The sequence below is a fragment of the Chenopodium album genome, chromosome 21 (assembly GCF_948465745.1).
Source record: "Chenopodium album chromosome 21, dcCheAlbu1.1, whole genome shotgun sequence".
In the NCBI taxonomy this organism is placed as follows: domain Eukaryota; kingdom Viridiplantae; phylum Streptophyta; class Magnoliopsida; order Caryophyllales; family Amaranthaceae; genus Chenopodium; species Chenopodium album.
The window spans coordinates 20,041,481-20,108,896 of record NC_137854.1 but is presented as its reverse complement, the minus strand read 5'-3'; the positions used below and the strand labels follow the sequence as shown (position 1 = coordinate 20,108,896).

The window sequence follows — 67,416 nt, the reverse complement described above, 5'->3', positions numbered from 1 at the left end:
TACTACTCCATTCGTTTTTAAATACTTGCTCCACTTTCCTTTTTCAGCTATTTTTAAATTCTTGCTCTATTACCTTATTTGAAAAGTTTTTATAATATTTAACTCGTTTCTCTCACTTAGTGGACCCAACAAATATCATATTTTATTAATTTCATATTCTCTCTCCTCCAATTTCTCCACTACTTTTGCTTTTTTACAATTTTTTATTCTTCCACCAATCCCACTACCTTCATATTTTATTTACTTTCTCCAATTTCTCCTAAAACTCCGCGCATGGAGAAATGGAGCAAGTATTTAAAAACGGAGGGAGTATATTTTATAAAAAATATTTAACAGAACTAAAAGTATATGAGCTAATCTTTGACTATTAGTTTATTAATGGTTTAAAAAAAAAGAGTTTAATATTTAAATTATAAACTAATAATTATAAAATAAAATAAAAGTTATGTTTTAAAAAGAAAAATTATAATTTTAATAAAAAAATATGGTTAAACCGCACCACAAAATGCGATATGGTGCGGTTTGAAAAAATTACAAACCGCACTTTTGCGGTTTGGTGCAGTTTAGGATCCAAACCGCACCGTGAACACCCCTAGTTATTCGAGTTCGCTTTTAGATCAATAAACTAGATTGATGCACAAATCTAATACTCTCTCTGTCCCTAATTTTTTACCTCATTGGACTTTGCGAGTTCTCCAAGGTGTGTCTTGTAATGTAAATAACTTTATTTCTACTAGGGCAGCTAACGCGCGCGATGCGCGCGTCATAGCTAGCCATATCTTGAAGGTTTTTTTGGTTTGGCTTTTAAATCACAAAATTAGTTAAATTAACAATAAGAGAAATTTTTTCTAAAAAAAAAAAAAACAATAAGAGAAAATATGTAATCAACTATATTTAGGTGGTATAAATGTTCAAGACAACTAACATTTATGAAAGCATAAAAAGTACATAAATATTTTAGAGGGTATAGTTGTCTAAACACTATTCATTAAAATAGCATCTACATATTAATGAGGGTATGTATGTAAATACACATTTTGAAGGGTATAATTGGCATTACACTATTCATAAGAGTATGTTTCTACTTTTTATAAGGTAGGGATATGCGTGAAAATTATCAAAAACTTGATGTAAATAAAATATACAATGAGATGAATCCAACAAGACCTCACATGACTATATTACCTCTTATTGATTAATGAGAATTTATGGTCCAAGTTTTTGAAGTTTGACCCCATTATTTGCAATGGAGCAAAAAAATAGGGATAGAGAGAGTATTATATCATATCATATAACTAATATATAAAGCTAAACTTTTAGCTAGGTCACGAGGCAACGACAATTGGCGTTCAACTTTTCGCCAAGTGTCGCGCCACGTTGGGTTTTTGGTGCGGCCAGCCGCACGGTGTGGCAAAGTAACCCCTTAAATAACCTCACTTAAGTAACCCCTCAAGTAACCCCACTTAAATAACCTCCCAAGTAACCCCTTCAAGTAACCCCACTTAAGTAACCCCTAATCTACCCATCTAGTAACCCCTTAAGTAACCCCAGACGTAGTAACCCTTGACCCGCCACCACCCCTAAAACACCACTAGCCCTACCCCCAATATGCCATGCCACCACCACCATACACCAAACCCACAAACAAACATGGATCCAACCGAACCCGCAACCAAATTGTAAAAAAAAAAAAAAAATTAAATTGAATAAATACCTTTAAAATTAACAATGGCTTCGAATTTTCACTTCAAATATGGCTGAAAAGGCCAAATTTGACCATGAAAACTCTAGATCTAGAGTTTTTATGGCCAAATTTGGCCTTAAAAACCTTCAAGTTGTTTTTTGACGGGAGTATAAGGAGCTCACGGAGTATGACGACAGGTTGGTGGAGGACATGCGTTCTTCCTTTGTAATTGCAGGTGGTGTGTGTTTGCAAGTATGCTGCCCTTTTTTGGAGAAAGCATGAGAGAGAAAGAGGAGATAGTTTGGTGAAGGGGTGATTTGGGTGAACTAACTGGAGAAGAAGAAATTAAAAGAGGAGAGAGAAAGAGGAGATAGAGAAGAGAGAAGAAGAATTAAAAAATAATTAGAAAAAATTATATGGTGGCTGGCCGTACGGTGCGGCCAGCCACATATAAAACTTTGTGTATTTAACTAGACTTCATAAGATAAAAAAAATTTAGTTTACAATTCTATTTGGATATAATTTTGGGATAAAATCGTTAGTTTAGAGTTTTTTTTTTTTTTTGATAAAATACCAATATTCCAGATGTACTAATTAAATTACAATTAATTTTATTCAAAAAAATTATTAGATTATAATTCTCAAAACTTATCATATAAATTTACTTTGTATATCATAATATTTTTTGGAGCGAATGAAGTTGTTCAAAGCGTAAAATATCCATTTATAATATTTACTAATCGGTTAAAATAATATACTTCACAATCTAATAGAACTATATTATTACTATGTAGACCTGTCAATTAAGGTCGGGTCATGAGTAGACCTGGCAAACCTGACCCAGACCCGATGACCCGACCCGAATGACCCGACCCATGACCCGAAATCGACCTGAAACCAGTGACCCGAAATTGACCCAAAACCCGAATCAACCTGACTCGACCCATACCCGACCCGAAGTGGAACTGAACCTTGACCCGAAACCCTAAACGATCCGACCCGAGATGACCCAACCCGAAGTTGACCCGAGACCCGAAATTACCCGACCCGAAGTTGACCCGAGACCCGAAGTTGACCCGCCCTTTAAATTGAATTAATTGACCCAAATAGCCTCGAAAACCAAAGTGATCCGAACCAAAATTTTCTTATACCTGAAATGACCAGAATCTATTTAAGCTAAAGACTTGACCTTAACAAACCGAAATAGCAAAGAACCGTAATCAAATTGACTTAATTTTTTTATTAATCTGTAATGTGTAACCCAGTGCATCACCCGAAGTTGACCCGAAAATTGACCCAACCCGAACTGACCCGACCCAAACTTGACCCGACCCGAACTCAACCCGAAGTGTTGACCCGATACCCGACTCGACCCGATTATCTGTCGACCCGAAATCAACCCGAAACTCGAAATGACCCGACCCGACCCGAACTTGACCCGATAACCTTTTAACCCGAATTTGACCCGACCCGAAATGACCTGACCCATACCCGACCCGAATGACCCATTTGCCAGGTCTAGTCATGAGTCATCTCGTATTGGGTCACTTCAGGTTACGAGTCAAGAAATAAGCAACCCTTGCCCAAAGTTTTGGGTTCGGGTCAACCCTACGAGCTTTGAACATTTATTTTATTTAGTTTACTTTTTGCTATATTTTTTAAATGTATTGATTCGAACATTTCCACCAACATTATTATTAGTCATAACATGTCTACTAGATAGAAAATCGTCACAAAAGCACATCAATTTCCTTAACTAATTTTGTATCAATGATATATTTTAAAATTTGACATATAGATTAAAAATTTATCTTAAAATTCAATAAACAATTCAAGCATCGCACGGGCACAAAACTAGTATATATATAAAGGGGAGCTTTTCCCTTAGTTTTTAGAGAGCCACATAGGATTTAATTTTCTTAGTGCGCCATGTAAGATTATAAATTTTAGTTTTAGCCAATTAAATAAGAGATCATTAATTTCTTTTAGAATTAAATAATTCAAATGCCACTTAAGCAAAATTGACGAATGAGATTTTTAAGTTTAAATTAATTATATATAAAATATTATCTATTGATAGTAGAAATTTTATCTAAATATATAACAAATGTTAGCACATAGATACAAATCTAATGTACTTTTAAAAAATTCAAACAAACCGGCGTTGCACGGGTTTCATCTAGTTTAACAATAACTTTTTGGAAAAATAAACTTTAATAATCCCAATTATTGTCGATTTACCTACAATTAAAGCTGGGCGTGGGCCGGGTCAGCACGCGGGCGGCCCGGGCACGGCACGAGGATGGCCCGGCACGGCACGGCCCGCCGGCAGGCCCGGCCCGGCACGATGGCACGCCCCTCGTGCCTCGTGCGGGCTGCGGTTAAAAAAAACCAAAAAACAGCCCGGCACGGCACGAGCCCGGCCAATAGCCCGCAGGCACGGCCCGCAGGCACGGCCCGCAGGCACGGCCCGCAGGCACGGCCCGCAGGCACGGCCCGCAGGCACGGCCCGCAGGCACGGCCCGCGGGCTAACGGCTATAAGGCTGGTTGTGTTTTCCCTCCAACGGCCATAAACGGCCATAAACGGCTATAAACGGCTATATTTTCACCTATAAATACCACCCTAAACTTCCAATTCTTTCCACAACTCAACTTCTCATCTCATTCTCTTACTCTCTTATTCTCATAATCTCATTATTCTCATATATTATAATTTATAAATTATAATCTCTTAATATTTCTTAATCTCTTATTCTCTTATAAATTTTACATTTTTAATATTATTAGTCTACTACCAAAAAAAAAAAAAAATACTTTGTTATATTTACATTCGGGAAATTATAATTTCGGGAAATTATAAATTCGAGAAATTATAAATTTGGGAAAGCGTTGAAGCGTCGTTGTAAGATCTAACTCAACTTTATTTTAATTTGTTATTGTTATTGTTATTATTATTGTTGTTATTATTATTATTATTATTATTATTATTATTATTATTATTATTATTATTATTATTATTATTATTATTATTATTGTATACTTGGAACTACTTAATTACATAAAAACTAATTTCTATTTTAATTGTGGGTTATTTGGATTGTTGAAATCTGTCTAAGGCGGGATTTGGGCTCTGGACAACGTCGATCCTAACCATAACCTACCTGGGATCTCATTGATTTAGATAATCTACTATTATTATAATTATTTTTGAAAATTTATTAACTTACTAATTAAGTAATAATTAAGAAAAAAAACTTACTTATACTTGTTAATTGTTATAATTTGTTACTTTGTTAGTGTTATAAACTTATAATTGTTAATTTGTTATAATTGTTAATATTGTTGTTAATTATTATTTATTAGTTAATAATCTTAATTAATCATGGCATCAAACCCGAACCAATCCTCCTCTAAAAAAGCCAAATCTAAACGACCATTGGAAGGCTCTTCTATGCCCCCCCCTACAATGCAAATCCCTACTATGCAAATCCCTACAATGGCCACCACCCACCCCGGGTTTTCTACCGGTTTTCCCACCGGATTAGATCAACAAGGGACATTCCAACCATGGCAAAGCACCCAATCTCCACCTTATTATGCCTCCGCACATGATATGCCTTTTGAATTTAACTATCAAACAACTCAAGCAAGCAACACACAACCTGCCGGCTCTAGTGACCCATCCGTCCAAAATACTATTCCCCCATCTGATAACCCATTCATTGAATGGTACACCGAAGAAGAAATGACCCTTTTGAAAAACCGAAAGAGTAAATGTTGGCAATATTTCTTGTTAAGTAGAGATGGTGAAAAAGCCAAGTGTAAAACTTGTGGTAATATTTATTCGGCTCCAGCCAAAGGCGGTACGGGGCACCTAAACCGACACAGTGAAAAATGTGGTGCCCCAAGTACTGACCCAACTCAACCAAAAATTTCTCAATTCCATCCTTATGGCTTCACTTACAATTATGAGAGAGATAGGGATGAACTTGGGAGAATGATAGTCCAAGCCGAACAACCTTTTCTTTTTGCTGAAAGTGATCCGTTTAACAATTACATTAAACGAGCACTACAACCCCAACACAAAAAAATCTCCCGAAAAACCGTTAAAACAGCTGCCATGAAAACTTACTTAGAATACAAAATGAAATTAATTGAAGAACTTAAAACTCTTACTTCAAGAGTTTCTATAACTTCTGATGCATGGGATGGTGGTTATGGTTTACATTATTTGTGTGTTACTTGTCATTGGGTTGATAGTGAATGGTTATTGCAAAAACGTATTATTTATTTCAAATTGCTTGAATACCCCCATACGGCCTTTAATATTTCTAATTGTATTATGAGTGCTCTTGATGAATATTGTCTTAGGGACAAAATCATGTCCATGACGTTTGATAATGCAACATCCATGACAGCTAGTGCTAATCTAATTAAACCAAACTTGCATAATGTCATAATGGATGGAGATGCATTACATATTAGATGCATTTGTCATGTTTTAAACTTGTGTGTTAAGGATGGACAAGAAGCAATTGGTCCATACTATTCCAAAATTCGAAATGCTGTTTTGTCTATTATGTCTTCTAGCAGTAGGTATCAGGAATGGAGGCGATATCTTAAGCAAAATAAGATAAAGCCTATTAGAATTAAAACGGATTGTCCAACTAGGTGGAACTCCACCTATGACATGTTGAGTCAGGCACTTTCGTATAGAGTTCCATTTTCATTGTTTTACAATAATAAGTATCCACAATTCATGATAGCAGACTCCGATTGGGATAATTGTGAAAAATATATGCAATTTTTACAATTATTATATAGTATGACTCACTGTTTTTCTTCTGTTTATGTTCCTTGCATTCATTCTTTCCTTCAAAATGCATGTTTATTTGCTCAACTTCTTTATGAACATCGATCACAACAAGATTACAATGATTATGTTCCACAAATGGAGGCTAAATGGCGTAAATATTACACTAAGCTTCCTATGGTTTATATGTTTGCTTCTATTTTAGATCCTAGATCAAAGTATGATGGCACATTTATGCTAATTGATATTTACTATGAATGCATGCAACTCGGTGATGGTGTCGAACAATATAAAAATCATGTGAAAGATAAATTTTTTGAGTTATATAGAGTTTATGAATCTAAATATGGAACCGTCACTCATTTTGCCCCTTCTCAAACATCCAAAAGCGTAAGTAAAACGGGCAAAAGTTTGGCGGCCCAAGCTGCTAACATGTTATCTAAGTTTTCAGGTAGTGGATCATCATCAAGGCGAACACAAAGCGATGTTTCGGAGTTGCAAATGTACTTAAACTACGACTTCATGAAAGGCTTGGACGAAGATTCGAGGTTGGGGATGGACATCCTAGATTGGTGGAAATCCCAAAGCACAAAGCATCCAATTTTGGCGGCAATGGCACGTGATATTTTCAGCATCCAAGCCTCCTCCGTTGCCTCGGAACGAGCTTTTAGTGCTTCGGGAAGGGTTCTAGACGATAGAAGAACAAGTTTGAAGCCCGAAACACTAGAAATGTGTGTTTGCTTGAAGGATTGGATGGATGCCCAAGAACGCATCCAAGATCGTACTTTTACGGCCAACGACAACATCGATGGTTCCGATCGTTCTGGTTCAACTAGCTCCTCCGCATTAGCTAGTGAACATGAAGCCGAAGATGAAGACGAAGAAGATAATGAAGACCTTGATTGAAGATTACCAACAACTCGAGAATTAATATTAATTAGCGAAAATTCTAGTATTTCCTATGTACTCTATTAATTAGTGAAAATGTTAGTATATCCTATGTTGGCTATGTACTCTATTAACATTAGCCGTATAATAAAATAACAAAATAAGTTATTCATCAATTATTGTTAGTTGTACACTTGTACTTCATATTATCTTTTACTTAATAAATTTTTATGAATGAATTTTTTCAACTTTTAATTTTATGGAATATGTTATATTGTTATTTAATTTTTGTCTAATACTTATATAGTTATATGAATAATATGATATATAGTAAATTATGAATGAACAATAAATATTAATATAATTTAAACAATATTTAATATAACTTAACTCCATAAAAAATTTAATAATTATTATATTCAAATATTAAATTGTATAATTATTCAATTCAATTTTTTCTTTCATAAAAAAAATTCAAGTTTTTTTAAAGTTTTTTTTAATTTTTTTTTTTAAAAAAAAAAAAGAAAAAAGGGTAAGCCGTGGCCCGTGGGCCGGCACGGCCCGCCTCCACCGTGGGCCGGCACGGTGGCCGGCACGACGGGCGGCCCGGCACGGCACGACCGGCACGGTGGGCCGTGCCGTGCCGTGGACAGGGATGCTTGAAGGCAGGCCCGGCACGGCACGGCCCGCCTCCACCGTGGGCCGTGCCAGGCCCGGCACGACACTGTACCAGGCCCGCCTAGGCACGGCCCACGGCAGGCCCGGCACGGCACGTGCCCAGCACTACCTACAATAATCCCAATTAAAGTTTATTTTTCAATAATCCTAACTATTAGGTCAGTTTTCCTCCAGTAGTCCCAGCTGGTCATCAGCCTAATGTAATTGGTTGCTTTGACTACGTGAGTGGTTCAAAATAAGATTTAAAATAAAAATTAAAAAACTAGTAAAAAAACCCTATCCTCCCTACTAGGTTACTAGCCACCTACAAGCCTCTGTAGCCCAGCCACCACCTCGCCGGGAACCTCCCCTTTCCCCTTCCACTCCACCGAAAACAACCACCTCACTCGCGAAACTACCTCAACCTCCCTCCATTCCATCCCACCATGCCAGAAACCTTCTGTCACAGTCAAGGACGCGGGCTAACGTCCCCGCGCGCCACCGACGTGGCCACAACCTCGCACCAGCCGCATAGTAAAGCCATGCCGAGTCTCGAGTATAACCTTCCACCCATTGTGTTAGGCTTGCCTAACGACCTGTCGGTCCGGTCCCGCAGAGATGGGGCACTTTAAGAAGGTCCCCGTAATCTTTCAACCACACCCTCGATGGGACCATGGGCACGAGAGTGGCCCATGGGACCATTGTTGTGTTTCTGTCATTTGGGTGTTCACTGGAATCCTTTAACCAAATCAATATAAGGCTCTTTAGGGGACAGGGGCTCACTCATGGGTTAGTGGCCAACCTTGGGTGGCTTCATGGCCATGGGCGTAGCCTTGGACATAGGATTGCCTATGGGGGCTATAGCATGATGGGATTTGGCTAAGGGGGTTGGCTTGAGCTAAGGCTTGGTCTGGTATGGTGCACTGTGACTGAAACACGATGGCTAAGGATTGCAAGGCTCCGGTAGTCTAAGCATAAGTAGTGTGTGGTTGACATATGAAGTGAGACCTATTTATAGGGATCACGAGTTGGGTAGTTACTTGACGGTGTGGTACTTGGTTTTTAGTGGACAAAGATTAGTCTATAAAGGTTTCACTTAAGTGTCTGATAAGACTTATAAACAAAAAATAGAGTCGCCACCTTATTTTTATCCAAATAAAGACAAATTTTAAAACAGTCTATTTTAAGAAATAAAACTAAATAAAAAAATAAAACAAGTGTTAACTCCATAAAAAGAAATAAGGCACAGGGTTAGGGGTTTAGGTTAAGAGAATCGAACGTCTGGAACTCGTCTTCCCTTCCGTTCTAAAGAACGTGCTCTTACTAATGCGTTGTTTAAAAAAAAACAAGTTTTAAGACATGCTAATCACGTAAACACGATACAATAATTACTATACAGTAGGTTTGAGCACCAAAGTTGCACTACGTACCAATCATAGTGAGATTTCGAATTTACTCACGAATCAAAACCTTCGTAGTTCGGACATATGCCATGTTTAAAACAACCAACTCCATTGGGTTTTTAATTTGGGTTGTTGACATAAATGTCATTTTTGTAAGTGGGATTATAGTGATCTTTGACGGATTCACTCATAAAAGTAAAATGAACCACCTTGGTTGAGGAAAATCACCCCGATTAGTGATTACCAAAAATGTCTTTTGAATAAGACAATTCAACAAATGCATCCTAATTGACGACTTTTAGTGGGTCAAGGTATTTTTTGGAGTGAAACTGTAAGGGTTCATTATATAATCTCACTTTGGGTTTAAATAATTCACTCAAGGATAATTTTTGTAAGGTTTTAAGGGTTATGTGTTTAGGCTTAATGGAATTGGCAAATAAAACACGACACCTGTCAAGGCCTTACTTCCAAATAAAAGGGAACAATAAACTATTTAATCATATCCAATTGTCAATTAATCCATCAGGTAATTATAATGGGATGTAAGCTTATTTTTATGGAGATGGATAATTGTTACTACCTTATACAACTAAAAAATTAATCTTAACTTCATGTTTGGAAATGAGGCCATAACTCTATATTAACTATTATTAATTATTAAAAACAAACAAGCAAAGTTATGATTCATTCTTGTGTTACAAAAGGGTTTGAAATAAGAAGGTTCAAAAAATTAAAAAAAGAAAATTAAAGTTTGTTAAAACTTTTACTTATTTTAAATAAAATAAAATTAAAGTCTTTAAGACATCACTTATTTTGAAAGTCATCTTAAAATAAGATTAAAGATTTTTAAAAAAACAACATATTGAATTAAAAACTCTTATTTCTAAAGTCATCTTTAAAATAAGATTAAAGTTTCTTAAAATAACACTTAGAATTAAGGAAAAATTGCTCCCATTAATCTGAACTTTGCCTCGTCCGCCGAAAAATAATCCCAACTTTCGTTTATAATTTATTGCACCGAACTTTGGGGGGTATTAATTTTCGTTGCACCCAACTTACCTGCAACCGGTTAATCCGGTCAACATTGTGTGTTACATTGTTTTTGGACACGTGTCACTACATGAATGGTCAAATTAAAAAAATTTTAAAAAAAACAAAATTTAAAAAAAAAACAAAATTAAAAATAAACAAAATTTAAAAAAAAAACCAAAATTTTTTAAAAAAAAACCCAGCCACCCCCTAACGGCAGCCACCGTTAATGGCAGTGGGGGAAGGGGACGGAAACGACGGGGAAGGGAGGCCGGATTTGGGTCGGAAATGAAGGGGAAGGGGGCGGAAACGACGGGGAGGGGGAAACGGCGAAAATGAAGGGGAAGGGGATTCGGGTCGGAAAACGGCGGGGGAGAGGGGAGTGACAGAGGAAATAGGGGTGGGGGAGGGTTTCGGGGGTGGGGAAAGGGAAAGGGGGAGTTTTGAGGGAAGGGGGAGGGTTGAGCGGCGGTTTCCGGGAGTGAGGGAGGGGTTTTCGGGGGTGGGGGAAGGGAAAGGGTGGGTTTCGAGGTAGGGGGAAGGTTGGGCGGCGGTTTACGGCAGCAGGGGAGGGGTTTTTCGAGGGTGGGGGTGATTTTCCGGCGTGGTGGGGGTGGGGGTGTTGTGGTCGGCTGCTGGGTATGGGGTGGTTTGTGGGGTTTTTATTTTTTTTTTTTAAAAAAAATTTAAGCCAATCATACGCTGACACGTGGCTAGGTGACCTGCTACATCAGGTTAGATGACCTGTTGGGTGCAACGAAAATTAATACCCCCTAAAGTTGGGTGCAATAGATAATAAACGAAAGTTGGGATTATTTTCGGCGGACGAGGCAAAGTTCAGATTAATGGGAGCAATTTATCCTATAATTAAAGCTTGTTAAAACTCTTATTTCTAAAGTCATCTTTAAAATAAGATTAAAACATTTTAGTTAAAACTCCATAAGTTTAGAAGTATATACATATATAGCAATTAAGAGAAAAAAATGCATATTTCAACTCTTTGATAGCTTGAACTAAAAAAATCATTAAAAATCATAGAAAAATCGAAAAATTATTGTGAGACACGGTTGGAAAGCTCTTGAAAAGTTCCATCACTTGAGCTAAAGAAATGGAACTGATTCTGGTCGTAAAAGTTGTTTTATTGGTCATATTTGGGACGTGGTAAGTAATTCTTTACGTTTGAACATCCTTTACATAAACTTTTAATTCATTAGTTCTTTATCACTTTAAGAAGTAAATCATTCTAAAAAATAAACCTTAGACAGACACATGAATGTATTAATCTTTCAAATTTAAATGCATTAGAAAGATGCAATGCAAAAATGCAATTACTCCCCCTCTTTATAACAATAACCTATCACCTCACCAATAGGCTTGGCTTTCTAATGTGGAGTAATGAAAGATTTAGGGCTAATTTAGCACCTAATATCGTCATTAAACCCATTTGGTAACATCACATGGAAACAAACACATTAGTTAGCATATTAATAATAATTAAGGAAATTAAGAAAGGAATAAAGATAATACCTTGAGCTAGATGTAGCAATTTTTTGGATAACCTCTTTTGTTTATCGAGGATGAAAAGATGATAACTCCTTAATTAAAATGCAATAAAAGAGACTAAGTGATTTTTTTTTTTTTTTTTGGAATTTTGAGATATTAAAAGAAATTAGCACAAAATAAAGCTAATGAATTTTTTGTTTAATTTTTTATTAAAGAAAATAAACTTGAAAGATAAAACTAAACCTTAAGAATTTTTTTTTTTTTTTTTTTTTTTTTTTTTTTTTTGGTTTTAATATAGAATAGGAATTGTAGGGAATATTTCAAGCATTATCCCTAGCTTGAACCCCACTGTGATCATACACTTAAGTATGGTGGCGTCCAAAGGGAAGGAAGCTAGAGAAAAAGAGTCGCCAACAAGTTTTAGGAACTTGTAAACCGTTCATAGGGTGAAGGTTACACCCCTTAACGATCCATGAGATCGTCAACTCCAAAAGGTCCGAAACCAATCAGGTTCGGGGATGAGGGTACGAATCCAATCTAAAAGAGAGAGGACCCGCCCTATAAAATAGGCCTCTACTTTGTTCTACTCGTATTCATGTGCGCTTTCTGACTAACATGCAATCATTAGGTTAATCTTAAACCTGTTTAATCTATGTTGGTTGAATATTAATGCACAAATAAACTATTATTGGCGATCACTTGAATTAAAATCATATTAGCCTAAACCAAATTATAAATTATCTTATTAAGCGTGATTTCAAGTACAAATTCCCTTTAAACATGCATAAAAGGCGTGATCACGCAATAACAACAATATATATCAAGCAACATGATATTAAGCATAATAACAATAACAATAATAATTATAATAACAACCATGTTAAAATAAAGCATAATAACAATAGCAAGATCCTAGGTGTGATATTAATAAGATTAATAACAAATCCTAGAATGTCACTAAACATTAAAAATTAAAGCTTTAAACCTAACATGATACTAATTAGCACGATATTAGAAAGCATAAAAGGCAACCTAAGAATGATACTAGAAAGCATTAAAAATATCCTAACATGATAGTGGGAATTAAGCGAACATAAACATGCTTACTACATTGAAATAAATAGGGAGTAAGCTAATTACTTACTTTGAAGCCTCGTACCTCTTTCTAATAACAAAATACACGCGTTAGTAAACTTTAAGATAATAATATATCAAAGAATTAAATTACAGAATTGAAAGAAAGAGTTAAAAAGTTTAGACTGGATTTGGGGACCAAACCCTCAGAAGGTATCAACCTTTCACGTCTAGGGCGAAGGCAACTTCGAACTTGGCTAGGTGCTTCAAGTGCTTGTGAATGTGAAATTGTTTTTAGTAAAAGCTAATAGCTAGAGAGGGAGAGAGCTTAGAGAGAATTAAATGATTATTGATGTTGTTGATTATAGATGTAGATGATTGAAAACGGAGGTCCAAGGACCCTATCTATAGGAAAACAGTCCGGAAAATAGTCAGAATTTGAAAAGGAATAAAACTCCACCCTGTCGCCAACAAACTACCTTGTCGCCTAAAGCTGTCGTTTAGCGACAACTGTGCTTTACCACGCGCTTTCAACAAGGAGTCCACTTATCAATAAAATTGAGCCGTAAAGTCCGTACGAAGGCTAAAATCGTAATTTCATATAAAACATTATTTTATTCCAAGTAAAACTCTAAAAACATAATTATCAATCCTAATTCCACTAGGATTTAAGAGAACCTTATAGAGATTTATAGAAGACTATAATCAATCCTAATAGCTTTAGGAATGATTATTAATAATAGGCCCTCCTCTAGATCATTGGGCCGCATATAAGGATCAAACTGGGCCCAGTTTAGTATTTCGGCCATAACTTCCTCAATATTCATCGGAATTGGGCTCATAATATATTGTTGGAAAGCTCTCTTCGAACCCTATCCAACTACACTATTATTGGACCCTTAACATGGACCATACTAAACTGGACTGGCTATTTTCATAAAATAGAGTTGGTTTTCAAAAACAGAAAAAAGGATTTAAATAAAAACTATCGCAACACTATACTTTTCACACTTTCACTTCATTCGATTATGGTTCGACGCGAAAGGTATTCATCACTGGGTTTGGTTTTGGGGAGACACAAATGGGTGTCTTAAAAAACTGTATTTTAACTTAAGCAATTAAACTAATATTTTTAACAAAGATAATAATAACAACAATACTTGAACTTAAAATATTTTTGTGTTTTTTTATTTAATAGGAATTAAAGATAATAACAATACTTTAAATAAAAAAATAACAACTTAATTATATGATGCTTTTTAAGCTTATAACTTAAAAATAAAGCTAAATTAGCGAGATTTTAACTAAAACAAAAATTAGAGGAGAAATTTTTTAGAGAGAGAATTTGTAGGAAGTTTTGGTGTGTTTAGAACTTGAAAATTAGGGGGGTATTTATAGGAAAATAAAGGGGTTAATTTGTAAATAGAAAAAAGTAAATAAATTAAAATTCAAGGATTATTTTGGTAAATATCAAGATTTTGGTAATAATGAGAATCTTGACATTAAATTCTTTCGTTTTATATGTAACAAACTTACTTAATCTGTTTTGCAACACTTAGACTGACAAAATAAAGAAAACCGTAATAAAATCAACTCTAATATTCACATAATAAAAGGTTCTAAAATGCCATGGTATATAAAAAAAGAAAATATATGAACAAGTCATGTCATAACTCAAAAATAATACTTACATGGTATACGATAATAGAGTGCCTAAATTTATTTAGTGACTATTATACTCACCAAGGTACTAAAACAACACTTATAAAATAAATATCAACTCTGAGATTCAGCTCTGAAAGTTACACAAAGACATTAGGTTACAATACTAATAGGGTTGGTCAAAATATTTCAGAGCTTATTTAAAAAGTAAAAAATAACCCCTACCCTTATTAGACAGTACATATAAATTTACCCAAGAACATCTAAACATACGACAAAACCTTATAAATACGAGCATTTTAAATAATAACCCTTACTAAAAGTATAAAGTAAGGTAAATCAAATAAAATCGTAAGATTGACACAGTCAAAGTGAAAATACACCATGTAAAATCATACAATATTAAGTCATACGACATAAATTTAAGGTAGTCAAGAGAAAAATATATTCCCTTAACCGAATGACCTTAAAAAAAGGTGAGCTCTTATCTTGCCTCACTCTACTAAAATACAAATTTATACTCATCATAGTCGTAAAAAAAAAAAGATAAAAGATACAAAACTAGATTATAACAACAGGAAAACAAATAAAACAGAAGACCAAATTCACGTCGGCAAAGCAAATTAACGTAACGGAAATTACTATTTGGAATAGTGTCAAATAGTGTTTGAATAGTGATATGCAAAATGTGATGCGTATGAAATCCAGCTGTCCCAATTAGCGTCAGATTAAAATTGTTACAATTGATCCAAATTGAAATTTATTTGATACAATATTAACCGTGGGAGATAAAAAAAGGTAACGTTATTTAACTATTGACAATTGCTTATCAAAATTGACAAAAGAATACACAAACTACACTGAATAAACAAATCATAAAAAAAAAACATAAGATAAAGAACAAAAAAAAAAAAAAAAAATACAAAGCAATCAAAACGAAGGTGGCCAAAAATGTCAGAGCTAGACCATGCATTAAACAGCGAAGAAGGATGAGAAGAACAACTTCTCTCTTTAGAATTCCCTCTCTAGAGACTTTCTAGTTTTTGCTAGAGCTACCCCACCGACTAATCTTGATAATTCGCACCCACCCCCCCTTCCAGCTAGCAACCTGCCTAACCCCTTCCTTTTGGTACCGCCACCTTCCCCCCTCTCCGAAGTACGTGCTGCTTTTCCCTCCCAGCTCCGATATATCTCCTCCTGCAAATGATCGATCCTGACTATGTCTTATTTCCCCAATTTCTGTTGTGGGGAAATTCGTAGACTACAGGCACTTCTCCCAACTCCGAATCCAGCATTGGGTATCTCACCATTGGATTAAGCATAGCTTGATTGAGGTCGAGAAATTTTCTTCCCTATTCATCTTTCGTTGCTCTGACTATAGAGACTATGATGCTTTGCTATCTATCAGCTCAACTGCTTTCCAAGCTGGTCTAATTGTGTTCTAACCTTGGTCCCGCAACTGCTCCATATTAAACATTGATTTCTCCGCTGCTGACATCTGGATTAGACTGAATAACCTTCCCTTTACTTTGTGCTGCAATCCAATTCTTAATCTGAGAAATCTTGGTCCCCCTTTAGAAATTGATATTTCTCTTCCCCCCCTCTCAAGATCAATTAGAGCAAAATTCAGAATTGAAATTGAAAAACCCTTGCCATTAGCTATCCCTCGATCTACCAATTCTGGAACAACTCTCTGGTTACCTGTCCAATTTGAAAACATTTTCATTGTTTGTTGTAACTGTAAGCGAGTTGGGCATAAAAAAGATGTTTTCTGCAAAACCCTGCAACCAAACCCCTCTGAAAGATCACCAAACAAAGCTGCAACGCTGAAAAATTGTGATTGATATAGAACCTCCAGACTAAATCTCATCTACCACCAGTTAACCCCTAAACCTAGCCCTCGGAAAAATTTCAACCCATCTCGGAAAAGGGAAAGTGAATCTGATCCCTTTCATCTACAGAATTCCAAAAAGAAACCCAGAAACTTATCTCTGTTGCCAATTGTCCAACTCAATTCCCGCAAAAGACCTCTACTAGGCGATTGTCTTACCATCCCAGGGAAAAGAAGAAAGATTAAAACTTCCCAGAGAGATTTCTCTGGAGTTGCACGCTAACGGAAAAGAGAATCTCAAGCCAATGTTAGTCAAAAGAAAATGGCGCGTAGATTACTCACCCAAAATTCGAGTTACGAGAGAAAAGAGACCACCACCATAAATGACTCACGGAACCAACCAGACATTGCTCCTCACGAAAAGGTACCTCCCTCTCTAATTCCCAAGTCTAATCTTCTGTTATTCTATAGTTTTCCCCCCTTCCTCATATCTCAATCTATCCACCTTACTCCACGCGCATTTATTTCTTCTCCTCTCCTAGAAAATCCCACAATCCCCAGTTATTTCTTCCCTTTCCAACACCCTGTAAACGACATATATTCACTGCAACTTCACTATCCCAATAATCCACCTACTCGAATTAATTACCCGTACCCCCTATAAATACTTGTTTAATCTTGACAGATGCCATCCAATTTCTTACCCTCAAAATCTTTCCTATATTAGCAACCCCCCCTTTTTCAGGAAAAAACAAGTACCTTGTACCAACATGAATAACAATCATATCCAAAAAGACACCCTCTTAGGTCACCTCAATGTAGCAACCTTTCCCATTGACCTGAACGAGTCTATTGTCATTGAGGGCAGCGACAAAGTCCTCATGCCTAACAACTCAACGGCTGACCCCTTCAAACACCGCCTGCAAACACCAACCATCACCCTCCACCCTCCCCCTTCACAGAAGGAAATAGAACCAATCTCGCATGCCACCTAACATAGAATCTGTAGCAAAAAACCCCCTTACCCCTGGCAATGTAGATATCTTCTACCCTCCTCCTAGCCTTTACTCCTTCTCTTGCGCAATTTGGAATCCTCTAACCCCTTGGAAATCTGGAACTCTTTATGCCAAATCCTCCTAATTCCCTTGTCTCCGAGGAGGAATTTCTCTCTGCTTTATCCGACTTCCCCCTTGAGGATTACCAGGCGTTTAACCTCAATAAACCTCCAAAAGTGTTACCAAACCTAAATGATTCACCTCCCAGGAAGTCATGGATTAACAAGGGGAAAACTTCTGCTAAGAAATTGATTGAATTCAGGACAGTGAAAGCTATGATGAGAAACAATGGAAAGAATGGGACTGGAAAGTCTATTTATCGAAGCCCCCCCTTCTCCTCCTTATCTGAACCTTCAAACCCAGCTGATGAACCTTCCAGGAAAAGAAAGAAAATTCAAAAAATCTATAATGGAGTTCGTAAGCTTAAGTTTGGGTTTTCCGCTGATGAAGACTTAAACAACATCCTGTCCTCCAACTCTAAGGTTGTGGTGGCTGGACCGGCATAGTCCCCGGAAGATCCATAAGAGCTCTGGTGTGGAATTGCAAGGGACTCTCAGCAGCCAATCCTCCCGCAATTCCCTTTATCAAGTGGTTGGCTGGGCACTCTAGTATTGACATAATCTTTCTTTCGTAAATTAAGACTTCTGTTACTGTACTAAACCCAATTTTCAGCTCTTGGGGTATTGTTAATAGTAGTAGTGTGGACTCCTTAGAGGCTAAGGGGGGCATTTATTTATGTTGGCATAAGAATATCGATGTAAAAGTCTTATTCCAAGATGTTAACTATTTTCTGTGCTCAGTGAATGATGAATTAAATTAGTTTTCGTATGTTTTGTTTGTCTATGGTTCCCCGTATATTTGTGAAAGACTATTAGTGTGGGACACTTTAAGAGCTTTAATTTGGTCTCACCCGGGAAATATGCTAGTTATGGGAGATTTTAACCAAACTGAAAACTTAAGCCAAAAATTAGGGGGGCAAATGTTATTCCAGGTGCAAATCAGTTTGTCAAATGGAAATTAGACTGCGGAATATCAGACCTTTCTTCTCATGGTGTTCGCTATACATGGACAAACAATAGGGACAATGAGGAAGCAATTTTTGAAACTCTTAATAGAGCTTATGGCAATAATAGCTGGAGAACGCTTTACCCAAAAGCCTTCACGCTTAATTTGCCCATCCTGATCTCAGACCATAGCCCCATAATCATCTCTACTTACCCCCCTCCGTCAAAAAAGAAGAGACGGTACAAGCTTGAAGACTGGTGTTGACTTTTTTTTGAAATAAGGGAAGCAATTAGAACAGATTGGGAGAAGCACAACAGGGCTCTGCCATGTTCTCCCTCCAAAGGAAATTACAGAAAGCGCTAAAACTTTGTAAAAGCTGGTGTTTGGCATTTAAGCATTCTAACCATATTGATTGGAATGCTATCTCAGAGGAGGCTGCTTCTCTACAGAGTAATATGACCACTGGTGTTGACATCTCTAACAACCTCAAGGCCAGGAGAGAGTCACTCCCGAGTATTACCATCAAACAAAAGTACTGGAAAAAAAGGCAAGAACGAAATGGGACAATCTTTCAGATCTCAACACATCATTGTTCTTCAAATGTGCTACCACCCGAAGATTGAGGAATGAAATTAAGGCAGTCAAGAATAATGAGGGAACTTGGTGCTCGGATGACAATACCATTCACTTTTTATTTAACAAATTTTTTGGAAGATTTATTTCATGAAGGTACACCTCAAGTCTGGGATGGCAGTGATTGGGATGACTGGAAACAATCCATTCCCAAGCTTTCGGATGTTCACACTCATTGTCTGTTGCAACCTTTCTCCAGGAAGGATGTGAAACAAGCATTATTTAGCATGAAGGGGCATAAATCTCCAGGACCTGATGGCATCCCTCCTTCTTTCTTTCAAAAAAACAAGGCTGCCGTAGAGAATGATGTTTTTGAGTCGTGTTTTGCTTTCTTTAGGGGGGGGGGTTATCTACTCAAGGAACTTAATGAAACTTTTATCACTCTCATTCCTAAGGTAAATAACCCCGAGGTGGTGTCTAATTATATACCGATAAGATAATGCAACACATCATATAAGATTATCTCTAAGTGCTTGGTGAAAAGGCTCAGGTGTATTATTAGTGATCTGGTGGGTGACTACCAGAATGCATTCGTTCCAGGGCGATCTATCATTGACAGTAGCTTGGCGGGGCATGAATGCTTCACAAAATCAAGAACAAAGCAAAGTCCGGAAACTTTGAAAGTATCCTTAAGATTGACCTCAACAAAGCCTACAATAGGATAAGCTGGAAATTTGTGGAGAATGTCCTAACCCAGATGAACTTTCCGTCTATTTGGGCGAAGTGGATCATGCAGTGTATTACTTCGGTCTCCTACTGTGTTCTCATTAATGGTGAACCCTCAAAGAAGATTCTTCCGAACTCGGGCCTAAGACAAGGAGACCCAATTTCTCCTTACATCTTCATTTTATGCATGGAGGTTCTCTCGAGACAGCTTCACCACCTTCAACACTCTGGCAGCCTCAAACGGATCAAAATTTCACGCTCTGGCCCCTCCATCTCTCACCTTTTTTCACGAATGACGCCCTATTCTTCCTCAAAGCCGACATTGAAAACTATGGCTTTAGTCCTGCTAATTGTAATTAAAACTATGGCTTTAGCCACTTAATATAATGTTTCCAATTTGTGCTAAAAAAAAATTGTATGAAGTATACATATTATATCTCTAAGTTGAATTACTAGGATTGTTATGTGTCAAAAATGGTGGTGGATATAAAAGTAAAAGAAATCAATCAAAAAGTAAATGAAATAGTGTTAAAGTAAACAACACTATGTTTAAAGTAAAAGAAAAAAAGTTTTAAAAAAATTTCTTTCTGAAATATGGTGGTCGATTTTAAAGTAAAGAAAAATACTGTTAAAGTAATAGAAAATGAATCTAAAGTAGAGGTGGAGATGGGAAAAAGTATTAAATTCAAAACAAGAAAAAAATTCAAGTCAAAAACATGTTATTCGATTATAAGTAAATGAAAATAGTGTTAAAGTAAATAACACTATGTTTAAAGTAAAAGAAAAAAAGTTTTTACAAAAATCTTTCTGAAATATGGTGTTCGATTTTTAAGTAAAGACAAATACTTTTAAAGTAATAGAAAATGGATCCAAAGTAGAGGTGGAAGTGGGAAAAAGTATTCACGTCAAAACAAGAGAATAAATTCAAGTCAAAAACATGTTATCGATTATAAGTAAATGAAAATAGTGTTAAAGTAAATAAAACTATGTTTAAAGTAAAAGAAAAAAAGTTTTTTAAAAAAATCTTTCTGAAATATGGTGTTCGATTTTAAATTAAAGAAAAATACATTTAAAGTAATAGAAAATGGATCTAAAGTAGAGGTGGAAATGGGAAAAAGTATTCAAGTCAAAACAAGAAAAAAAATTCAGGTCAAAAACATGTTATTCGATTATAAGTACAGGGAATTAATTCAATTATAAAGGCGGGGCGGGGCGGGGCAAACGTTGGCCTTTAAATCCCCATTCCCATCCCCACGACGGGTACAATATTTTCATTCACGTAATTCTTTTTTAAATAGTATAAAAGTATATAATTTTTCTTTTAAAGATTTATATATGTGGGTATGAGTTGGGGATGGGGCGGGTACAAAGTGGAGCTGGTAGGGTGGGGCGGGGATGGGATTGGGCGGGTACAACTTAAAATCCATCCCCATCCCCACCCCACCACCCGCCAAACCAAGACCCATCCCCACCAAACTGGGGATGGGTCAGGTCTCCTACTTGACGTGCCCTACTGACATGACATCCATAGGTAGTGGTGGTTGTGAAGGTGATTTTGAGATGGTTGTGAAGGTGGTACTTAAATGCTTGGTCACACTAAAAAAAATTCAAAATTTTAAAATATTATTGTATTTTGGAAGGTCATGCACAACACTATTTCAATAAGAACGAGTCAGGTTTGGGTTAAGTAAGAATGGGTCGGGTCTATTCGAGTTAGGTAAATAGGAATTAATACCGTAACCAATGTTGATCAAATAGGGATTGGGTCATGCTTGAGTCGAATTACAACCGGCCTTACATCTTATGAGGTTTGATACAGGTTTAGGTGAGTTTAATAACATGTCAAGTTACATTCAGGTCAAGTCAATAATTAGCGGGTTAAAGAATTAAGCCATTCTAAAGTTTTAGTTGAATTCGGTTCAAGTCAATAATTTAATGAGTTATAATCAAGTTGAAGTCACCAAGTCAATAATATATGGGTTACATTTAGGTCGAGTCATCTACATGTTAATTCATGTTCGAGATCGAGTCTCAAATACTCTTTCAACTCGGGTTCCATGGAAAATGTGACAAGTATTTTAGAACAAAAAAAATGGAAATGGTAACAAGTATTTTAGGACAAAGGGAGTAATACAAGATATTATCTTTAATTTTGTGAATAAGGACATTATCTAAGTCAAACAACTCATAAGATATAAAATATCATAAAAGCAAATGAATTATTTCATAAAGTTAATAGATAGTAGCTAAAAGTAAATAAACTGAAATTAAGTTCTGTAGTACAATTACTTATAGTAAATGTAAAAATATTACAATAATAAAAATAATAAAAAAAAATTTGTTCATCAAATCTTGATCTTGATCTTCCAAAACATCTTCTAATTTCTAAGTATTATAATAACTGCACGAAAATAAACATCAGTTATTGTGACAAATTAAAGTAAATAAATTAGAATGTAAAGTAAATAAATTACAACTTAAAGTAAATAGAAAAAGTAAAGAGGTAAAATACCAAATAAAAAAAATACCAAGTATAATGATACCTGCACAAAATAAAAAGTAGGAAAAATTGCTCGCATTGAACTTTGCCTCGTCCGCCGAAAATAATCCCAACTTTCGTTTATTATCTATTGCACCGAACTTTGGGGGGTATTAATTTTCGTTGCACCCAGCTTACCTGCAACCGGTTAATCCGGTCAACACATTGTTTTTGGACACGTGTCACTACATGAATGGTCAAATTAAAAAATTTAAAAAAAAAATAAAACAAAATTTAAAAAAAACAAAATTTAAAAAAAAAAAAAACCCAGCCACCCCTTAACGGCAGCCACCGTTAATGGCAGCGGGGGAAGGGGGCGGAAACGACGGGGAAGGGAGGCCAGATTTAGGTCGGAAATGAAGGGGAAGGGGGCGGAAACGACGGGGAGGGGGAAACGGCGAAAACGAAGGGGAAGGGGAAGGGGATTTGGGTCGGAAAACGGCGGGGGAGAGGGGAGTGACAGAGGAAATAAGGGTGGGGGAGGGGTTTTCGGGGGTGGGGAAAGGGAAAGGGGGAGTTTTGAGGGAAGGGGGAGGGTTGAGCGGCGGTTTCCGGGAGTGAGGGAGGGGCTTTCGGGGGTGGGGGAAGGGAAAGGGTGGGTTTCGAGGTAAGGGGAAGGTTGGGCGGCGGTTTCCGGCACCAGGGGAGGGGTTTTTCGAGGGTGGGGGTGATTTTCCGGCGTGGTGGGGATGGGGGTGTGGTGGCCGGCTGCTGGGTATGGGGTGGTTTGTGGGGTTTTTTTTTTAAAAAAAAAATTTAAGCCAGTCATACGCTGACACGTGGCTAGGTGACCTGCTACATCAGGTTAGATGACCTTTTGGGTGCAACAAAAATTAATACCCCCTAAAGTTGGGTGCAATAGATAATAAACGAAAGTTGGGATTATTTTCGGTGGACGAGGCAAAGTTCAGATTAATGGGAGCAATTTTTCCTAAAAAGTAAATGAAGTTACTGTTAAAGTAAATAAATAGAAGTTTAAAGTAAATGGAACACATTAAAAAGTAAAATACCTGAAAAACTACTTGTTTGGACAGTTTCTACTATCATGGGAAACACCCGATTGCCCACAAACTCTACAGGTTTTGCCCTTTTTGGATTTTTGTTCAATAGCTATTTCTTTTGCACTCTTTAACCGCTTTGAACTTCTGGCAGAACCTTTATTAAGACACTGATTTGGAGGCAAGATATTTACATCTACTTCATTTGACCTAACCAAAACCTAAATATCAGCATCTTTCACCTCTTTTGAACTAGGTGCATTTTTAGGATGATTCTTTGATATCATCTGCTCCTCAAATGAAGATAATGTCCTAATAAGCTCAGATAAATCATCCTCAGATTGGTCACTGAAAATCTTTGACCATATATCACTGACTAATTGCTTCTTCTTATCATACTTAGAAGCATCATCCAGAGCAACATTTATGACAGAAGCTTTCTTCAAAACATCTTTTCTCCAACGATTCAAGATATAAGGATCGGGAAATTTCACGTAAACACTTGCCTTTCATAACAAACAAAATGTGTCTACATAAAACGCCTTGACTCTCAAACATTCTACAAGTACAACTTGACTCATATGTGGCCAAGTCAAAAGTTACATCAAAATTTTTCCTTTTCTCATGATCAACAAAAACATAAAACTCCACACCATCTCCATACAGAGAACTACAACTTTCAACACCACATGAAAAACAAGCTCCCTGACATTCTTCTTGAAATTCATAAAATGTGGAACGAGTATAAACAAGAGCAGCGTGCTTTTCCAAGTGTAAATGAGTAATCAATTGAGGCTCAAGTTTAAAAAGCCTGTTCAACTCATCCTGTTCATGCCTTTAAGCATCAAGAGCAGTTTCATAACGAACAAAGAATTCAACACAGGTCACATGAGGGTTTGTAAAATTACAAAAGAAACTGTTTTCACCTTCAGACCTAGAAGTAGAACGCATTAACCCACCCATAAATAAGTCCTTAAAATATGCAGGAATCCAAAGATGTTTAATCTTGAACATGTATGCAAACAAATCATGATCGACAAGGTGAAACTCCTCCATAACACTGTTCCAGCCATCAACAAATACATGAGGATCAATTTCTCTATCCCAAACTACTGCACTTAGCTTTTTCAGGAAATCAGTTTCATTACAAAAATCAGTTCCAACCTTTTCAGGTACCTTCCTCATTATGTGCCACATACATAGCCTATGTTTAGTCTTGGTAAAAACCTTTTCTATGGCAATACCCATTGCAGGATCTTGATCAGTGATAATACAAGAGGGTTCTCTTCCCATACACTTCAAAAAAGTTTGAAATAGCCACACAAAAGAATCTATGCCTTCTTTAGATAATAGAGCAACACTGAATGTAACACATCTCTTGTGATTATCAACACCAGTAAAAGGACAAAAAACCAATGAATATTTATTTCTATCATAGGTGGAATCAAAAGATAAAGAGTCCCCAAATATAATCTCTTCTACCAATAACATTAGCCCAAAAGACACGGGTAAAATGCCTGCTTTCATCAACACAATAATCAAAATAATAATCCCCTTTACTGGTTTTCACTTTTTGTTCAAAGTTCTGAACAAACATCGCACCATCAGCATTAGAGATATAAACTTTCAAGTCCCTAGAAAATTTTTTGAAATCATTTTTACTGCCCCTGACATTTTGAAACCCACCACAAAGTTCTTCATGATCCTATAAGACATAATAGCCCCTATATTTAACTTTGAGTTGTCAAAAATATTCTTATGAGTAAAATTTAAACCAACTTCATGTTTAGTAACCGCCTAGTAATAGACTAATAGGTGTAGAAAAAGGATGAGAATGATATTCATAAAAACAATAAACCATATACTTCCCACCAGTACAAAACCTAAATTTTATCTTAGCAGGACAACTAACTCTCTTCACAGTCTTTTTCTTTAAATAAGAACCTTCAACTTGTTTACCAAATTTCTTGTTATTTGTCACATACCCTTCTTTGCTACATAATAAATATTTTACAACAACTCCTTTATCAGTAGGATCATCCTTAATCTTTTGTGATTTAGTAGTACTAGAACGGACTTTAAATCCACACTCATTAGCATATTTGTAATAAAAGGCAATACCATCTTGAAGAGTATCAAATATCATTCCAACAAAAGGTTTGTTTTCCGAAGAACAACCTGGCATATACTCTTTATCACCTCCAGAATTATAATATATTTTAGGAAGCAGAGGCTGTGTGGGTATTTTGAAAATTCTTACATTGTTATCTTAAGTAGTGACAGAAGAAGAACAATGCTCTACACTTTCAGACATGTTCTTGAAAAGTAAATGAATCGAAGGAAAAAGTAAACAAACAATTGAAAAAAGTAAAAAAACTATAACTAAAAGTAAACAAAATTTTGAAAAAATATTCTTATAAAAATTATTAAAGATATACAAAAAAGTAAATGATTCGGAGCATAAAGTAAAAAAAAAAATTAAAAAGCTTGAAGAAACTAAAAAACATGAAGTTATAAGAATTAAGTAAAACTAATAATGAAAAGTTAAAGACTGAATGCAAAAAGTAAATTTAAAACAACAAATTATACTAATTGATTAATAACAACAAGCAATATAGCAACTATATACAGAAAACATCTACAATGAATTCTGTAAGTGTAAAACCATAAAATAGAAAGTAAAAACCAAAATCGTAAAAATAAAACCCAAAATCAAACACTAAATTATATAGAATAATTCAAAGAACAATTAACAAGTAAAAATTGATAAAAATTAGAATAAAAAACCCTAAATAAAAAAACTCGTAATAAGATAAACTATGAAATCAAAATAAAAAACGAAAATACAAATATAATTAGAAAATTACCTCAATGAATGGAAAAAATCGAAGAATACGATGTAATTGAAGATCAAAATCAAAAAATTTGGGCAAAAAAAATCGCACAATCGAAGAACTCGGATCGCGCGGCGGAGAACTCGAAGGTAGAGAGAGAAAATAAGGACGCGAAGAGAGAGAAAATGAAACGAAGAGAGAGAGAGAGAGAGAGAGAGAGAGAGAGAGAGAGAGAAAGGAGGTCATTCAAAGTGGAAAAATTACCAAAATGCCATTACTGAAATGAAAAAGGCGGGTGAGATGTAGGCCGTTGGATTGAGGGCGATCAACGCTCCAGATTAGTTCCTAGTTCCTATTTTAGACATAGGTTCTTACATAATCCCAATTCTATATATATATATATATATATATATATATATATATAGAATTATATAGAATTAATTCTATATATATATATATAGAATTAGGATTATGTGAGAACCTATATGTATATATATATATATATATATAGGGTTAAATGAGAAGGACCTTATAATGAGAAGAATGAGAAGGAATCTCATCCATTGAACTAAAAAGATCTAATGACTCTAATGACATACTTCATTAATGGCAAAACTATAAATATTGTAAAAAAAAATTGTCATTTCTTTCTTCCCTCATTTGTTCATCTTCCTTCCATTTCCTCCATATTCATTACTTTCCCCCATTTTTTCTCTTGAATTTCTTTTTCCATCTATTTCTCTTTCTCTCTCCTCCCATTCCTAATTCTTCTCCTTCTTTGTGCTCCATATTCTCTCTTTCTTTTCCTCGATCTTTAAATTAAATGTGCATCATTCGTGTATGCCTTACTGATCTACAAAATGTGCATTATTCTTGAATAAAATTGTGCAGATTTTAAAAGTGATACATGCATATTTACAAATAGAAACGTGCAAATCTTTTGTACTAAAGATGTAAATTCTGCTAATTAAATGTGCATAATAATGTTGAATGTTCATATATATATGAGGAAGGTATTTCAATCAATCTCAGTTCAATTGATTGATTGATTTTCAAACTCTATATTTGCTAAATTATAAGCTAGATCCTTTTTTTTGGTTAAGACATTGTTTAACGTTATAAATTTGTATTCATAGAATAATGTTTAACACTACGACAAGTTCGAGAATGCGAATCGACAAAAGAACTAATCTACTTAATATAGCCCCAAATACTTATTTTAGAGTATGCAAGTTGTTCACTACCATAATTACTTTCTCATCATTATAATTAAAATCTTGATCTTTAAAATAAGTTTAAATGGAAAAATCTAAGTGTTTCGTTGTACTGAAGAGAGGTATTGAAAGTAAAATTTATGTGCATAAATTTTGTATCAAATGTGCATAATTTTTATATTAAATGTGCATAACTTTTATATTAAATGTGCATTTCGGTAGATAAAATATGAATCGTGGGATTTACATGTACGATCAAGATTTCTTCTCATTTTAAGATCATTCTCATTGGATCACAACCACACACACACACACACACACACACACACACACATATATATATATATATATATATATATATATATATATATATATATATATATATATATATATATATATATATATATATATATATATATATATATATGTTTTTGCTGAACAACTATATGTTTTTTACTGAACAACTATATGTTTATTCTGCCTTTTTTTTAAAAAAAAAAAAAAATCTGATGCACATAGCGTCTTGCATCCGCCTCCACACAAAAAAAAATTCAATGGATTTATGTTGACTTGATAGACCACTATCAGCTAATGGTGCCCTAGAAGTCAAGGATAAGGCATAGACCAAACATGTAGAAGCTTTTATGTTATCTAAGAGTTCATGTCAGAAGGATGATTGTGGGGTTTTAGTTTAATACTGCAAATAAGGGTAAATTGGTCCATAATTAAATAATAAAAATTTAAAGCACCTTCAAAAATTTATACAGAAGAGTAAGGATTTTGCAGATGGTTTGAGAAGGTAGCAGCTGTACATGTTACAACAAGCAATCAAAATTACATTGAGAGGATAACTAGTACGTGTTTTGTGGGTCAAATCTTCTCCTCCTTTCACGCGTGTAGTAAGGAGTTTGATCTATTGTTCTCCTCACATAATCAATGAAGGGTTGAGGAGTCTGCGGGGACCGTTCAGTTTCAGGATCATGGCTTCTACGTTCAGGAGTATGAGGCGCGGTGACATTTTGGGCAGGGGGAGCAATATATGAGCGAGTACTTTTAGGTTTGTCGAGGAAAAATATAAAGATGATAACAGATAGTATCAATAATATAAGCCCGGTTACCCCTGCCCAAAGTGTTATATCAGAAGTTGATGCCTTTTCCTCCCCTACTTCATAGTTCACATACAGTTCTACTTTCTGTCCTGTTAAAAATCAGAATAAAATATTATGTGCAAAAAGAATAGATAAACTCTCCAGATTATGTGCAAGACATGGAGGCATATGAAGACCATAGACATGCTTACCATTGGCTGGAAGAGAAAATGTAAGCTTGTCCTTAAAAGGCTTCGGTTTTAGAATTTTGACCTAAATGTAAGCAAAAAGGCAGAACAATAACATTATTAACAGAATTTAACAGCACATCTTCTACACTATGTTCAGTGATCTTTTAAGATGTCAAAACAAATCTGTAAGTTTCATTGTTATCACTGTCATGTTTTTTCAATTTTGCTATTTTTTTTTCCCATGCTTTAATCCTCCACTACGTACAAAATATTGCTGAAACTTGGTAAAGGTTTCTATTACCTCATATTGTGCACGCCCACCAATGCCATAACCTTCTTTAAACAATGTCCTAACCATCAACAAATCTCGGTTGAACCAGTGGATGCTTACATCTGTTAATTTTACAGACTGGTTTATCGGTACCCATAAAAACTTGCAAAGGAAAAAACACACACACACACACACACACACACACACGCACACACACACACTATTATGCAAATATACACATCATAAAATAATCAGTGAAAAAGTCTGAAGAGAGTTAAGCAGAGCTGTGGGACTGAAACAGACAAAATTCTTATTATCAATTTACATTTGTATATAAAAAAGTACATAATACATTGCTACATTAGAGTATTGTGTTCACCTTTTTCAAGACTTATGTTTGCATATAATTATCAATGGCAAGGGTCACAAGTTGACAAGCCATAACAGACTTAGAATGATTAAAAGAGTAAACAGAATGATAGTCTCTCAGCTTCAGACCTCTCTTTGATCTCACAGATGAGAAATACTATGACTAGGAAAAAACCTATGGAAGTTGGAAGTATATATATTATGCCCGAATAAAAAACACATAATGAGCTAAGGCCCAAACATAAAATTGAAGCCCACGACAAATACTCACTTCGTCGCTGTCACAAGAACCTTGAAGCCGAGTTATAGCTCACTAGCCCAAGCTATGTCTCGCTAGCTCCTATTTCATGCAAGAGTTAAAGCTCACTCGTCTAGAGCTATAGCTCCACCACTGTGATTCTCCGACGGCCTTCAAAAATTAGCTCACTCTTCCACAAGCTATTTCTCAGACCCTTCCGTGCATTGTTCCCCTAATAGCTACCTAGCGAGCTCTAGTACACCTGCTCGTTTGCGACTATAACATATTCAAGGCATATTTTAACATTATCATTACATCTTCTTGGAGTGTTCATTGTCCCTGAATGTTCTTTCAACTTTAAGAGACTTGTCTCTTTGGAAGCACTTTTTTTTTTTTTTGGAAAGCTCTTTCGAAGTACTTCTCGTATAACTCAAAACTCCTAAAAATTTGAGCAATCATGCTATCAACTTATGTTAAATTAACCCATAAGTGTTTGAGTACCAATATGCACATTCTAATACGTGTTCCCAATACACAATTTGTGTCGGGTAACCTCTTTATGCCTTTAACATGAGAGATTTCTAAGGAAACTTCTTGAGGTTCCTTAATCCTTACATCCATCATGATCCTCCATACCCAATCCATCAAGTTTTAGGCTCAACAAGGCCCATTTTTACATTGCAAACAATTAGCTGTTCACTAAGAATGCTTAGAATTTCCAAGGAAAAAAAAATACTCCAACGGGAAAACCGGAAAAGGATATGCAAGGTACCCATGGCGTCTCCTATGTCACCACTATGCCCACACAAACATTGATAATAGCATTGGAGACCAAAGGTTATATGCACTATGAGGAAGGTTAAGAGGTTAAAGAAGAGAGAAATTTTATTCACTCTTTATTTTCCACGTTTCAAACCTACTGGTGTAATTTACCATATATGCCATACACTACAAAATCATCATAGTCCTGATCTAGATGAACAATAATTGCGGTTCTGTCACCTTAGCTTAAATTTTTTTTCTAATTTGGTCCTACCCCACACAAGCAAACACAAACACACATGTAATTTTAATTCACATATAGCATGTGGAATATTTTAAGGCATATGTTCAGGGAAGAGCAACACTTGATTGTATTTTATTCTTTTCCTCAGAATAGGCATATCTCAATAATTTTAGTATTGTTTCCTGGCCTTCACTTTTCAAGTTTCTTTCCTTTTTTCTTTAGCTTTACAATAGAATTTGTATATTTGAACATTAAAAAATTTCTATCTTAACAAATACTAAAAAATTCCCTCCACCTAAATATAAAACTCATCTATGATATTCAAAGATGACCGGAAAAATTACTATTTTTTAGAAAATAGAAAGAGATACCATTGAACTTCAAAATATACCCCAACTTAAATTGACTTGTAGGAAAAAAAAAAAGATTTAAAACAAAAGGAAAAGTAAAATTACCTGTATTGCCCACTACTGTTATGATGCTTCTATTGAAGTTTCGTGTCAAATTTAACTGCAAAGATTCCTGATCTCAAAAAGGTTAGTATTATTTATATCACTTTTGAAGGAAACTTAGTAAAGATGCACAAAAAAGTTAGTAAAAACAAAATTTAGAGGGCACTGCTGAGATTTTTGTTCCTGGGATTACAATGAGCCAGATCAAAAGTTTCAAAACACAGTCCCTGACCTTCTCTATTAGGAAACTTAGCTCTCAAGGGTCAAATGGAAAGACACTAATTGCAATTGTAGAAGGGATAAAAGTGCCTTAATTGCATGGGTAGTAATGTATACCTTTTAATTTCCTTAACCCATCTTAGACGGAACCCTCAACCATTCAGTGCAACATTGCTATTAATCAAGACAAGGCGGCACTATCTTTCTCCTCCATATGCACATTACAATTTTAAAGTTCAACTGACAAAACTAATTACCTTATCCATATCCAATATTGAAAATCCACCAAGAAATAGTGCAGATGCAGAGCTTGACACATCAGCTACATCTCTCAGTTTAGCGAAGATTGAGATGGATATATCTTGTCTCATATCCTTCAATTTCGGTGCCGCATGCACTAAATGTTCAGGAGAGTAAGGGAAGAAAAGACAATATGTATCACCAGTATCAAGATCCTTCCATGGCTTAGCATGCCTGTAAGAATTTTGATTGTTTATTTTTTATCTTAAAGATAAGTAATAAGGAAAGAGATGAAAATAGAAGCTTTGAAAGTGAAGAAGACCATCAGGGTGGGGGGTTGGGGAAGCAGGATCAGGAGCATACCCTATAAAAGTAGGCTCCACTTCACATTCAAAAGGAAGGTCCACATTTTTGCTAGGACCTCCCAATCCATGGTCACTGCAATATTACACGTTAGAAAAATTAAAACTACACAATAGTCATTAGACATTTGCAAGGAATCAATATTTAGGGGAAGGTCATATTAGTCATAGTCTATTATTAGTGACTTGGGGAATAAGCTAGAGTTTGTTAGGAGAGTTTTTCTATATATAGGCCTCATTAGGAGGAATAAGGATATGTTGAATATTGTGAGGTTTGTTATTGGGAGAGAGTGAGCCTCTCGAAAGCTCATGTTAGGAGAGCATCCACCTCTCGAAAGTGGAATTATCATTCTATTAGTGTAATTCACATATTATCAATATCATCAGCATTGTTCTTCCCTAATTTCTGCCATAATTAGAGCTGTAATCATGTCAGAAACCATGCTAATTCCTAGCAACATTCATGTGAATGAAATATTGTAACACAGCAAAAAGTACCATAACAAAATCCCAATCTAGGTCTCATGTCCACTTCTACCTAAAGACATATTTGAATACATAATTTTGTAAAAATACCTCTATTGAATACAGCTACACAAGTATGACATATCCATAAATGAATATCCTATGTTACTTTCTTATTCTAAAATGGAAACAGTAAGCACTTTAGTAAAACTTCCAAATTGGAGTTCCCCAAAGAACACCAGATCATATTTGCAGATTTTTTGGGAATCCAGTAAGGTATTTTCAGTGTTACAACTAAGTTGCATTCAACTGTATTAACCCTTAAAATATCAGGATTGAAGAGTGAACCATATGCTTTATGAAATTTTACACTCAAGAATAGGCATAGGCAGAAAATGATACTCTTGATGTGAAGTGGGAGGCAGAGACATCCCTAAACTGAGTGTTTCCCATATTACGTGTTACCCTAAACTCTGTGTTTTCCTCAATCTAACATTTCAAATAAACAATGGAAAAATCATTCATACGCCATGCAAATATTTTATTCCCTGAGAAGATGATATTGTTGCATATATTGACGACTACCCATGATTCACATTGAAACTAAACATTACAAGTAGTCACAAAGAACAAATTATCAATCATATAATGCCATTACCATCATCATAGGTACTAAAGTACACAGCCTTATTTCTACAATAACAGAGAGACTTTTCGTAGACCCTTACTTGAAAAGCAACTCGATCACTAGCTACCTTACTACAAGCAAGAAGAAAAGGACAGCACATTCATACATTTTATTCAACTATAACCTACAATTTAATCAGGTAATGAATCTCACACTATTTGTTGGAATTGGATGATAAATTATCAATTCTAATCAAGTAAACCAATATTTTTCCCTACCTTTTAAAAAGTTTGAGATAACTCTTATGAATAGTGTTTGGACAATTATACTCTTTAAAATGTTTATTTACTTATTTTTCCTCATTAATGTCAATTGGCTCATTATTTTAACTCTTAAGAATAGTGTAGGACAATTATAACCCTAAAAATATTTGTTTACATATTTTCCCTCATTAATGCCCCAACTTAAGTTGTAACATAAGGCCAAACCGAAAGAGCTTCTTGGACATGGCTAGCTATGGCGCGCGTTAGCCGCCCTATTTCTATGAAAGTATTTCAACTTTTATCTGCGGTTGTGAGAGAGATAGTGTATATTTGTCAAGATCAAAGGCTAATTGATCAACCTAATCAAATAAACATGGGGGAAAAGAGAATCAGAGATCAACTGGTCAAAAGCATGAGAAAAAAGAGAAATAGCTAGAGATAGTGAAAGGTAAAAATCAAATATAATGATTTAATAAAAAAATAAATTACTACCTCTGTTTTTTTAGTTGACACCGTTTTTTTCACGTTTGCCAATGCACAATTTTACCAATATCGTTAATAACTAACATTGTAAAATTAAAAAAGTGAATTATAATTAGATTTACATTGAGATGATTGAAACAATATCCCACACCACTATGTTTTATCGTAGCTATAAATCACAAAACCTAGTCAAAGTGTGTAAAAAACAGAAGAGGTAATACATTTGCATTGGAGTCTTTGCAGAAAACTAGAGACAATTTCACAAACCTGAATTTCACTGAGAATTTATATCCTCCCGGGGGAATATGAATATTGGTTAAGAAGTCTGTTGGAGTATCAACGTATATGAGATCTCCATTCAGCACTCTTACAGTTGTTTGCAATTCCAAGCTTGAACTACGAAATGTCACTGTTCACATTGTAGATCCTTAAATGTAGGTCAAATGAATCTACATATACTATATTTAAATGCAAAATCTTCATGCTTAAAATCTTAGGACAACTTGCAGCATTATGAATCAATACTTACCTGAGACTGTACCCTTCCCAATTGCCACAGCTTTACCAGAAAGTGGGTTGACAGAAACAACACTTTCATCACCACTTGACCATTGTCCTAATTCTTGACCATTTAGTCCTAGCAAAGAAACTCAGCAAGGTTGGTTGACAGAGGATCTCAAATCAGGAAATAAAATGCAGCACCAAGAAACTATGATCTTCAGTCAGGAAGAATTCCCTTTAATTATGGTAAATTGCCACAATCTGAGAAAATAAGCTAAGAAATCCAGGTTTGCATACATGAAAGGAACGTAGTCTGGTCATAGTCAACACAATGATGTCTACCTAAAGTGTGCTTGGACGAGGGATTTTTTTTTTTTTTTTTTTTTTTTTGGGGGGGGGGGGGGGGGGGAAGGGGGGGTTGTTGGGGAGATAAGAAAGGAGTTTACAAAATACCAAATTATTTGAACTGAACTAAGAAGAATTAGCCGCCTTTACCTTCTACACTGAAGTTCAAATTGCTTCCAGGGTGAAGAATTGGATCTTGTGGATTGATATGAGCTCCCACAGAAACCTAAACATACCAAAGACTAATTCACATGAAAATTCTATATAACATAATATTGTAAGAATTAAAATGCGAAGAGAAGGAAAACAATACATCATCTTTAATCTTTTGATTAACACATAAAATTTAGTCATAAAAAGGGGAGATTATATAAGGTAATCTTGAATTATAGGTCATCTTCCAAACTGATCCCACTCCATAACAATAAATCCCTTATAGGTATGCCCATATTAATGATGAATGGATGTAAAAATTGTCTGTCACTTAACATTAAATAATTTTCATGTAGGAGGGTTTCATATCCAAAACAATTCCAGCTTTAGTGTATATTCATATGCTAGAACAATGATCCCTGTTAAACAAACTTGTGCATGAGTTTATTAGGTATATAAGATGTGATACATATTATAGTATTAAAGAACATTTTTATTTTTTAGTACTAAGTTTCATAGAGGGATCATTCCCACCCTAGTTAAAATGGCTAAGGAAAACATCTCTGTTCATGTATCATGGAGAATTTCTTTTCCAAAACACGTCAAACTAAGATCCTTTGTATGTCTATCTTCCCCCAACGGATGGCATGCCCTTCCCCTGCATCCTCTTCCCCCCTCCATCCAATTTTATATAATAAGAACATATAAACATCATGAGCATGGAAATTATTCATTTGATGATATTCTTACTGTTAGACATCACTCTTAATTTCTTAAGAATCAAGAAAATGCAAAGATGAGAGACCTGAGATAAACAATTACCATCACATAGTCTGACTTCTGCAGATTTCCACCAAATCTCACACGAACAAGAGCTCTGCCATGTTTCACTGCCTTTGACACAACCAATATAGAAAAATCATACATAATAAGATCATTAACCCAAGTCAAGTTACTTTATGATCCAAAAAAAAAAGAATACAACAACAACAATAAAAAAGCCTTACACTGTGTCTGGATAAAGAGAAATGAAGGGAAAGGAAGAGAAGAGAAAGGGAGGGATGCATCATCCTTTGTTTGGGTATCTAATGTAAGGAGGGAAGGGGAGGTAATTGAAAGGATCTATTTTCCTTCCCCTTTTAATAAACCAAATCCCACCATTGTTGGAGATACTTGGAAGAAAAATGGAAGTTTACCTTCTCCCTCCCCTCACCTCCCTTTTCCTCCCCTCCATTTTCCTTCACTATTGTTATCCAAACATAGTGTTAGTCCCAAAATGATTTGGGGTCAGCTAACATCAATCGTCAAAAAAAAAAAAAAAAAAAAAAAAGACAAAAATCCAACTGATGACAAAATGAGCTAAATGTTACAAAGATTGGTCAAGCTAAGAGTAATAAGAATGAAATATGTTACAATATTACGGCAAGTAACTGAACCTTAATTCTCTGAGAAGGTAAGATAATTAACATGAATACCTTGATTAAAGCACTTCCATTTTTCTGATTAACATTATCAATAGCAACAATGTCCTTGAAGTTAGTCTCAATGTCAAACACCACAACATCATGAGCTTCAAGAAAGGGATTTCCTGCTCAAAGGAATTTTAAACATCATAAGTTTCAAGAAAGGGATTTCCTGCTCAAAAGGAATTTTAACGTTGCATTTTTTTAAAGATAATATCTTATCAATGATTAGCAAGTATGAATTAAAGTGCGATGTAGAATACCCAAACTGTCAAATAAATAAACAGGGAGTTCAAGTTCAGCGCCAACAGCAAGGTGGAATGTCAATTTCCTCGAGAATCTGATTTGAGCAACCTAGATTAGAAAGACAATGAACAAGCTAACAATGATTAGTCATGAAAATTAAGAAAACAATCATCAAATAAGCAGACTGTATAGTTCAATTGATCAAACCATATGCCACTGAGTGTCTATAATAGTACCTCAGCCACCCTCACACAAGAGGCAACCTCAATTCTCCCGGTACTGAGGTCTTTGGCCTGGATACAAGCAAGATTGTTGCTCTCGGTTGTTGTAATACTATGGCCAGAAATAGAAATAACACCTTCAACGTTTTTTCCAGAACATCCCAATAAAGAGTAAGCAACTGTTTGACTCTGATTATCTTTAGTTTTTTGTGATTTTGAATAAGGAGGTAAGAGATCTGATGTGGTATAATGTGGAGGAAGAACCCAAGTAATTGGAATCCCTTGAGCAAGAGGAGGATCAGGCACAACCCTTATGAGTAGGGAAGCGCTGTAAGCCTTTGGATGTAAGTTAAAACCGGGAGACGAGAAGTCACAAGTGAATGTAAGTGCAATTTTGCTTCCCCCACCAGACCTGAGTTGAAGAAAAAAAAAAAGTACATTAAGAAAAGTACAAACTTTTTTAATTGTATTTTACCACCTAAAATAACCAGGCTTTTTATTTAACCACCAAAAATAATTCTACTTTATTTACCACCTAATTAAAAGATAAGCTATAGATTTGACCACTAAGTTCCTCCACCTGGTGAGGAATTCGACTGTAGGGACCGCACACTAGTTAGTTTGACCTTTTGAACACCTTTTCCCTTGAATTTTTCCTATGAACTAACCAACTAATTTTATAATCTAATTTTCTTCCAAATTTTGGGAGAGGAATTTAATGTTTGGAGGTTGAAGCAGTTGATTATGGAGGTTGAAGGAAGTTAATAGTATCCAATGATGGTGAAATCATGGAAAAAGTGAGAATTTGAGCCCACAGCCGGAATCCTCACCGGACTCAGGGAACAGAGGTAAAATCAAAAGTTTTTTTTTTTTTTTTTTTTTTTTAATTTCAATGGTTATGTAAAACAAAATTAAAATTTAGGTGGTTAAATCTAAAACTGGGTTATTTCAGGTGGTAAGACACAAAAATTCCCTTACTAAATTGACAAAATTATAAAAATTATAGAAATTTTTGTATTTTACCACCCCTAAAAAGCCCACTTTTTAATTCAACCACCACTTTTATATTATTATTGTATAACCACCTAAAAAAGAAACAAATCTAGATTTCACATGAATGCAGACTTTCTCATTGAAGGACAAACATCCAGGCCCCATATGAAAACAGGCCATTCCACATGAATGCAGATTTGCTAAGTGACTCATGCACAAAAATCAAGCAAGAGCAGATGATTTCTTAGCTACTTTTTGAAAAGAACTCATGGTTACGGCCCAAAATAAAGTGTCCTAGTGTCCCACAAGTCCGAATATTAAGGTATAATATGAAGAGTCCAAGCAACATTGCTTTAATCACCACAGTAACCAAACCAAGAATCCTGCGAAAGTAACCTATGTTAGTCAAATCAAGGTCTAATAAAAAGTCTTAGTCAAAGCATCAAATCAAAGCTCTGAGAAAGGCCTAACAAGGTGAATTCAATGAGGCGCAGAAAGGCATAGTGGCTGTATTAATTTTATCTTTACAACCTTTTGATTCTATAAATTTTTGCTTCACTTCGATGAGATGTGCACGTCACACCTGTGTTAGCCCTAGGCACAAGTTTTACATAATTTGCTTTATTGCAACTTCAGCCTTTTTCAGACACAGGTTTTACATAATTTGCTTAATCATCACAATTCCTCAATCCGGAAAACTATGTTTGGGTATGCACATGCTGTATCACAAATTGTTGGGTACCAGTTCAAGGTGGTGCTCAATCTAGTAAACGATGATACCAAAATCATAAACATTAATCATGCGGGACCCTAGCAGCAAACAAAACTCTTTTAATACAGTGCTTTTATTCAAGCTGTTAAACCATGGATCCTAATAAGTTGACACACAAGAAAAGCTCATTTAGCCAAATCTCTCTACTTTATGCTATATATCTCTTTAGGTTCCACAATGCTAGCCAGGAAGTCTCTAAAAAGAAATATGTCATTAGTGAGTTAAGTTGACAGTTTACAACAAACCTGCCAATGAGTGAAATTTGCACCCAAACCCACAAGGATTTCCTGGACTTTCTATAGATGAGAATAGAATAAGCAGAGCTCTTTATTTCTTTTTCTTGTTTCCATGTAGTTGTTTACTTTCATCTATCTGTTTTACTAACTAATTTTTCCCCGCCCAATTGAGAGTAGGATAACCAAAATATAAAAAACAAAATAGAAAAACATACCTTCCAGTTAGAATCTTTATAAAATTGATTTCTTCCTCATACCCATAGCTGCTCAGCTCCAAATTTGGCCGTTTGTATTTGAAATCACTCTTATGCTCGGCATGGTGGAAATCCAGTACCTAGTTATGAGTATCAGATCCATTTAGCACAGGAATTAGCATGAACTTATCAGTACAGCACTATAACTAGGTGGTTATTTTCAAGAATCACAAATAATCTAACCTTTTCGTTGTCAGTAGTCCACTCGTAATTCTTGCAAAGCTCGTAAAATGAAAATAAGTCTCCCTAAATAAGTCAAAATATCAGTAAAATTTAGAAAGAAAGGATGATAAACATATAGACATATATCTGACTCATCTTGCCTCGACTAAGACAGGAAAAATAGGCATCTCACGTCCAACAGCCAATTGCTGACTCTGTACATTCAAAATTGCTGCAGATGGAATCCCTACTCTGACTATACCATGTGCTTGACAAAGGACAGTTCTTTCACTTCCATAAAAGGTAGCTACTATGGTCTGGGAAGGGGAAAAAAAAAAGTAGTAAAATCAGTATAAATACATCAGTTTGACAGCAATTCATGCACTATGATACAAGAAAAAACAGCTGAAAAGGGAGAATCATTCTCTTACAGCATTTCCCAGTGCTATTGTATATAGTTGTCCCACAGAAGCATGAACTGCCACAGTACTATCGTTCATACTTGTATACTCAATGAAGACACCAATCCTTGGTCCTCCCTTCACAGTAAGCTAAAGAAGATGTTAGAAGCATGTCTTGAAGATGGAACAAAAACAAATGGTACAGAAAATACCATTTTAATTGGGAGTAGAGAAGAAAAGCTTTTTTCCCTGCAGCACAATCTTGTCATACACATATTTTTCATTTCATTTTTTTTTAAACAAAATACACGTAGTACTTTATCTTTTTAATTAGTTACGTACAATGAATGTCATTACTCTCTCTTGCTTAGATCTAACATTTTAATTAGAAAGTTTAAATTGTTGTTTACATATGTATAATATGAGGACAAGATTTTCATACTTTAATATTACAAGTTTCACTTCTGTCAGAAATACAAGTTAAGGGTGAGTAACTGTCATGCAGGCTTTTATTATAGCTAAACCTAGTGCAAATAGATTATTGAGCAGTTATGCTTGATAATAATATGAACATCAGATACTTACCACATAAGATGCACCAGGAACCAAAAATATATTACTAGGGTGTAACAAAGGTGGAGCATAAACTTCAATCGTGATGTTTCCACTGTATATTTCTCTACCTGACTGCTGTCTAGAAGTAACCTGAAATATAATTTTAGCAAAAAGGATTAATTATTAGAAAAAATAAGAAAAAAAAATCCATAATGTAAAAACAAAAAAAAAAAAGGTTATTTCTACCAAGAAAAAAAGAATAAAAAATAAAAAAAGTTATCAATAATAGAATTTTCAATGTATGAATACTTACATAAAGAGAGGTTACTCCAGCCGATCTTCCATATATTGTAAAGTTGGAGACATTAATATATCCATCACCAATAGCTATATTATCATCATCTACAAGGTTGACTATATGGTCCTTTATGAATACTTGAATTTTCATGAAAGCATACTGCCAAAAGCAAAAATGAACTTAGAAGGATAAATTAGAGACAAAGGGAAATTGTCATATTTTTATGATTGTATTTAATATGTGCCATTCAACATAATAAAATGTTGCTTTCTCACATTACAAAGTGGGGGAAATAAAATTATTTGGCACAACAAAAGTAACAACAACGTTTCATATATATCAAGATATTTTAAACCACTCTTATTCTTTACAAAATTTTAGAAGAAAAGGAGTAACTGTATAGTGCCAATTGTAACCTGGAAAACAGGCTGAAGCCGCTTATTTACCTTAATAAATTGGTTATTAATGATAGTTCATAAGCAGATATGAAATTTATATCTTCTTCCAGATGTAAAAATGAATGTTTGGAAGACAGCCCCTCATATGTGATACTGGATTCACAATAGAGGAATGAAGAGAGAAATCCAACCTGAGAAGACTCAAATAAGTTCCCGTCATCTGTTCCAGCAAGAAGGTCAATAGAGATTAAGCTTCCCTCCTGCACGTCCCCAAGGCAGCTTGTTAATCCATTTAAAACTACAATAATCCAAATTCAATATAAACTTACCATCAGGCTTATTCCTTTCTCTGGCATAATCTTGAGCCAGTCCACCTCTGCAACTTTTACCTGATATGTAAGCAAGACAATTTTAAACAAAACCTATGTAATAGTTTAGATTTCAGAGTGCCATACTTTACAGCCTGAATTTGCTTCATTCTACAAGAAAGATGCTTTAAAAAGATACAGAAACTGCAGCTCATTATAGAGTTTAAAGTTTACATTCTTTACAGTCTACAGTAACATATAGTTTGATCACTGACAAATCAATTTGTATGAGGAAAACTTCACAGATAATATAAATTAATAAATAAAACTTTTCTGGTTAGGAGAGTTACCATTGAAGCAGCTTTAAGTGGAGGAGAAAGCCCTACATCAGTTACATCTACCACTGTAGTTCCCACACCTCTAGGAACTAAAGTCAATGGTGAACACTGTAAACCTGTTGCAGGCTGCATAACTTTCAGAACTCCAGAATCTTTCACATTAACCTCCAGAAAACAACTTCCTCCAACAACTGAAAGATTCATCTGAAATAAACAACATTTAGATCTGCAGCTTGAAAAAACATCAGGAATATGAAATTTAACTAGCATGCAATTTAATCAACCTACTTCAAGAAAGTTTCTGCAACAAATAAATGCATTATCAATGCAATACAATAACAAAAGTGGAAACAGAGACAAAAATTTGAAAACAGAAATGTACACTTTCACACTCTCCTTATTTCTTTGGTAAGTGTTGCAACAGGAAGTGGAAAATACTTTAGGGAACATAGGGGGTAAGAGTTAAATACTTATATATGAAAGGGAGCTTGTCCCATACTCAAACCTGTAATTAGGTGGATGGAGTATTAACTCCTTTTTTAAAATAAAATACGGACTAATAGAGAGAGTATAAAAAAAACCCCTCCTTTGCCTAAGCCATAGTTGCATTTTACAAAGTAGATGACTTTCCCTATGCATTTTTTAAACTAATTTGCCTCATTTCCCTTTGTGCAGCTCGTAAAATAGTTTGGCGAATCAATTCACTTAGCCCTTAGAGCACAGGCGAAACTTTCCAGTATACATTTGAATAATTATAACTGAATAGAACAGCTACCTTTGCATCAGGATTGAAGAAAAGCAAGCTGAATTCAGGATATACTTGTAGCGTGGAGACAATCTGCATTTTATGAAAAATGTAAAGCTCTTAATAATAGGATTTCCTAATTTTAAATCATGTTTGAAAGGAAAACTCTTGTTATGCACTGTTGCGAAGATAACTTCTTGATGAAATTGTTTCGTCCTCATTTTACAGAAATAATCTATGTTGCAGAACATACCTGAAGACGAACAGCATCTCGAAGATCTGAAGCATCAAGTTGTGATAAAGGAGAGCCATTATTGAAATGACTCTTAACCACAGCATGCACAGTGCACTAGAAACCAAATAAAACATACTAGATAAGGATAACAAGCTATGATTTAACACTATAACACCAGTCAAGTGTAATCAAGATAAATAAAACAAGATAACATTACAAAAACCTAGCATCAGAGGACGCATATACTCCTTGATGATCAATGGTGCAAAACATTCAAAAACAATAAACTATGTATCAGAAGATTCTATGGGGGAAACACAAAAACAAAGTGAAACCAAAAAACAAAAAAAAAAAAAAAAAGTGAAAATTGAACAGATATGGCTAAACAAACTATGTATAGTGTAGTACTCCCACTATCCCTTATCATTTGCCCCATTCTTCTTTTTAGTCCGTCTCAAGTTTGCACCATACTATTTTTGGGTACAGGGGACCACACCTTTACCACTACATTAACCCCACTAGTTGAGATACACATCAAATTCATAGCCAGCTAAAATATTTCCTAAATCTATGGGAATATGTGATAAGAGTAGCATTTAGAACTTGGGGTACACATTACTAAAGCAAGTAATTAAAACCTATGTTTTCCATTGATGGGTGTATTTTCCAAACCATGGAAATAGAAGTCACATAAGAAAACAAAAATGACCAAGTCCAAAGCATAATTAAAATAGTAAAATATAACAATACCATCATGCTAAGTTAGAGCTCAGCATGATGAACTTACTTAAACAAGAAATTTTGGTAGCAAGCATGATCTAGTTAGAACATGTTATAAAAAAAATAAAATAAAAAATAAAAAAAGTGTGAAAAAGAGCTGATTGCTTTTTTTTTTTTTTCTTTTTTTGTTCACAGAAGATAAATACAGAAGAAGTTTAAAAGAAGAAAATTGATGCAAAGGATTATTCTAAATAAAGGTCTCAAAGATAAAGAGATCATTAAGAAGTTACAAACGCATCAACCACATCAAGCATAGAGACTGCACAACAATCATCACCAAGCTTAGCTTTTTCAGCAGTACCTGTCCTGATGCATTTTCCAAACGTAGGTATCTTTCCCAACTGGATACGGACAGTTGAGAATTATAAGCTTCATCCCAAGTTGCCAGCTCCTGACAGTTGTTCAATTCCCATCTTAAGGGGACAGAAGATGAGTTGGCAAAAGCATTTCCAGAATTACTGATCCCAACTGCTGATAGTCTAATGGTCCGCCCATTTGCCACAGTTTTAGGCATGGAGCGAATGTGACCAGGGTCACGATCAGCTTGAATAGCATGTTGTATAATGTCCAACTTGTTCACTGAAATAATATGCAAAAACACGAATAGTTGGAAACTCTTGCACAAAAATTCTTCACCTTGAATAACTCTCGCGAGTGGGTCTGGGTTTTTACAAAGATTGTATTGGGGAATTCTTCATCATAGTTACTTTTGGAAAGGTTTGGAATCCCTTACGCATGGAGTTTCAAAAAAGATCAGTTTTAGCTGAGTTATTTATTCTTTTTAATAGAAGATTAGATGTGACGGAAGTTAAATAATTGATAATTGATAGGGTAAAAAAAAAAAGGAAGTCTTGGAATTATTCAAGGACAGATGAGAATGGAAATTGTTCAAACTATTCTAGACAAAAGAAGCATCTCATAATGTTTCTTAAGGAGTCTATCTTTCACATATTCAACTTGAGTGTGATTGGAAGCACATCATTAATTAAATGAAACAGTTTTGTTAATGTGTTTCAGTAATAGAGGACTATTTATTCTCTGCATAATATTATGGATTTTTAACTTTTATCAATTTTCAGGAGTTCGACACAAATTGGATAAAGAATTAGGAAACAAACCAGGTTCGTCGGCTAGAACTACAATTGAACTAGGAAAGCTACAATCAAGTCGCAATTTTGCCTCTGCAACCACAGGTTGCGTATGGTCATCTCCAACCAAATTTCCACGTTTGAAAACAAGTGTCTGAACATTAAAACAGGAAGGAAGGTAAGATACCAAATCAGCAAGATAAGATATACTTCTGCAGAAAATATTATCTGTAAAGAATAAAGTAAGAACAGCTAGACTTACAAAGTTACCAAGCACTTTGCATAAAACTGTGTATCCGTTTCCTTCTGAATTTTGGACTTCATGGACAAGGACTCCATCCTTAGGAAGGGAACAAGTTTCATCAAGAACTTCTACAGTTTGTATATAATCAACTTCTTCCTTCCATCTTTCGGGTCCTCCAGCAAGTGCAACATTTAAATGGGATCCAAGGGCTAGATATAAATAATTCAAATTCTCCCATCCATCATGCATTCCTTTTTCCTCCAAATCAAACCAGTAACCACCAAACTTATTGCCATCTCCAGCTTGATGTAGAATAAGTGGTAAAAACGATGCAATAGGAGCAGATGCTTTTAACAATATCTGCTTGTTAAAATCAGTGTTTGTATGCATGGAAAAAGCTGCATGTAAAACAGTGCGACCAGGACCAGTAGCTCTAAGGTGGGTCCAAGCACAAGTAGGACCTAGTTTAGATCGGTTGCTGTTCATGAGTTCATTCTTCATAGATGCCTCAATAGTAGAATTAACAATCATAAAAATTTCACTTCCAGTAGACCACTTTATGCGTGAGCTAAAAGCATCGCAACGGTAAAAAAACACACCTGCCATCAACAAGAATTCATGAAATCAGACCCTAAAACTTCAGTTAACTAAGAGCTAAATGAAACAAACTTCAATGAGTTTTACCATTTGATGCTTTCATAGACACAGCGGCTTGAAGATGTGACCCAACAACAGTCTCTACCGGATAGTCTGGCAACATAACCATTGAAGAAGGTAGAGCAACTTCAATGTGCACCTATATCACATAAAATTAAATAAGTACAGGATCACAGAATTAAAGAATGAATTCTAAGTAAATAAATGGAGTCCTTTAAGGGGCTTTTCAAAAAGAAAAGTATACAATTTTTGATACATCAGAAAGCATTAAATTACTGAAACACATTATGAAATCCAACACCATGTAAAAAAGCATTAAATTTCATTTATTATGCAAATAATGATTCTTCCAAGAATTCAACAAGGACTTCTTGACAACATTTTGCGTTTTCAGAATCAAGTCAAACCACCTTGATCTGATTTGAAGTAACTTTTCAATTGGCCTTTATCATGAAACAATGGAGCTGTAATAATTTGCAATCCTAGAGGCTATGGTGCCACCACATTATCCTGATTGATTTTCTCTTTCCTTTTATAATCTTATTTAAATGGACAACAAGGAATGTCACCGTTTAATCAAAGGAAGGCTGCATCAATATTCTCTTAGCTAATTAAAACATCCATGTACAGAGAAATTCAGATAACCTTGAGCTACAGATAAATAATTCAAGATCAGATTAACAAATTAATGATGCTCAAGATGAAAGAGGTTTGTTAATTTGTTTTGTCAATCATTTCCCAAATTCAGTCCCTATATTAAAGCAACAGTCCCTTCCCCCTCCCCCCAACATTCAGCCCCTCTCTTACCTATAAATAGTTGTAGAAAGTTATAGCTAACTGAGTTAGTAATTTTTTTTTTTTTTTTTGAAACTGAGTTAGTATTTAATCGTATGCAAAGATGTCCATGACTATGTTAGTGAATTAGATATGAATATACAATACACCACTAGTAGTAAAAAGTTATGGATCCGCCATTTCTTAAGTAGACTAGTCTATAACAACATTAACTTCCCAATATGTAACCAAACATATCAACATCGTATCTTCATATATGACATCCAAAGAGGCTCATATAGCCCATTGCTCAACAATTGTACTGTAATTCAACCGACCAACTATTTGTTGTCCTATGATACAATTGTTCAAATAAACTATTATAGTACTATTTGGAAACCATCTGCTAAGCAGCTAAGGTTTACTATCATTTTAGATAGATAAATTTTTCCAATTATAAAAACAAGAGAAACCAGAGAAAAAAAAAAAAAAAAAAAAAAAAAGAATAATAATAAATTTAATAACAAGCAAACAGTTGTTACCTCATCAAAATTGAGATTATCAAAAATGGAAACAGCTTTAACAGTGGCTTTACCAAGCCTTTTGGCCTGAACAACACCTGTTGCTGATACAGATAAAATACTATTATCAGAGGATAGCCACCTATAATCAGCAGGTGAATTTGCACAACCTACAAGACCAACAATAAAAAAAACATAGTTAGAGAGTCATAAAGTAGTATAACAAGGTGGTAACCAATTGAGCCAGGCAAGATAAGGATACATACCTCCCGCGGCATTTAGCTGTGCTTCCTGGTAGATATCTGGTGACCATGGAAGCAGAAGGGGTGACAATGAAGTGTTAATTCCTTCTCCTTTAACCCTCACTGGGTCACAGACCATAACTTCTTGAACAACCTTCAAAACCTATAGCAGAATCCACTTACATTAACACCCTCTGTGACTTGATGTTGTATACTGTATAGACTAATTCACAAAAGCCTAACATCAAATGAATGGGAGTCCATTCCACCAATAATTCAAATACTCAAACCTTGGATGATCAATAGAGCAATATGCACAACAATAGAAAAGCTGCGTCTCTCTCATAAATTTGATAGCTTGCTCACCAGTCACCATGGCAAGCGGAATAGTACATATAACCTGCTGCTATTTGTATCAGTGAGAAAGCAGCGGTATATAGAGAATTAATTAAAAAGGCTCTATGTAGAGTATTATGGAGGCAGCTCTTTATTATGTTTAAAAGAGTTTAAGAGAAAGTTCAAAGCTACAGAAGGACTTTCCCATAATTAGGCTTTCTTAATTAGTCTACAAAGCTAAAATTGCTTGGTAGAAAATGTGCCATCCCAATATTGCTGGATGATGAAAATCAATTGCTTCAGGTGCTTGTAATAAGAATTATATGATAAAGTTTCTATGGGCTTCTGCACAAGATCAGGACAGGTTATGGTTTAATGGATTCGTGCTCATTACATATGAGGCAGAGACTTGTGGAGGTTGCAAATTTCAAGCAATATGTCCTGGGTCGTGTAAGAAAGTTGAGCTGCAAATAGGTAGTTACAGCTAATGATGGTTAAACTTAGATGCAAACTGGTGTGAAATTTGTATGATCTGGGGCTCCGTGATTGTGCAATCAAGTGATCAACAATATAATTATGCGGAAGTTATAGACTGGAAACAAAGAAGAGCAATAAAGAACACAAGAAGAATTTTACATGGAAATCCTCTTTGCCAAAGGGAATTAAAAACCATGAACTTTGCACTAGGACTTTAATCAATGTATGAGATGATGATACAGGGGTCTAAAGATCTCCCAATCTAAGCCTAAACACAAATTCTCTCTCTTAGAGTTGTCTAACCTATCTAATCTGATAATTACACAGAATACACACTGAGTGTTATGTTCTTAAATGGCTTAATAGGCTATTTATTAGGGTACAATAGTCTCCTAAGTCCTAACCCTAGTAGATTAGTCCCATGTTTCCGGAAATATAGGGCCACAAGGTCGTGTAGTGTAGTCCTCTTGTGACTTGTTTTAGCATCAGGATACACGGTTGTGACTCGTGGCCTACACAATAGTGTAACTCAGCCTACGCGGGCATGTAGTCTGCTTCCATCCTTAGACAAGCTTCCAACGCCTCAAACTCTTATGGTATCAAATCCCATAATTGTTTCCTTCTCCAAACAATCCTCCTAATTGAACCATTTCCACAATTCCAACAAAATTATCCATCAAAAATCTATCATCTGCTAAAGGGGAGATTTGATAAGATTTTAATGGAAAAGGATAGTCTGAAACAATCAGTTCAGAGGATATATTGGTGATATGAAAACCTTGTTAGACGTGAGCTTGTTTAGTTCTTTAGCGCGTGAAGAGACTTCCCTCCAACCATAACTAGGAAGGGCTATTTACTGATGCAGATTGCAGAATAAAGGATTGTTCTGTCTTTTGAGGTTTTACATATCTGTTCTTCTATAATGTTAATAAAGAAAACAAAAATAATTTATCATCTTCCATAGTAAACAAATAGCCTAGAACAAAATCCCTTTTTCTAAAGGTTTGGTTAAAAAAAAAAAAATTCCCTTTTCAAAAGAAAAATGATGCATATTAAATAGTAAATAGTTTAGTGCAAACTGCCAAAGTGGAAGTATTATCACATAAGAGTGACAAATGAATTCAGTGATAGTCAAGATCTTGCATATTAATATTAGTGAAACATTACCTCTTTTGCCTCAAGATGGTCAGTAGAGTAAGTTAAAGAAGCTGATAACTTTCCAAGTCCTTCTATAGTGGCCTCTAAAATTCTAGAATTCTGCCGACCAGACTTGACGGCAACACTTTCTGGTACGGGATAATTTCTCCAGAGTTCCGGCTGATCATAGTTCAATTTCACATCCTCATTCTGCATTCAAGTAATCAAGTGAGAACTCACACAGTTCACATACACCAAAAAAGTTCACATACACCAAAGAAAATATGGGATTAAAAACAGGAAAATGAAGGGTATACTTTCCTGAATACTTGAAATTCATAAGTTTTGTTTTGTAAAAAAAAATATTACACATGAAAAATAAAGTATCTAAATCGAACCATCAGCTTACTAATATGTTCATTCAGAGGGACTCAGGGTATATGCTCTTTGACATGAACTCAGGCACACTAGACTTAAAAAGTGGAACAGAAACTGTAGCAAATAATAAATTTCAAGAGATGGAGAATTTGTGTGCTAATTCTGAGAAGACTCAGGTCAAATTTGCCAGGAATGAAAAGATAACTGGTATTACAGAAGCAACTAATGTAATTTGTTTATAGGGTAGGATTTGCAGCACGCCACTACCCTTCCATCTCTTTAATAGAAAATGATAGTGAAGAAGGACCAGGCTTTGGGTTTTTTCAGGTTGCCAATAAAATTATAAATGGTATATTTGTGTTATAAAAAAAAAGAACAATGAAAATGGTTCGAAGGAATCCCTTTTTTTTCTTCTGAAATTAGTTGATTATAAACAAAAATTATTGAAATAAGAGGTCTTGTAATAAGTGGTTCTCAATCAACTATAGCATCCTTTTTTTTCTTAATAAGGACTACAGCATTTTTTCGTCCTACCAGCAGCCTATTCGTTTAAAGCCAAGGTTCAACCAAACACCACAGAGATATACAGATGTTAAAGTACCTTTGTTAAAAAAATTACTCGAGCATCAGGCCCTCGAGAGAAAACCTTTAAATCAATGAGATATTGTTGCCCGGAGACGACATACCAACGTGCACTGGGGGGTGTAGGTTTTACTCCCTCAAAAGGGTCACCAGATTCAGATAAAGGCAGCAAGTATAATGACATATAATCTGGCAGAACAACATTTAAAGATGACATCTGGACATGCCCAGCAACCCTGGTATCCTCCACTATGATACTGGTTTCACCTAGTTTTAATGCATGCACAACACCCATCATAGCATCAACCTGAGCTGTTGAAGTATTCAGTGCAAACCAGCGGTGATATGGAGAGGGCAAAGGCACAACTGCAAGGACAGACGTAAATGCTATGAGCAATATGAAATAAATGCTTGCCTGCACATCCAGTTGATACAATACAACGTTTTAAAAAAAATTTCAGCAGGTAAAATTTGTTTTTACTGGGTCTATGGCAAAATATTGTAAGCATCTGTAGACTTTAATGTAGAATCTAAATATAAATTTATAATGATTTTTTTGGTTAAGTGGAGCTTAATTGTGAAATATTAAATGACTATTGACTATACTGTTAAGTTAATTATGCAAGATTAAAAAAACAACTTTAGGAAGTAGAGAATCACAAAATCTCACAATCATGCACTCACTTCATTCGAATAATTTTATTTAAAATTATTTAAGCATAAATTCCTCCTACAGTAGTTATTTGTCCCCTTTTTACAATTTGGTAATTTGGGTGGAAAAGCTAAAAGAGTAAAACAGTAATGATAGGCATGTGTGGTGCAAATATATACTCTTATTTCAAGAATCCAGCAAATAAAGAGGCCTTTATGATTATGATGCTTTTAATTTACCTATTTGTCACCAGACGCCATAGATGATATAAATACACGACCCCTTTTCTTTTCTTTTTTTTTTTTTTTTTTTTTTTTTTTGACAGTTCTACCTGAACCGGATAGAATAAATATTTTAAGTTCCTCAAAAAAAAAAAAATTAAAGGCATGCAACAGCTTAATTATAAATGCTTTTATAACATTTGCATGAAAATATACAAGAACGAGCTAGGGGAAAAAAACCTTGAGGAATGTTCCTCCTCATGACTTTAAGACTGTACTGCACTGTGCCACCAACAAGAACAAGAACTGGGGAAGGAGGATCCAATGACATGGCTTCTGCTACAGTCAAAACAATCTTATCTGTCATGTTATCAAATTGTGGCTCAAGCAAATGAACAGAGACAATTTCATGCCCAATGCCAACTCCCCTCACTACAAAAAGGTCTGAAAACACTCCCTGCACATAAGATATTGATCAAACAAGCTGCATATACACAATGAATTTAACACTGAACTTCTTATGAAATAGAACATACACTATCTTCAAGCTTTGTCTGAATATTTAAATCACCACAAAATCCACTGCAGTCACTTAAAGGAGAATCACCCAAAGGGACATGAACAAGGTGATGAGATGACTCGTCATTTTCAGGCATCAGTTCCCAAATAAACCTCAAACCCACTAATGAAGAGAAGACGTTATCTGCGTAACAGATCAAGAGTGAGCTTTATGCCATCAAACGATGCTACTTCATGCACAGAGGCCAAACAATACTCATAGCAAAAAATACTTTGAATTACTCAGAAGCTTGTTACTTATGTAAACATTACAACTTTTAGTGATCCCACAAGAAGTCATGAACAGATAAGATTAATCATATAACTGTGATGTTGATACATAATTGCATTGAAGACTATTATTAGGAACTCTTGCATAATGGGATCATCACATGTCAGTAATTCAATATGTCAGAAGCATAAGTGCCACCAAAAATAAACCTGAAAAGGGAAATAAACCACACCTAGGGGCTAGGGAGCATAACCACTAAAAGAGAAATACATCAAATTCAGGTGAATATGTCAAGATTATTGTTTTAAATACCTTCTTTGTCAAAAGCACGGACCCGGAGAGTTGCAAGACCATCCAAGTCAAGTTTAACAGAGCTATGGAATATCTGGATCTTGGAGAACATATCAATGTATACCTTACAACGAACTACGGTTCCTGTGCGAACATCAGCGGCATAAACAGCAGTCTCCTTTCTTCCAGTGTAAGGAGCAATTGATCGTAACCGAGCACTTGTTGAACAATGGTTACTCTCATTGTATTCAGGTACAACAGATAATACATCATGATGATCCCATGACCTGCCAAGCCAAAACATAAAATAATATGATTACTAACTAAAATTATACTCCTTTTATTCATTTACTTCATTTACTTGCGATTAATGTTACTTGGACTCGGGTACCCATGTCCAACATGAGTACGTGTCCAAGCATCCGACTCGGCTATATTGTGAAAAAATTCCATTATTTTGAACTAAAAGTGAAGTGTCCGGGTGTCATATCCATGTCCGAGTGTCGAGGGTCCGAGGCCGTCCGACACCAGTATGTGAGGTAAAATGAAGAGTCCGAGTAACATAGAATGCGAACAAGAGATGATTAGGGATGAGGGCAGACATTACAAGCAGAAGGAGGATTCATGTTTTTCTTATTCCCATTAAAAGAGGCTGACAGAAAGAAGCTTAGTTTGAACATCCCAATAAAAGAATGTAATACACTAATACCTATACTCAATAGCCTCAACAACCTCACCTTAGCTACAATTTTATTGTCGATTAACCTTCAACATTTCACCAACTATTGTATTGTTGTCAACATTTTGTATGCTATTTATGGACCTCGGACAAGCTTTCATTCTCCTATGAAAGATTCTCTAGGGGTTTCCATGGACTTCAATTGGAAAGAGCTCAGTCAGGCTCACTTCAGTTGAAAATCCAACTTCTCATTAGACACTATTGTCCACCATATTTTATAATTTTTGAAGGGCAGCGACGCAGCGTACAATAGATCAAATTGTGTTAACCCCCAATCTGCATAGCACCCAATATCTTGCTCACATCTCAACTAAATATATATCCATTTGTCATTGTCACACAAATCTCATAGATTCCTTCCTCTAACCCTTCAAAATCCAATGGTAAACCTTAACTTTTTATGAATTCGAATTTGTAATTATATGGTCTCCATTTTCTAGACAGGGATGGTAAGGACGGCAACACCAGCCTGTTCATAATTCATTGGCTCAATCTTATTCTACGACATGCCATCACATCATGAAGGTAATTCCATAATGAATTGCCTCACATCACATAAATGAATAAATGATGACTGGGATTCCTTGCACTCTAAAGCCCTTATTTTACCCTAATATCGGAAGATTTTTCCCCATTAGTAGTCATTTGTAATACTTGTTTGATTGAACCTTTTTAGATTACTTCATCTAGTACTTCAATACTACTTCATTGGTTTAACTTGCATAGATATAAAGGGACATCTCTATTAATGTAACTCTCATACGTTGGTTGTTTGATGTTTTGCCAAAGGTTATGTTGAATTGAAATTGTGAAAGGCCCTTGTGATGGCATGTTTTAGACCTTCTAATGGCATATTGGAAGACACTCCCTCTATCCCTCAGTTGACAAAATTTCCTTATAAAGTCTTCCTATATAGTCGACACACAGCACACACTTATCTTTCTTTCTGCAATGTGAGCCTTTTGGACCAGCTAGTAAGGAATATTCATGTTTTGGATGTTCAAAGAGTTAGTTGTTGTTTAATAATGTATTTGATTCGATGATAACAGATAACTGACTAGCATTTAAGCATGGCCTAGTTACTTCGGAACTTCATCCCCTCTCCCCCCCCCCCCCCCCCTCCGCCTCCAAACACCATTATCCGAAAAATCAATAACCTCTCAACTTGATATATCATTGGCTCATTGCAGTTACAACCAATGTGGCTAATTAGCTTAGCTTATTTAACTTTCTTGATCATTTAGTTATTGTTGTGTCCCAACATAGTTGTTAAAAATATATCCAATTACAAAAGCCTGGTAAACTTAACATCACACCAATACAGCTAGTAACTTTGAACTACAACACCCGATTTCGCTTTAAATTTCTTTCAACTCTTAAATAGGAGCAGTAGCTTCAAAGGGTGAACAGTATGTGAGCATAATTCATCAAATTCAACCGATTGCAAACTATTCGAGAACATTGTCACAGCACAAAACAACTAACCAAATTATCATATTTCAGCAAATAATCCAAATAAAAACCTACCAAAAATAAAAACCCACATCAAAAATTGAAGTAAATGAGTTAAATTATAATCAACTAACCATTTGAAGCAGCCATCACTACCAAGGAGACGATACTCAACAGGATGAGTCATTTTTGGTGGCAAAAGAATGTTAACATCAGCAATGTGGGGCCCAGAAATACATTGAACCCAGAAATTATTTCCATTGAACAAGATGATAATAGCTAAAATAACGAACAGATTGCTGAAATGAAGCAGCATGTTCAAAGAAATATACCCAGAAATCAGCAAAAAGACATTGTCAAAAAGCTTAGTTGAGGGTTTAAAGAAGGAAGAAGAGGGGTTTAAGAAGTGAATAATTGAAGTTAAAAAGATTGTTGAAAGAGAATCTTTTGGAAAAGAAGATTTATGCATCAATTTTCAGGATGACATACTATAGTGTATACGAGTATTTTACATTTGCTTTAATTAATTAATTAATTCGATAAAGTTTCTTTTGTTAAAAATATAAGAAAATTTTATTTTAATAATTTCAACTTTGCCCACTTGAATAGAAACCGCATTCTAAAGTTGGGATTTTTTTAAAAAAATTAAATCAATTTTTAATGAAAGTCATACGATATCCACAAAAGTGATCTAAATCAACAATACAATGTTTCATATGTGGCTGGCCACACGGTGTGGCCAGCCACAATTTTTTTTATTTTTTAAAATTCTTTCTCTCTCCTCTCTATTCTCTTTCTCTCTCCTCTTTTCTTCTTCTTCAAGCTAGAACATTTATCTCATTTTCTCAGAGAACGTAACACAAATTTCGCAATCGTCATCAATAGTCGTCTTCATGGTTCGTTCGTCGGTGATTCGTTCGTCGGAAATAGTGGTTTCACAAGGAGGGTAGTGGTGGTTTGGTGACTCCGTCGACGGAAAACAAGTTCAAAGTTTTTAAGGCCAAATTCGGCCATGAAAACTCTAGATCTAGAATTTTCATGGTCAAATTTGGCCTTTTTAGCCATATTTGAAGTGATTTTCGAAACCATTGTTAAATCTAAAGGTATTTGTTTGATTTGATTTTTTTTTTTAATGGTTTGGTTGGATCGGAGTTTGTTTGTGGGTTAGGGGCTAGTGGCAAGGCGTTTAGGTTGGTAGTGGTTCGTTGGTGGTGGTTGTTGGTGGTAGTTTTTTGTTGGTGGTGGGTAAGGGGTTACTAGATCCGGGGTTACTAGGTGGTCTGGTTAGGGGTTACTAGGTCGTCGGTCAGGGGTTACTTGGGGTTACTAGGACGGTTAGGGGTTACTTCGGGTTACTAGGTCGGCGGTCAGGGGTTACTTGGGGTTACTAGGTCGGCTAGGGGTTACTTGAGGTTACTAGGTCGGGGGTTACTAGGTCGGTTAGGGGTTACTAGGGGTTACTAGGTCGGGGGTTACCAGGTCGGTTAGGGGTTACTTGGGGTTACTAGGTCGGGGGTTACTAGGTCGGGGGTTACCAGGTCGGTTAGGGGTTACTAGGTCAAGGGTTACTAGGTCAGTCAGGGTTACTTGGTCAAGGGTTACTAAGGCCCCGTTCTTTAGAGCTGCTCTGCTCTGCTTTGCTCTGCTAAAATCTGCTCTGCTTTGCTCTGCTCTGCTCTGCTTTGCTCTGCTGAAATTTGCTCTGCTCTGCTTCAATCTGCTCTGCTCTGCCCTGCTCTGCTTAAAATTAATACTTAATATTGAATTATTATAATAATAATGTATATTTAATAAAAATAATAATAAATAATTAATACTTAATGATAATAATAATTAATATTTAATAATAATAAATAAATAAATAATATTTATTAATAATAATTAATATTTATTAATAATAATACTTCCTCCGTTTTCTTTTACTTGCAACACAGCCTTATGGCACGTGTTTTGAGCTCTGGTTTATGTAATGTAAATGGAAAAAAATTTCATTATAATTTTTACAAATGATACTTAACTCTATTCTAATTTTCGTGTAAAAATTATATTGATGAAATCGCTCGTTTACCCTCACTAATCATCTCCTAAAACTGCGTGCTTAAAAGGTGTGTTGCAAGTAAAAGAAAACGGAGGAAGTATATAATTAATATTTAATAATAATAATATAATTAATATTTAATAATAATAATAATAATTAATATTTAATAATAATATAATTAATATATAATAAAAACAATATAATAATAATATAATTAATATTTAATAATAATAATATTAATAATAATAATAATATTAATAATAATATAATTAATATTTAATAATAATATATTAATAATAATATAATTAATATTTAATAATATTAATATTATTAATAATAATTAGTTTTTAATAATAAAATTTAATGATTATAATAATAGTAATAATAGTAGTAGTAGTAGTAGTAGTTGTAGTAGTAGTAGTAATAATAATAATAATAATAATAATAATAATAATAATAATAATAATAATAATAATAATCATAATAATAATATTTAATATTTAATAACAATAATAAAGCATTACAATTATTATTATAGTATTAGTAGTAGTAGTAGTAATAATAATAATAATAATAATAATAATATTAATAATAAAAATATTAGTAATAATAATAATAATGATAATAATAATAATAATAATGAAATCTGCTCGGCTCTGCTTTGCTCTGCTTCAATCTGCTCTGCTCTGCTCTGCTTTGCTGAAATCTGCTCTGCTCTGCTCTGCTTTGCTCTGCTCTGCTGAAATCTGCTCTGCTCTGCCCAGAAGCTCAAAAGAACAGGGCCTAAGTCAGTCAGGGGTTACTTTTGTCTTGGGGTTACTTTGTCTGGGGGTTACTTTGTCATTTGCTGATTTGACAACCTGCCGCATGGTGCGGCCAGCCGCACCAGAAACCCACTAACTCAACAAATACAATCAAATAAGGGTTTTATTTCATCAAAACTACAATTATAAAGTAGATTTTGTACTATGTTACATCCCCGATATGCTGATATTTATATAGTGTTTTAACCCGTCCCTTAATCATAATTAAGAGTATTTTAGCTCTACAGAGTTATTTTTGTTTCTAATATGTGTTTTTGAGTGTTTTTTGTAGAGTTGACATTTGTTTTTATGGGAATTAAGAGATTTTGTAGCTGATATGAAATAACCAAGGAAAAACAAGTAAAAGGGGGAAAATTTCAAGTAACCACAATTTCTAGTCAACAAATAAGGTAAACCTATCTCAAAATCACCAAGAAATATGAAATAGGGGTCTTAATCAAAGCTAACACTAAGTAAAGTTAGGATTAAGGTGTAACCACAAAGAGTACAAGGTAGCAATCACAAAGATTATGGTAGAGAGTGAAAGTCTCTTTGATTACAAAATCAAGCAAAGTTCAACATTAATTAATTTCAAAACGTCTTAAAAACAACTTAAATAGTGCGCATAAACTGATAGAAAAACGGGAAAAGGTTTGGCCGAACTTAGGGTAAGTTCGGTCGAACTTGTGGGTAGGTTCGATCGAACTTTTGGAGTTCGGCCACTCCTGCAAAGATGCAAAAATCAGGTCTGAAACTGCCTGGAAGGTTCGGGCGAACCAGTTTAGGTTCGGGCAAACTCCCCTGCTCCTGGACAGCTCAACTTCAAACGTTCATAACTTCTTCGTTTCTTTCTCAAATTTGGCATGTGGCCAGTCATTAGAAAGCTCTTGAACTCTACTTTCACCTCCAACTTGAATCAACTAAAAATTCTTTGTAACGAAGGAGATATGGCTGAATGAAGTAGTTGCATCATATATTGATAAGATTCTTGTCTTCAAGTGTGATATGATGATGGTTAGCCCCGAAAGATGACCTCCAAGGAGCTTGGCCCGACTTTGTGTCACGACACGACGTGGCACATCTTCCACTTCACCCACTAAGTTACATGCACCCGCGTCAAACCCCTCCTCTTCAAAAGGAATTGCCGTCAATTTCAGATCATCATCACCAATATCATCTTCAAAGAGAAAAGGAGCAAGATCACCAACATTAAAGGTAGCATGAACACCAAAGTCTCCCGGTAGTTTGAGCTTATAAACATTAGGTCAACTCTTTCCACAACTTCAAAGGGGCCTTCGGATCTTGGCATGAGCTTGTTCTTTCTCTTAGCTTGGAATCTTTCCTTCTGAAGATGGAGCCACACAAGATCACCTACATTGAATTCCCTTGGCTTCTTGAATTTGTTTGCCCTTGCCTTGTAACTCTCATTTGCCTTCTCAATTCTCTTCTTGACATCTTCATGAAGCTTTTTCATCGTTTCAACTCTATCTTTTGCCTTAAAGCTCAACTCCTCTTGAGGGATACTAGGCAACAAGTCAAGTGGTAGGCGGGGATTGAAACTATACATTACTTCAAATGGTGTTTTCCCGGTAGCTATGCAATGAGAGCGGTTGTAAGCAAATTCAACTTGAGGTAGCTTAAGATCCCAATCTTTCATGTGTTTGCTAATGATAACTCGGAGAACGGTGGACATGGTACGATTAGTCACCTTGGTTTGGCCTTCGGTTTGAGGGTGACTAGAGGTACTAAACAAGAGCTTGGTTCCCACTAAATCCACAAAGTCTTCCAAAAGTAGCTCAAGAACTTAGAATCACGGTCCGACACAATACTTTTTGGAATGCCATGAAGCTTCACCACTTCTCTAAAGAACAAGGTAGCCACATGAGAAGCGTCATCGGTCTTGTGGCAAGGAATGAAGTGAGCCATTGACAGACTAGAGTCGTATCACCTAATCAAAAGTAATTCCTAAATCCTCTAACTAATGCAGATAGGAAAGTAGGGTCGAATCCACAGGGAAACAAGTCTTTCTATTCCTAATTAATTAATATAGTCTAAATTATTAAGTAACCAAATTGTTGTTAGTGAATAGATATTAAACTACAGAGATCAAGTTTAAGGAGAAAATCAATAATTAGGAAAACTAGGGCATAGGTTCACCAATAAATAATACTCCATGGTAAAACATAGTAATCAACCATTAACATTGCATAGATAACATGGATCTAACAGGCTCTCGCAATTTATTAGATCTAAGTCCTTAATGAGAATAGCCTTTAATATTAAATTAACATCTGCTCGATTCATCAATTCAATATTGCTATACTTTTACAAGCCATAATTGTAAAGCGTTAAAACAATTCAATAAGAAAATATCAGGCAATATCAATAATCAATAACAGTCAATCATCAATGCATCAATTAACCAAATCATAAAGGGCTCTCGCTACGTATTACGATCCTAGGATTAATCTACCGGTATTAAATCTCATCTCTCGAATCTCAACTTAACCATTTATAAATTAATCTGCCTATTGAAACTAGACCTAAACATCAATTCTCATCTCTCGAATCTCGAATTAATATTGTCTAACTCATGCATAAAAGATTTGCGCAAATCTAGTCACAGAGCATTAAATCAATCAATAGGAATCTAGCATTGATAATTAATAACAATAAATTACCCCTTCATATTATTCATGGATCCCCTTAAACCCTAGAAAGAGAACTACTCAGACATGATTAAAGCTAAACAAATCAAAGCAAATAAACAAGACATAAGGGATTGAAAGAATAAAAATACTGAAATTAATAAAATAGAAATCGTACCGAATCGACAGAATTACAAATGGAGTTTAAAAACAAGAGAAAAAGTAAGAGTTTAGAGAGAAAAAATCTAAGTAGAGAGAGAAAAGTAGTAAGAGTATGTAAAAGAAGTGTGTTAAACTTGCTTAATTAAATAGCATTAATACTCAGCAAGGAGTTCTACGCTTAACGAAATTAATCGAAACAAAAATCAACCCCTAGAAGCTCGCGCTCGGTCGGGCGCCGCTGGACTCCTCTTCTCGCGCCCGGTCGGGCGCGTGCTCCGGGCGCGAGGCCTTCCTCCCTTGCTCGCCTCGCCCGGCCGGGTGCGTGCTCGGGCGGAGCTTTGTGACCTCGGACTGCTTCACTTGGGCACATGTCATGGACTTCGATTTCCATTACCGTGCCCTTAATCACCGATTTGCTTCTTCTAACCGGTCTTGGGCTTCAATGAGTGGTCGTGTTCCTCCAATGCTCGTAGTTGCTCCTCGAAAATCCGGGAAAATGCTCCAAAAGTGCAATTTCCTACAAAACTCAACCAAAACTACGAAAACACTAGAAAACACCAATTAGTAATAAAAGTGGCTCGAAAGAGCCAAAAACACTACTAATTATGACCAAGGGACGGGGGTAAATCACTATATAAAATGGACATATCAACCATCTTGCTAAAATGATCAACCACAACAAACACGGAATCATTTTGCCTTTGAGTGCGAGGGAGAGCAACCACAAAATCCATGGTAAAATCATACCATGGGTGACTAGGGACCAGAAGAGGAGAGTAGAGTCCTTCACGAAATTGACTCTTAGCCTTGTGACAAGCCCCACAACGAGCTATCACATCTTGCACATCACCAAACATCTTAGGCCAATAAAAATGCTCTCGAAGAATGTCATATGTTTTCGCAACCCCAAAGTGTCCGGCTAACCCTCCTTGATGAGCTTCTTAACAAGCAACCGTCGATGAGAGCATTTCGGAACACAAAGCTTGTTTCCCTTGAAAAGGAAACCCTCTTGCACCATGAAAGAGCCATCAACCCCTTCCTCACACTGCTTCATCAACCCACCAAAATCCTCATCATCGTGATACAACTCTTTAAGCAACTCAAACCCTAAAACCTTCGCATCAAGAATAGTGACCATACAATGCCTCCTAAAAAGAGCATCGGCAGCAACATTGCTCTTCCCTTCCTTGTACTTAGAAGAGAAAGTGAATGATTGGAGGAATTCAACCTATTTGACATGCCTTGCATTGAGTTTATCAGAACCATTGATGTACTTGAGAGATTCATGATCGGTGTGTAGTACAAATGGTCTAGGCCTCAAGTAATGTGACCAATGATCAAGAGCCCTCACAATAGCATAGAACTTCTTGTCATAGGTACTATACCTCATTCTTGCTCCACCAAGCTTCTCACTAAAATAGGCAACCGGCCTCCTTCCTTGCACAAGAACCGCTCCAACTCCAACCCCACTAGCATCACATTCAACTTCAAAGGGTTGATCAAAATTTGGAAGAGCTGAGATTGGAGCCTTACACAGCTTCTTCTTGAGGGTCTCAAAATCCCTTTGAGCCGATGGTGTCCACTCAAAAGTACCCTTCTTCATGCATTCAGTCACCGGGGCCAAAATAGTGCTAAAATTCTTCACAAACCTTTGATAGAAGGAAGCTAGACCATAGAAACTCCCAACTTGAGTGAGAGTAGTAGGAGTAGTCCAAGATTGAATACATATATATATATACATATATATATATATATATATATATATATATATATATATATATATATATATATATACACTCACCTTTTCATACTTCTCAAACTTCAAAGCTTTTTGCACCACTTGATCAAAACTTCCATGGGCATGCACATCAACCTTTTGCCCAAGCTTTCTTTCAAGACCACCAATATACCTAGCAATCTTATGCTCCAATGCTTCCTCAATTCCACTCATGATAGAAAGTTTCTCAAACTCCCTAGTATACTTCTCTACCGACATAGTTCCTTGCTTAAGAGAGTTCAATTTAAGATAAGCATCTTGCAAATAATCTTTAGCCACAAAGGCCTTGTTCATATGTTTCTTCAATTTCTCCTAAGAAGTGATTTTTGATTTTCCATCTTTCTTCCTACGATTCTATAAGTTCTCATACCACAAAGAAGTATGTTTTTTGAGTTTAATTAAGGATGGCCAATTCAAAACGTTTTTCATCATTATAACCCTTATATTCAAGCACATTCTCCATACTCCTAACCCAATCAAGAAATTCATTAGGATCAAGATTAACTTTGAAGTCCGAAAATTCCAACTTGATTTCTCGGTCAAGGTTGTCCTCATGGTGTCGTCGGCGGTGCTCCCTTCTCCGGTGAGGAGAGTGAGAGTCATCTTCTTCACTAGGGCTTCTCCTCCTTCTAGGACTTCTTCTATTCTCCAAGACCTCAAGAAGCCTATCAAACTTCCTTTCTAGAGCATCCAATCTAGAGTGCTCATTGTAACCTTCATCATCTTCCTAATAGTATCTATCACCCATGTTTCAAGATAGAAAGCTTGTATTTTTTAGGGAAATTTCAAATTTTTGTGGGAAAAGATGAGATCTTTTAAGAGGGGGAAAGAGAAAATTAAAAAAAGGTAGGACCTTTCTAGGCTAATAACCTAGGCTCTTGATACCAAATGATATGAAATAACAAAGGAAAAACAAGTAAAAGGGGGAAAATTTCAAGTAACCACAATTTCCAATCAACAAATAAGGTAAACCTATCTCAAAATCACCAAGAAATATGAAATAGGGGTCTTAATCAAAGCTAACACCAAGTAAAGCTAGGATTAACCACAAAGATTACAAGGTAGCAATCACAAAGAAAGCAAGATAATCACAAAGATTATGGTAGAGAGAAAAAATCTCTTTGATTACAAAATTAAGCAAAGTTCAACATTAGTTAATTGCAAAACGTCTTAAAAACAACTTAAATAGTGCGCATAAACTGATAGAAAAACGGGAAAAGGTTTGGCCGAACTTAGGGTAAGTTCGGTCGAACTTGTGGGTAGGTTCGATCAAACTTTTGGAGTTCAGCCACTCCTGCAAAGATGCAACAATCAGGTCTGAAACTGCCTGGAAGGTTTGGGCAAACCAGTTTAGGTTCGGGCGAACTCCCTTGCTCCTGGACAGCTCAACTTCAAACGTTCATAACGTCTTTGTTTCTTGCTCAAATTTGGCATGTGACCAGTCGTTGGAAAGCTCTTGAACTCTACTTTCACTTCTAACTTGAATCACCTAAAAATTCCTTGTAACGAAGGAGATATGGCTGAATGAAGTAGTTGCATCATATATTGATAAGCTTCTTGTCTTCAAGTGTGATGATGGTTAGCCCCGAAAGGTGACCTCCAAGGAGCTTGGCCCGACTTCGTGTCACGACACGTGGCACGTCTTTCACTTTTTCCACTTAGTCCCATGCACCCGCGTCAGTAGCAATTCCTGAACTTAATTAGTTACTATGAAGCTTTAGAGAGTTCATCGCATTTGATTGTGACCACTTTTTGAAGCTCGGGACCATGTTGGGATAATTGAACCCAGTAACTAAGGGCTTGGCGAAGAAGAAAAACTCATGCATAGGACCAAAGCTACAAAGGACGAAGAAGGAGATTCAAAATGGGCCATACAATAGAAGCCCAAATTAAGGGCAAATTTGGGTTGCCCAGTTCACTCGCTCGACCGAGCGAGAGAAGTAGCTTGATTGCCTAACGACTCACCCAATCAGGCGAGAGAGGAGCATCTGAAAACCAAAAGGCGCGCCCGATGAGGCAGTGAGGCGCACTACCGAGCACGCGTGAAGCTCAATTATTAAGTTAGTTTTATTATTTTATAGGAAGTTTTGTTTGCTTAGTATAAATATGATGAGTGGCATTGATGCCTCGATTGAGGGCCCGTTTTAGTTTTTTTCCCCATGCTTTGTAACTTGTTTGTGTCCTTTTTAATGCCTTTACATTCTTATCCTCATTTTCTCTCTTTTCTTAGTTTTCCTCCTATTTTTGCCCTTTCTCTACATTTGTTTCTTTTTCTTAGTGTTTTATGAGGAAACCTTAATGATGAAGCAAGGAGAGAAGCTTTGAAGCTAGATGCATGGGAGTGTTGAGCGCCCGAGTAGAGCCTGTACATATTCAGATTGTGTGGGCGCGCTTAGAGGACCAAATTAAAGATTCATGACACTGCGTATCTATGTCGTCGATGAGTGTCATTTATGGCACTCATTTAGCCTCTTAGGATGAAATTCATATCATTTTATAACTCTTTTTCTCTAGTTTTCTTTAGTTTTGTCCTTTATTTCATTAGTTTGTGCTTTCCGTAGCTAGTTTCCTTGTTTTGTGTATTTCTCTGTTTATTTGTTCTTTTTCCCTTATATTTGTTTGTTTTCGTTTATTTTCAGGTTATGATCGTGTTTCCAAAGATTCCCGAGCCTTCCTCTCGCATTTCTCATCAAGTTGGATGCCTCGTGTTCGTCTTTAGGAGCTTCAAGATTGAAGGAACGCAAGGAGCAAGTCAAGAAATCGGTGCACGTACGCGGTGGGGGCATCATCTTTGCCATGAACCCACCAAAATATCCATTTCAAGACTGCCTACCTTGGTGTTCATCATCATCACCAAGACAAGCGCACGAGGTTGAGCTAGGACAAAGAAGGGGATGTGTGAGCTACCACCAGGTGCGGGCGCGCACGTGCAGGGTGCGGCCGCGCATCTGGGTGGTGCGGCCGCGCATCAGCTAGGTGCGGCTGCACCTGCCTGGGTGCCCTGTTCCGTACCCTTTTTCGTGCGCCCGCACCTTCCGGGGTCTCTTTTGGACGATCTAACTAACTTCTCTCTAGTTATTTTTACTATATATAGCTTTTTCTTCTATTTTTAGAGAGAGAATAATTAGAATAGAATTAGAATTAGTTTAGATTGAATTTTTGTTTAGAGAGAGAAGCTCTTGTTCTTAGATTTTTAGAGAGAGAAACTTTGGGTTTGATGATTGATGATTGAATATTGCTACATTTGGTTTGATTTTGATCAAGTTTGTAAGAATTCTTTTCACCTTAATTCAATATTTTGTTTGATTTCAATTGTTTTGTTGATTGTTCAAGTTTGTTAATAGTTTGATTTCAATTGATGAATATGAATATGTTGGTTAGATTAGCTTTGATTTTGATGTTCTTAATGGATTGTGAGTAGTTTGATTGCTAGGGTAATGGTGAAGCATGTATGAGTAATGGATTTAAGGTAATTTGGGAAAATTGATTGAATTGATGATGTGATTAAATTGGTTAATCAATTTTGTGCATGTGTGTGTTTGATTTAGGTTTGATCACCCTAGTTATTCACACTAGATTGCATTGCAAGTTTGCATTGATACGGACAATTGATTTGTGGCTTGCATTTACACGATTGAGGTGTCTTGTGATGTTTCCTAGCTAGATTTTATCGTAGTTGACGTTAGTTAGACCTCTAGGAGAATAGCTTGATATGCTCTATTAGTTGCAAAATTGATCTTCCCTCACATTGCTTGACTTAGTCAATTAACCTCCCAATTGATTGAATTCATTATGACTACATTTGGATCCCAAACCCTAGCACCTTATACATTTTATTTCGTCTAGCTTACTAGTTGTGGTTGTCCTAGTATACCTATCATTAGACTTCGGAGTAGCTTGACTATAGGCAATAGACATTAGCCCACCATTCCTTTGGGTTCGACCCTTGACTTACCGTATACTAGTATAGGATGGTTAAGTGTTTATAAATTTTGTTTGACCCTTGGGAAGGGTAGATAACGACCTACATTTTCCATCGATCAGTCGTGGCCACTAAGAGGGCGCACACCAGAATAACGCGGTCGCGCAGTACACTCGCACGGGTGCGCACAGAGCTGAGTAGAAATTTTCAGGATTGAGGCAAGAAGTTTGTGTGCCTTAGTCGCGGGCATGCATTTCTAGGTTTACTTTCCTATACCCAGATTATTGTGGGCGCGTACGATAACTCAGTTTCATTTATTTTTGCCCTCTTCTATAATTAGTTGTAAGTCTCTCTCCTTAGCAATTAATTAGGGTTTTAGCTTAGCATAATCTAAAATTTTTAGCTTAAAATCTTAGAGAGAGAAACACTAATCTTGTTATCTTGGATGATTTGTAATCAACTTTTTTGATGATTAATGAAGCTCCATTAGAAACTTCTTTCCCTTAACTTTATTTAGTTGCTTTATTTCTTTTATTTGCTTGTTAATTATGTATGTCATTCCTTATTAGTTGTGTGATTAGCTTGGTTTCCAACATGACCACTAGTGAATAGTCCCTTACCTAAGGGAATGGTGACAGGTTAGCCTAATCTTGAGCATGTTGGGGATTGGGATTAAGGCTGATTAGTGATTAAAGTCTTTGTTTTTCATAATATTCCAACTATTCTATTGAGTAGCCAATCAATGGTTGTAGTTGGATGAGTTAATCTTGATTATGACAACAATGTGATTAAGTGAAGCTCATTAGATGATTCATGTTTATTTACCTCAATCCATACATGATTATGACGATAGTGTGAATGTTGTGCTTAAGAAAGTTGTTATACCCCGAATTTTAGGAAAATATTTTAGTAATTTCTTAAACTATTTAATTTGGAGCCAAAATGAATTTTAAATTTTGGGCCAAATATAAGTATTTAATTTTTTGAATAATTAATTATTTTCGGATTTCTAAATTAATAATATACTTTTAATTATCTTTTATAGTTCGGTCCATATTTTATTCGATATGTATACTATTATATTAGCAATTTCAAGAGTTTTAAGGATAATACCTAATATGATTTACAACTATTTATAGTATCGATATTATCTAAATTATTAAAATATTTGTATAATAACTTGGTTTAATTACCAAATTCAATTATTTTATTATGATGATTTTCGTTTTATTAAAAAAGATAATAAATAGAAAAATAAGATAAAATTGTGAATTAAACGTGAAGCTGGTAATAACAAAGAATGATTGTATCACTTAACTTTGTTAAAAATTATATTCTAACTTAATCTCTAATTTTCTTCTTCATTATCTCATTTTGTTGTTGTTGTTCCTACCTTCCTTCTCTAAACCATATGTGTATCCATTTATTTTTTTCCATCTTTTAACCCAACTACTAGTCTAGACCTACATAATTTGATTCAAGTACCTTACAATCCCAAAAACTTATCATATTTTCTAGTACTCATATCACACCTTAAGCTCTATCTTTTATACATTCTAAACACTATAAATAGACCCTTAATTTTTCCTCAGTAATTATTCACGCCAAAAATCAGAAATTCTTTTCTCTACTCTCTCTCATCACACTCTCTTCTTCCTCTAAATATTTCCTTCCTCTAGCTTTAGCAAACACCGCAACCGCAACCAAACTACTTTCTTCCCCAACAACCACTGCCTTGCCACCAACTGCCAACCTTCTGTCATGACCTGCTGCCAAGAAGGTGCAATGGCACGTCCTTTCTTTCACCCTCCTTTTTGCCATAAGTTATAAAAAAAAAAATGATGATTGCTATACTATGATTATTATTACTAATTCAATTCTTTTGAGAAGCTAATGCGTTATTTTTGATACTAATCCATAACATTACAACTTTGATACTTATAGCACTGTTTTGATAATAACATATATAATTTTTTGTTTAAAGATAAACAAGGTTTAATAAAGGTTAATATTTTGGTAGTTCATGCACAAGTAGAATGGTGTTTAGTTTTGTGTTAAGTTTTGTTAACCTTATATTAATTAAGGTTAATTTAATTGTGTAGGAGGAATCCCTCGATCGTGGTCAAGTTAAGTGGACGTACCTTAATTGTTCTCATGATCAAGGTACGTATAGGTGGCTAGGTCCTTGATACAATTTTTGAATGCGGGTTTTGGTAAATGTTTGTTTTAATGTTGTTTAAATAAATGTTGCGTATGAATATTTAATAATTTTCATGATGAGTTAAAATATACGTAGTATAATTTTACTATTTAAAGA

General features: G+C 35.4%; 2 protein-coding genes across 2 annotated transcripts; both read right to left on the bottom strand.

Moving 5' to 3' along the window:
* Positions 1–23,662: 23,662 nt before the first annotated feature.
* LOC145600540 (protein FAR1-RELATED SEQUENCE 5-like) lies at positions 23,663–25,626 on the bottom strand. The gene is made up of 5 exons (XM_081656425.1): positions 25,300–25,626; positions 24,959–25,146; positions 24,376–24,870; positions 24,045–24,276; positions 23,663–23,947 (listed from the first exon to the last, which is right to left on the bottom strand). The coding sequence occupies exons 1-5, from the start codon at positions 25,624–25,626 to the stop codon at positions 23,663–23,665; spliced, it is 1,527 nt and encodes a 508-aa protein (XP_081512551.1).
* Positions 25,627–28,199: 2,573 nt separating this feature from the next.
* Positions 28,200–54,191, bottom strand: LOC145603112 (nuclear pore complex protein GP210-like). The gene is made up of 36 exons (XM_081659243.1): positions 53,884–54,191; positions 51,580–51,845; positions 51,014–51,180; positions 50,718–50,934; positions 49,624–49,970; positions 48,675–48,854; positions 46,719–46,857; positions 46,474–46,622; positions 45,185–45,296; positions 44,519–45,099; positions 44,287–44,410; positions 43,470–43,747; positions 42,407–42,502; positions 42,184–42,246; positions 41,421–41,612; positions 41,092–41,151; positions 40,954–41,022; positions 40,380–40,523; positions 40,097–40,216; positions 39,542–39,661; positions 39,272–39,427; positions 39,132–39,194; positions 38,910–39,028; positions 36,709–37,105; positions 36,490–36,580; positions 36,239–36,351; positions 35,586–35,657; positions 34,761–34,836; positions 34,294–34,401; positions 34,032–34,173; positions 31,927–32,001; positions 31,581–31,797; positions 31,108–31,174; positions 29,070–29,161; positions 28,790–28,850; positions 28,200–28,687 (listed from the first exon to the last, which is right to left on the bottom strand). Exons 1-36 carry the CDS (start codon positions 54,063–54,065, stop codon positions 28,341–28,343), a joined length of 5,802 nt encoding a protein of 1,933 aa, XP_081515369.1. The 5' UTR covers positions 54,066–54,191; the 3' UTR covers positions 28,200–28,340.
* Between the last annotated feature and the right edge of the window lie 13,225 nt (positions 54,192–67,416).

Excerpts from the sequence above, each read along its gene's own strand:
- LOC145600540 (XM_081656425.1), bottom strand. The coding sequence starts at position 25,626 with ATGCCAGGTTGTTCTTCGGAAAACAAACCTTTTGTTGGAATGATATTT. Across the intron at positions 24,871-24,958 it reads TATTGTGTTGATGAAAGCAG|AAATAAATATTCATTGGTTT; the intron begins GCATTTTACCCG and ends CACCTATGATAG. Across the intron at positions 23,948-24,044 it reads AGAAAAGGAAAAATTTTGAT|GCAAGTGTTTACGTGAAATT; the intron begins GTAACTTTTGAC and ends TTGTTATGAAAG.
- LOC145603112 (XM_081659243.1), bottom strand. The coding sequence starts at position 54,065 with ATGCTGCTTCATTTCAGCAATCTGTTCGTTATTTTAGCTATTATCATC. Across the intron at positions 39,662-40,096 it reads TTCCTGGTGCATCTTATGTG|CTTACTGTGAAGGGAGGACC; the intron begins GTAAGTATCTGA and ends CATCTTCTTTAG. Across the intron at positions 36,352-36,489 it reads TTATTTATTTGACAGTTTGG|GAAATCCCTTTCTTGAAGCT; the intron begins GTATTCTACATC and ends TCCTTTGAGCAG.